Here is a 71256-nt window from a genome sequence, read left to right as displayed (position 1 = left end):
ACAAAATTTCATTGCAGTTACTTCCTGAGAGAAACCCAGACATGGCCAAGTGTCTGTTCATAAACCTCAGGTGAGCACAATGCTGGGGGGTGTTGAGAAGTGGCTGAAGCAAGGCAGAGGGGGAGGAAAAGTTCTAAGACTAATTGATAGTAGGCCTGATCTACAAAATCTTCAGGCTGTTGGTTTATTTTTGTCAGCTAATTATGGGTATGTTAATACCTTTCGTGTAAGTGTGTTATCAGTCAATTGCAGGGACTTAAGTACCCTCTTTTGAGCGTATATTTGATGAATAAGTGGAGTGTGTATTTCCTTTTTCTTCCAGTTCCCAAACTTTTTTTTTTTTAAAGGATCACCAATACCATTCTAAAGGGAATTTGCCTTTGTCTATCCTTACTATTCCCTGAACCTTTGCTGTTGGCCACAGTCAGGAGACAGAACTACAGAGTTCTGTCAGATACCTTTCATTAAGTCCAGGCAGGCAGTTCTATGTTCTTGGCACTCTCTGGTGGATTAGTCACTGCAGGATGCCCCAAATATACCATCATGGCAGACTGGTGAAAAGGCTATAAACTAATTTGTAATGTAGAGCTCTACTTTGATAAAGTACTCACTTGAGCAATATCAAAGAGCTCCCACTACCTTCAAAATTCTTTTCATCCTCACTAATATATTAGGGCATTTTTTCCTAATTTCCCTTTCCATGCTTACTGACTCCTGCGAAACTTAGAAGAGTCAATTATGGTCCATTTGTTGTCTGCATTATTTTCACTGGATCACTGATTTATATTCACTATATCAGATTTCCATTAAAGATGGTATTTCTAAATAAGAGCCATGAAGCTGCCTCCTGACACAATACCACGGAGGCCATGAAGCTCACTTCTGATTAAATTTTAGAGATTTGGGGTTTCTTCCAGAGAAGCAATTATGTATTCCAGGATTGCCAATTTAATTTGAATTTATTACAGACATTATGCAAAACAAATTGTAGAAGTAATGCAGAAGTTCCAGTGAAGGAGAAGGTGAACTTCTTGACTGCAAATTGAAAATACAGTTACAGAGAAGTTCCCCTTGAACACAGAGTCCTTTCCTTCTTCTCTCTTAGGAACTTTCCAACAGCTTAGCCAAAGGGACTGGCTTCATTGTGATTTTCCCCATGACAGTTCTTTTCAGAGATTACTCGTAGGTGCATCCCCAGTCTGCGAGTTGTTGCTTTTGTCTCCTGAGATTTCCAACACGAATTTTGGTTGTTTTAATAATTATTTTTTTCTTGTTTGTTTGTTTTGTTTTAGTCCAATTAGAACGAGATTTTAGTGACTCAGGTCTCCGCTATGTATTATTTCTGTTTCCCTGGAGATTGGTTTCATGTTCTTGACTAATGAACATGAGACTCATGGCTTAGTTTTAAAGATTATTTAATATCAGTGTAATAATCAGGAGCTGCACTTGGCAAACTTTATACAATATTTCAAAGTTATAGTACTATTTTATTACTATTTTATTATATGCATAACATAATATGCATATTACATCTTTCTGCTGCAGTCCATATAGATCAATAACATGGATGAAAAGCTTTGAATTTTGAATGCTTCATCTAAAATATTTTTCACTATTCTTTGTAAGTTTTAGGGACCCATGCCACTGCACCTGCATTTGAATTCTTCTGATTATAGGGAACCTTGCTTGCTAAAACAATGAGAAAAATGTGTTCATTTATCATTGCTTGTACTCAGAAGAACTATGATTGACATTCCTGCAGGTATCCTGGCAAGCTAAAAGGTTCTTACAGCTAATAGGAGGGACTAAGATTCATTTGAAGACAGAAGGGTTCTATTTTTCCTAAAAACAACTTATATTTTCTAAACTGGGGATTGCAGATTTCAAAATTTTCTAAGCCCTCTGCTGACCTTGAACACTTCCTGCAATAATGGAACCAAAGTCTGCAATAACAAGCCTTACATACTGCTTCAACATCACTTACATATTCTGTACTTTTGACTTCCTAACATATTCCTTTAAAACAGTGTATGCAGCTGTGGTTTAACCCCAGCCAGCAACTCATCCCCACACAGGTGCTCATTCACTCCGTCACTCACTGATGGGGGAAAAATCAGAGGGTGAAGGTGCCATAAACCCATGGGTTAAGATAAAGACAATTTAAAAGGCAAAGAAAAAGCTGCATTCTAAAGCAAAACAAAACAAGAATTAATTCCCCACTTCCCACGGACAGGTGTTCAGCCAGCCCCAGGAGAGCAGGGCTCCATCAGCTGGGACCCAGGGAGACAAATGCCATCACACCCCTGCTCCTTCTCCTCCCCCCAGTTTAATGCAATGAGCACTATGCCACATGGGCTGGGATATCCCTCCGGTCACTTGGGATCAGCTGTCACGGCTTTGTCCCGTCCCAATCTCTTGTCCCCTCCCAGCCCCCTCACTGTTGGGGTGGGGTGAGGAGAAGGAAAGACTTTGGCTCTGTGCAATCCCTGCCCAGCCAGAGCTAAAATATCCCTGTATTACCATCACTGTTCCCAGCACAAACCCCAAACACAGCCCCATACTAACTGTAAGCTTTGCTTATCAATCATCCAACTCTATGCATGCAAATAATTGTCCAGCTTCACTGCAGAGCTAAAGAGAGGATAAAATACAAGTAATCATTTTTTAATCCATAAACAGAGGATCCATAAAGAGTTACAATTAAAGAAAATAATAATAAAAGGCCATATTATCTTTATCTTCCTTCTCCATGTATATATATATATATATATATATATATATAGGTCAATAATTCAAAGCCTCCAGTTGTTTCTCATTGTTTTCCAGAGAAAGAAGAATAACTGTTGAGATGTTAACACCACTACATATCACTGTGTGTATGCACACATAATTATAGAAATCATTGTATATGAGGACCTTACATTCTAAGGGAAGATAAATATATGTAAGATTAGTAGAGCACTTGATTTATTCTGAAGGTTACCAAATCACACAAAGTTACCTCATATCTGATGGGAGGGTTAATAGAATATACTGAGTTGGGAGATAGCCAACAGAGCAATTGGTAACAGTGACTTCTTGATCTTCTTTATTATCATAAGTAATTGTATGATTGTGTCTGTAGAAGGGTGAGAAGTTTGGTCATAGCCAAATACACACTGTGAGTTGTGAAGAGGAAGTTGTAAGAAGAGAGGTTTTATGGCCTGCAGAAGGAAAGGATCTCTGGGCAAAGACAGCAGGAGTGGTAGGAAGAGGTAGAATAGATTGTGAGGACTGCAGCTTTAGCAAGACAGAGACAAGATTTAGCTGGAAGCAAGGAGGGGGAGTCAGCACCATGTGACTCTTCTGCCAGTGTTTGCTGCCACTGGTATTGCAAAAGAAATCTAGGAATAAAATTTCATTTGAGGCAGAATAATTTATCTAAGTCATGATCTTGGCATTTGGTGGAGATACTATAATTATAAAAACTTGATCAGATCTTCCAGTAAGAAATCCTGTACGATGACAAGTAATATTCAGGTCACACTTCTCCTTTGAAGTTTTAATGGCCACTACAATTTTATGTTAGTCACTCACTCATGTTTGAAGTAGGCGTGCAAAGCCTTGGCTGTCTCCATTTGTCTATAACTACTTTAGAAGCTTCTGAAGGCACTGAACTCATAAAACTGCAGGCTTCAAAGAGCTTATTCAAAGATTCCATTCTGCTGCTGCCATTTATCAAAGGGACACTTTTAAAATATATAGCTCTTTATAATAAAATATTTTTTAAAATATAAACCTGACAGTGGGGATGATTAAAACAAAATCTCCATTGGCTTCAATGTCAGCAGAACTGAGTTCCATAGCTTTAAATATAATATATAGAATTCTACAAATAACGTTATAGTCAAGTAAGTTCCTAATGAAGCACAATTCATTTTCCCCTCTTTTTATTCCCCCCCTGCCCAATAATTTTTTGGAGCTTCACTGTATGTTAAACCTTGAACTTTAAATCAAATTTTAAATTCTACCCCACAATACAGAAAAGGGTTGTCTCTCCTAAAGAAAATAGAAACTCACTGTTTCTAAGTAGAATTAATTCCATTTTCTGATGCAAATCTGAAGGGTCAGTAGAATGTTAATGTTAGATTATAATTTATTTTTAAAATAAATCCTAATATATTTTATCCTGTCATTTATCAATTCCATGATAGATCTTTCTGAGTTCTAGTACATGATTCTAGATAAATCACATGACATAACACTGAGTTATTTTTTTATCCCATTTAAACAAGAATATCAATACTTACCTACATGACATTCCTAGGACATGGTCTCCTGTCCAATCCTGTTCCCCAAAACACAGCAGGAGACTTTCCATTGACTTTATTAGATCAGCCCTTTAACTCCTCAGCTTCTGTAAAGTATTGTGGTCTGTGGGGAAAGTGGTAGTTGGTGTCTATGGAATGGGTAAGATATCAGCTAAAAATGATTTTAGAAGTGCATTTTTAGGGTTCAAAAGTGATCCTACTCCTTCCTTAATCCAGCTCAGTTGCTTGTTTTGTTTGCTCCAAGAGAGGACATCATAACATCACATCTGTTGCCATGGGAATGACTGTGATTTTGCAAATTCAGCTTTGTGTCTTCATGAAATCAGGCAGAACAAAAGAAATGGGCAATAGGGGGAAAGCCCTATTGTTTAAGAACAAGGACAATTTGATTCTAAATTCAGGCCAAAACCCTTTGTCTTTATTGGGGTAACTCCCCATCGAGCACCTTTTGAAGTTACTCCATTTCTGCTGTTACTTCCAAGGTTTTCCTGGTTGCTTTGGGAAGGGAATTCCACAGCTAGTCTGCTTGAGCACTGCCTGGCAGAGTGGCCTGATTGACTCCCTGGACTCATAGTACAAGCAAACAAAGGTAAAATAATGAGATTGTTAACACAGGTAATAGCACCTCACTTTTCCTAGTTTGGAGTAATTCCCCCATCTTTCCAATTACAAATTAATTTCTCTGGTTTGGATAACAATCATTTTTCTAAAATAAAATTATTACTATTTAAGACTAAAATTCTCTATGACAGATAATACACTGGAATACTTAAATGACAAGAATCTGGTAGATATCCTGTTTACATAAAACTTCAGAATCTGGACTTTTTAAACAAGTGTGTCAAGCTTTTTTTTCTTTTTTTTTTTTTTTTTTTTCCTTTTGCAGTAGCATTGCTGCTTTATCTAAATTAGCAGCAGAAGAAATTTGATGGTTGCACTACATCTACCAATCATTGTTCCCAAAGTGTTATTTTGAATTCCAAGCTATTCCTGGAATACATAGTCCTGCTTGGAAAACCATGACTCTGTTAATGGCCTGCTTTAGAAGTGACACAATTGCCAATCAATAAAAATTGGCATAGATAATATTTGAGAAATACAGACAATTCATGGTCTCCATAGTGCAGTTCTGAAATATGAGGGTAAATTATGGGCTTTCTGGAAGTGTTGTACAAATTTCTGTTTCATCTTTGCAGAACCATTTAGGAAGGTCAAAATAATGATATAATGCTGCACTTAATGTTTTTGACTGGACTTGTGCATCAGTGAAAGAGTTCACATCTCTTTGGAGATGGATTTGACTGCTTTTTTTTGCTGGATAGACAAAACTAAATTCCCTGAGACTTACAGTCTTGCTTTCAAAATAATTTTGACAAACTACTGGAACTCGAGGCCTTTTTCCTACATACACAGTGAGACTCTTTATAGTAAAATTGAGGTATTTATTCAAAAATCCAAAGTTTTGAATTCTGTAATAAGCCATGAAAGCCCCTCTCTGGGACACTGACAGTACTGTGAATGGTGAATGTCCACCCCTACTTCCCCCTTTCCACATGTTAAACTGAAGATGTGTGATAAACTCGGGGGTACAAGCTCTTGTCACTTTGATGAAAAATCTGAGGTGGAATTTATAATCTATTTCTTACAGAATTTGATGACAAAGGTGTTTTTTTTTTTAAAGTTTGGAGTTACCCAAATCTCCTCAGATGTCCTCAGATGCTCCATGCAGTTGTGGTGTGATGTTGGAGGTGTGGATGTGCCGTAGCTGGGCACACTTTCAAGCTCTCCAAGTTCCTGAAGTTCTGTCTGAAAATCAGCCTATGCATTGTGCTGCCTCAGGTAAGACCAGGAGAGCTCAAGGACTGATTCCTTCTCTGGAGGCTGTTGCAGTTTAGACCTTCACAGAGTCAGACAAACAATAAGATTGTGACATTTTTGTTCATTTCCTCCCATTGCAGACAACAATGTCTTTTCAACCATCAGTCATAGAATATAGTTCTGAAATAATGCCAGAGGCGGGAGGTGGGACCTTTTATGTTTTTTCTATGGTGATTTGAAAGGGAAATGTATTTCAAGGCACCTTTGATCAGCATTATTACTTGGCAAAATATTTTTTCTCTATTATAAACTGTTGAATAACAGCATTGATTTTTATGGTTTAACCTGGCTAATCAATTTGTGCAATGTGAGGTTGATCAGACCAAAATATTTATGGTAGACAGAATAAAGAGGCCAAAGCAATTATTGCAGTAAATTGACTAAATATTTTGAGGGGGTACTGAAAAATTCTTCTGTCCAAAAGATAGGGTTAGCTAACAAGTACAGACTTGTACTGCAGTCCTTAGAAATGTACACCTTGGCACAACTGCAGAAAACAAAAATGTAAAAAGAATGAAAAATAATTTTTCAAAAATATGGAGCAAGTATAAAATATTTCAAAACTGCTCCAGGAAAGGGGTGCAATAGTGTGTCTAGCTAAGCTGGCATAGTTGTATCAAAACTCAGCTTCAATTTTGCTGTTTATTTCAAGCCCAAAACCAGTGTAAATCTGCATTTTCTCATTTATAGCATTTTTTCTAATAAATTGTACCAGCTTTTTTTCACTTTATATGATTTAATTATATAATACAAATATGCACCACACAGGAAAAATTATTGAACTGTAAGAGCAAAGCCACATCTGAACAAACAGCTTGAGGACAAAGCTGTGATCACATGGGAGCAGTTCTCACTGAGGCTCTGAATATATTTTCAAAGCAGGATTTTGTACCTGATTAGTTGCCATATTTAAATTTCCAAATAAATATTGGTATTCAGTGAAAGATAATTACTGGAGACATTATGAGTCTGAACACAGTGTCAAAAGCAAAGGCTGTGCTTGTTTAACAATGTAAACAGAATGGGAACCCTTATGTCTGAAACACTTTGAATCACATCACAAGAAGATGAAAATGGCACTTGAAATGATGCAACAGGGATCCAGTGTGAATCTGGGTGGAATCTTTGATGCAGAATCAAACTATTGACTCTGTTCATTGGGTAGACTTTCTCTGCTGATCAGGATTTGAATGCTATTCTTAAATCTCATGAGCACTTTCTAAAGTTCTTTGTGTGTTTTTTAGCAAGAGATAACACATTGACATAAATGGTGCTGAACTGTTAACACCAAGAGAAAGCTAAGTTGTCAAAATCATACTCACTGAATAATTTCAGACTTCTCCTAAGCAACTCACTGTTGAAAAAACAAGGTGAAGACACAAAGATAATAGCAGATATCCTAAGTGCATTTTGAAATGCAGGAGTGTTGTTATTTAACTAATAAAAAAAGGCATTACTCTGAGTAGAACCAACTTAGTAAAGGAGATCGAGAAGGGTTACATCCATTCTTAGCAGATATTTTTTCACATTTTTCTCTTCAGCCTTAACTGAGCCAGTTAAAAGCCATCAAAATGCCCCAATCTGAATATTTAGAAGAAGTGATTATCTTTGGACTGCTTCTGTGAAGTAAAACTTATTAGTTTCATAGTCTGAGAGACAGCCTGGACTACACATCTCAGGGACCAAATATCAGAAAAGGATTAAAAAAATCTATAGAAGTTGTATTCACTGGAAAATTTATCAGAGCAGCAAAAGGAAGTTGCACATAAGGTGAGCCTTTAAAAAGAACCATTCCATGCTGAGGTACCTGGGAAGCTGCTGGTTTCACATTCCTGTCAGGCTGAAGCTCAGGGACAGTATGACTGGCATGGGAAAAAAAACTTCTGGAAGTTACAGAAACAAATGATTGATTATTCTTTAAATCTGAAAAAGAACAAAAATCTCTCAAGAAGTTTGTATAGCATGAATCCTTCTACCAGTGGCACAATCTTCTGATCAATTCTCATCTTAAATACTGAGCTAGAATGGAATATGCTGAATAACAAAGGTTCATCCCAATTTGGCCAAGATGGGATTCCATGCAGATTCATAGATAATGGATTACAAGTTGCAACTGCCTCAGTTTTGTAGTTCTCTATTAAATCAATGGCACACCCTGGCTTTTATGGTCACAAGTGCTAAGAGAAAATGAAGCATAAATTCCAGAGAAATTGGTTAAAAGAAAAAAGCATCAACAACATAAGAGCTTTTTCTTAAAGAGTGTCCCTTAGTAGAATTACCAGACCTGAGACCTGTGGATGAAGGAAAAGAAGTTGAAAATGCCTAACAAAAACAAGAGGTCCTCAGATGTCATCACCACAGACCAAAAACAGAGTGATAAAAGTGACCCATATTTCTAACTGGGAAAAAAACAAAACCCAAGATAAATTTCAGACAGTGTTTTCTAACCCAAGGCAGATAGCAGTCTGTTCTTATAAAAGTCGGGTATTGTCATTCACTCCTGGGTCAGTTTTAAGAAAATATTGAGGCTCATCAGACAAAACTCATGACAGCCTATAGGGGCACAGACAGGATGAGCAAGAGGTTATTACAGCTATTGGAAGCACTGGTCCATTTTTTTTTTAATGATTATTCAGATATAGGTAAGGTTGGAAGGTAACAACTCGTTGCTTTTGTTATATCTTTAATACCAAGGCCATTTCTAAGTTTGGGAATATTTTTCTTGCATACTCTCCCACGGCAAACACTATTCAGGGTGATGGTCACTGCAGGAGACTGCTTTTTAGTCCTTCTCTTACACTAAGCAATTTTTATATTTGCCTATCCAGTTTGCCAATTTCCTATCCACCACTTTCCCATTCTGTTAAATATTTTGGGAATGCCCCGAGGTTCCCCTTTCCTTCATTGTGTCAAACACTATGAAGGAAATCCTCCCAATGCCTGGTCATGGCCAGATTTGAGTTCTTCCTTCCAGCCCCACAGGGATCTTTCCATGCCCACACCACTCACTCTTCATACTCTATACATGTTGGACCCTTATGGCTTCTTCCCTCCACGCTCTTTTCACACCATTATTAATTCTCCCATTTCTACAATGGGAAGACAAGCAGAGATGAGATATTTTGTTGTCACACTGCATGCTGCTAATAGCTTTGATCTGTGGACAATTACAGATCCTATTGTAGCCCCTGGATCTGCTCAATATCTGAGTTTCATATATTCCCTGTTTAGCTTTTTTTCTCATTTGATTCTGCTTAAATCTGTAAATACCTATGAATTTATGCCTAGGACATTCTTTGAGAAATAGTGGAGCTGATTGGATGTATTATTCAAAAGTTTCCATGTTACAGCCTAAAAGACAAATGACACCAACCTGAGAATAAAACCCTGCTCCATTTGGCTCCCTGTTATCTGCAGTAGCTTTCCTGGGGTGAGCTATTTGGAGGATGTACAGAAGCATGTGTGACTTTCATGTTGCTATTAAGGTGAGGCCATTGTGCCAAGAGCTGTGACGAGTTTTCATAAAGATAGTTTGAAAAGACAAAACCAGGACACTGCCTTTGCTTCACAGGTGGGTGAAAGAAGGCAAGGGGCACAGCCAGAGGAACTAGGAACCAAGAACAGCCAGCCAGAGAAAGTTCTGTGATCAAAGTCCAAGAAAAGGTTTTTTTTTTTCATGAAATTTGCCATTAGAGATATTGAGGAGGCCTATGTATTAAATTCCTGAGTTTTGAGGCACCGTAATAGAGCTGTCAAACAAAGATATAGAAAGTGCCACTGTTTCCACGAGACATGACAAGCTAAGGATTCCCAACAAAGTAAGGCCACCTGAAGAGGGATAATGAAAGTGATTACATCAGCAAAGAGGAAGGAACAATCCAGGTAAAGAGTTGGTGGATGTTTGATCTTGGAGGGTTGCTGTTACCTCCAGTGCAGTCATCCAAAGCTGTCTAAAAATTAAATAGGCTAAAAGAACAAGAATGCCTAGGATTTCTTCCAGGAATTTCTGTAGTTACCTACTAGGCATCAAAGGAGACTTCTTTTGAACCTTCAAATATACAAGGAGGTCACATGCATTAGTGACTTCAGATTTGGTAACCTATTATTCATTATTTTCTTTTATTGATTGTTTTACAGTCCCCAAGGCTTGTGTGTTGCTTTCTGTGCCACAAAAAAAAAATAAAAAAATCTGTAAAATCTTGAGGTTTTTTACAGGAGTGACAGCAGCTGTCTCTCCTTGTTAATGACAATAGCAGTGTATATTTTTTCCCTGATAATTCTAATTAGGAGGTCTCACATGAATGTTAAGTCAAATTTTTATAATGAATGATGTCTTGTAACTGGAAAAAAAAATTAAAAAAAGACAGGTTGACCTAAGATAATTTCTTATTTAAAGATGACCTTTAAAAATGTAAAGTTGCAAGAAATTAATTACTTGGCTTAACCACTTTGTTAATTTTTTTAAAAAAGAAAACATGATAACATGCCATATTCGAGTTATGCTGGCATATAGGACAAAGAGACAAGCCAAAACAATGATAAAATTGTGGAAAAGTAAGGTATCACCCACAGATATAAATAACCTCTAATTAAACAGATGCAGTTAGAAAAATAATCTACTCCTTTTATAACTCTAGGTGGCAGCAGTGGAACAAAATAGAGAAAAATGTATGCTCATGATTATACTTGCTCCCTGTTAATACAGAATCCATTAATTAAATAGTGCTGATGCTGTTGCATGACATGGTGTAACTTTTACACTCTAGATGGCAGCAGCAGCACAAAATACAGAAAAATAAGATTAATTGTATTCATGCTGTGTCTGAGAATGCAGCCCCTTCAAGTTTTTGGAGGTTAAAGTTGGAGAGGTCGAAATGCAGATTTGCTGTAGGCATTTCCCACCACAAAAGAGGAAAAAAGCCCTAACAGTGACTGTTAAATATCATGTACAATTAGAGGTAAATCACTTCTGAAGCATTGCAACGTTTTGCCATTCTGGGTTTTCCTAATGGAGAACGGATGTGTAGAAAACATAAATGACAGCACCTCTGCAGGTGAGTGTAGTAGAGTGAGCCCGAACAAAATCTGTGCAGGTGCATACCTGTCATGCTTTTGTGCATTTGGAGAATTACAGCTTTTGCCAGAGAAGGCAGTAACAGCAACCATACCATCTTTTCAGCCTTTCAGGTGGAAGTTTTTGCACACATCAGTTGACAAGGACTTCATGTGCATAAGGCTGGGTCAAAAGGCTTTGAGGTCAAAAGAAGGCATTTGCTTTAGAAGATACAAAGTTTTGGTAAAACCCATTTTGAGTACTGTTTGACCAGAAAGCATCATAAGTGCCAGCTCAGCAGAAGGCTGATCTGGAGCCAGCAGCAGGAGGGGCTGCAGGTGGAACCACGTCACCTCATCTCTCCTGCTTTTTTCTCTCCTGATGGAAAGAAGGTCCCAACGGGATGAAAAGCTCCAGCAGTCCAGCAATACCTTCATATTCAAACCATTACCTGCCAGGGGAGGTTACACAGGATTCTACAGAGCATTATTTAAGTATCTGAGTCTGTTGTTCAGGTTGCTGTGGGTACTTCCCCTGAGTAATTTTGCTGAGCTATGGCCAAAAGAGCAGGTACCCAGCACAGACTGTGACTAGCAATGTAATGCACCACCGAGTCTAAACACGGGATCTTGGGGGAAATCAACTTAGGGGAAATCCATGAAGAGATTCTTTTGGGAACCTCACTTTGTCCAGCTGGCTGCTGTATTATCCTGGGACTCAGAGGCTTCTGGAGGGTGGAGAAGGTTATCTCCTGGTCCAGTTTTCTTGAGTTAGGAGCACATTTTGTCAGGAACAGATTGGTACCCAGCGCCATGGCAGGGTCACGCTAGAGGGGTGGTTCCTTTGCCATATTTGGGGAACGTGCCTTTTTCAAAGGTACAAATCTGTGCTGAAATGTCTCACTGGGGTCTGTTCATGTGATCCAAGAGTAAGACCCAAACATTAATTGGGGGCCAATTGGTTTTTCCTTTGTTCTTTGATCACTTAACATTCACTCAATAGGGAAAGGTTCATGTTCTGTGATGCCTAATTTAAGAATATATTTTTAATTAAATTATTATTTTGTTTTTAAAATTTTTACATCTGTCTAAGATAAAAAGACAAAAGTGGAAAACTAAAACTGGGCTGGTATCACTAGTATTAACCTAGAGAAAAAGTTAAGGCAGTCCACTTACTGACTGAATACAAACTGAAGAATTTTTTTATATAAATATATTTGTAAGCTATTGGTAAACCAGATCTGAATTAAACTATCAGATCATCAGTTCCAAAAATTGAATATAAGCTTTAAATAATTTATTATTAACTCTTTGATTATAAGTCCTAAAGAATTTCATCCTGTGAATCTGTAACTCAGACGTTACATTAATATTTTGATAGGGAAATGAAAAAAAATTTTAGTGCCTGAAAAAACTCTGATAAAGAGATGGACTTCTCTTTTCAGTTCCTCTGCAGTGGCAAATACCTTCCTTTTCTCAAAAGTAAGTCTATCCAATTACTGTTTCAGGCTACTTAAGACTATTGCAAAGTTTTCTGGCACTTTTCCCAACTGAACTCCAGTAGCTTTTAATAAGCAGCCCTGACTGCATTTTCAAATTCTAAAATTAAATTAAAAATATTTTTGATTTCTCTCACCAAGGAAAGCAAGGATAAAAACAAGTACAGGAAAAATTAGATACTGAAGACTGCAGAAAATTTTCAGCTCTATCTATTCTTTTAGTCTCTTGGAAGAAGAGGTGAAGCAATCACAGAGCCAAGTGGTGTTGCTGCTACTGTGCCCCTCACTCAAGGCTTTCTCCACAGCCCAGAAAGGAGCCCGTGCACTGTGGTGCTCAGGATGCTCTGGAGTTCTGCCAGTAGATGTGCTGAGGTTCTATTTTCTGGTGAATACCAGCTGCCACCTGCACTGTGAGGTGTGTGACAAGCTTCCTGTCCTCGGCAGCCCTGCATAACTTCATGGCTGCAAGCCAGTGATGTGTTTGAGATCAGAGTTTTCTGAGGATTCGGCACAGCTTAGCCCCTGTCCTGCAGGCACAAGTACCTGCTGGAAGGCTGTTCCAGGAGACAGTGATTCCATGAAAACAGTAGTTTTTTCCTGTTAGAGTTCTCTTGAACTTAACACTGTGCCATTAATTTGGCCAGATGTGTATTTGCGTATCTGCTGTAGCCAGATTCCCAGCTGTTCCACTGGTGGGATGAGAAGGCACAGTGAAAGCAAGGGTTGAATCTTTCACCTGGGCAAAAGCTCTCTGTTCCTTCTCTGCTTTCAATAGATTCCTTCAAGGTTTGGACAACTATTGATAGCAGAGATCCCATTAGATGGTGCCAGCTAATTTGTTGGTGGGATGAGGGTAAAGACAGCTGCTGCTTTCTACTTAGTATTATTAAAACATGTATTAATAGCAGTAATGTTATTTTCTGCCCACCATTAATTTGTCAGGTGAATAGCAGCTATGTTCTGCAAAAGACCAATCTGCAGGATTCATTGTTTTATTTCCTCATTATTACAATGACTTTGAATATTTCTTCAGAAGGAAGTTCCTGTGCCTGAGGACATAATGTACATAGCTGCTGTCTGACCCACTGTTCAGTTGCACAGAGAAAGAACTGAAGACATGTTCTAGAAACAATACCTTGGAGTGGAGTAATGCAGGAGGAGGAATGACACAAGAAGGCTATAGAATGTATGTTTTCTCAGGAGAGGAAAATGCATTAAGACACAAACATTTACTGCATGTGCACAAGTGCCCATCTGACTGACACAAAGCCACTTCACTGAAGTGCTCTCTCAGCCTGGGAGGTACCAGCGTCAGCCACAGACCTAAACTACTTCTTGCTTTGTGAACTCCCGCAATGATCAAGCATAGAGGTGTCTTAATTTACTGAAATGAGACAATGGCCTAAGATGCTGAAAAGCACTGGCTGAGATTGTCACAGAATCTTTGCAGCATAACCTGGTTTCTCTGAAATATTCTCCATCACTTAAGTCATTTGTTTCCAATTCTTTGTAGATCATTCCTGTGGTTTCTAGAACACAGGCCCTTCCCCAATGCATATTCTCACACTGTAGGCTACACCATAAATCCTAAAGAAAGTGATTCACCAGCTCCTTGGACTGCCTCTGGCAGACTTTTTCTAAAATTAGTGCCTTGGAAATATCAAGAGCAGGGAAATTCTCCAGCTAATATTTGAATAAAAAAAAGAGATCTTTGCTTAGCAGCATGTAAAGGTTATGTAGTGAGGAGCACTTTTCTGCAGGTAATATTAACTGATCCTTAAGTATAAATGATCATGACGAGATCTTTCATTAGAAGTCCATGAAATAAAAATAACTCTGATACAACTACATCAGGAAGATAAAGCACCATTTGGGTGAAAGCGCTGTGCTGAAATAAATAATGTTTATTGATTTATTATTGATCAGCATAATGTTTGTGACAGAACTGTTCTGCTCCTTTGAAATCATCTTCACCTGTTTTTTGCTGTTGTGGGGTAATGCAGAGCTGAGCTGTGCAGCCTCAGGAGCTGTGAGCTGGATCTGCTGTACAGAGCCCTGTATCACATCCCCCCTCCTCCTGTCCAGCTGCAGGCTGTCCCCTCTCCCAGCAAGCAGCTCCCTCCTTTTTCACACAGTGCTCAAACCTCACCTGGCACAGCTCTCCTGCCCTGTCTACCCTGCCCAAGCAACCTCCAACCTCTTCACGTTCCACCTGCAGCAGCTCCTTGCTCATCTCCTGAACAGTTTCCCATCACCTCCATGAGTGAGCAGCCAGACTCCCTGCGGCTGACCAGGCAGCTCCATTTCCCCTGAAAGGCCATGCTACAGACCTCATTTTCTGTATCCATAGGCAGATGCTGCAGAAAAGAGGCAGAAGGAGGCAGAGGGTCTGGACAGGGAAGGTGTATGGCAGGAGCTATGGTGGGAATACCTTAAGGACCAATATCGTAAGAGCTGTGTGCTAGACTGCAATGGACTGAGTGTTTTCACATATGGAGAGTGAAGATTGCCTTCTCCAGCTATAGGTCAGAGGTAACCTGGCTGAGATGATGATCTTCTTCAGCCCATGTAAACACCAAAAATTTCGTGCTTTGAACTGAAGAGCTCAAACCTAGGAAAAGAAAAAGTCTCAACATTTCATACTGAAATCAACTGTTATCTTTGAAACATGAACAAGCTGCAGCAATAACACTCTCAGCTGAACATGCAGATTCTTAGTTTGGTTTTGCTGATAACTAAAAATTAACAATTCTACATAAGTCTTAATGTAGACGTGTCTGTCTGGCATGTGCAAGACCTTCCTCCAGTACTTTCTCTCTCTTAAAGCTGCAAAAATCAGTAATACCACTGACTGATGCAGCAGCAAATACCTTGAACTTTGGAAGAGTGACTTGGCACCTGAGCCCAATGCAGCTTCAAAAGGACAGTGGTCCCTTGGAGCTTACCAAGTCCTCTCTCAAAGGTTACATGTCAAAATGTCGCCAGACTGTATTACCAGAGCCTTCAGAAAATGGAGAGAATCAAAGTAAGATTAATTTTTTGGTTTATGATATTTCTATTCTGATAAGGGGATAGGCAGCTATGATTTCTTCATTAAAAAGTTAACCCCTTATGTTCAGTCGTATCTACTGCCTTCAAATTGGATGTTACTGCAGCTACTTTCTCCAGGCTCAAAAGGTGAGAGATTATTTTTTCACTTTTTTTGTCCTGTCAACAGAACTATATACTACATTTTATGTAATTACATGTATACAAACGTATTGAATGAAGCTGGGTAGATGATACAAGCTGAAATTTGAAACAGAGAAGTCTTGAAAACTGGAAGTAAATGCATAAAATATGTATGCACATGATGGAACACTGGAAACACAAGCTCTAACTACAGTTTCATCTCCAAGGTTATGGCATCAGGTCTTGGGTTGCAGGTTTTCCAAGCCCAGTGGCACAAAAAAATATGTCCTTTTCTTTTAAACAGATTGAATTTTTGAAGAATCATTGACAGACAGTGGCAATACATCTATTCTGTACAGAAGAATATGTAGAAAATCAAGTGTGAAGTGTAATCTCATTATCAACGAGAAGACAAAGCTTTGATGTCAACAGGAGTCCTTCTGTGGACTTTGATACAGAATTAATTTCAGTAATTGTAATTATTTTGCCCCATCTTAATATCTTTATTGCACCATGAAACGATGTCTTCCTAAGAGAGAGCAAACAGTTTGGGGATTTTCTTTTCTTTCTTACTCAATTTTGTTTTGGTTTCAGTGGGAGTATTTGTTGTTGGTTGAGTTGCTGACAAAGAAGTCCTGAGGGACAGGAGAGGATGTGTGGGTCTTGGAATGTAGATGTAGGTGGCATATTGGCCTTATGATGGATGCACAGTAATAATTCACCCAAAATCCACGCTTGTAATATTTTGATGTATTATAACAATAAAATCTTGTGTATTAATAACATATTATAATGCATATATTTATGGGGTAGTATTTAGCCAGATGAGATTTGCTTGTGTAAGTTCTATTACCTGTGTTTGAAACTGATAGTGTTTGTTACTTAATGGTACTCCAAAAAGCACTTTATAACTTCAGACTTAGGTGAGCTTGCGGGTTTGAAGAATTCTCTCAATGTTTATTTGTTTCCTTCCTATTCTCTCTTCAGAAATTGTAGAAGAATATATTTAATCCAAGAACTCCAGTCTTCTAATTAGGTGATATTAATTTCATTTAGTTATGTGCCCCTTTATGCAGTCTTAATTTAATATGTGATTTTCTTCTGCCTCACAGAACAGGGAAGAGTGAGCAAGAACCAAAACTTTTCTGAAAACGGGAAAGAAGGCTTTATTATATAAAGCTTAAACAGAAAAGCAAGAGTGACAGGATTTCCATACAACTGAAAGATTATCTTCTTTAAATGTGTAACTCGTGTTTGCTCTTTATGGGCAGATTGTTAGACTATATGTTCAGCTCTCTCAAGAGGCATTTAGGTCTTCAAATGCAATAATAAATTAATTTGCACAATAGAGACAATAATGAGAGATTTGATTCCAAACCAGAGATGTGAAACTTTTGTGGAATTCTCAAACATTAAAAAGCATAAATGACAGCATTATTTACTTCTGTAAATGAATCCACCAAGGAGGTAAAACACAAGATCGACAGCATTAGGAAGAGCAGCCCCTTTTTTATCTCCAAAGAGATGTGACTTACATCAGTGTTATTGCCAGCTTTCCTCCACGTCACTTGGCTACCCCAGTCCCCTGAGAGGCCAAGGACAACAAAGCGAGGGCAGATGAGAGCCCTGGTGTGTGCAGGCCTCGCTCCTCCTGAGATAACTGAGGTTACTCCTGGCAACGAGGAGGTGACAGTTGACAGCCATCGTCTCAGAAAGGAAACCATTCGTTTACTCAGAGGCCAACACAAAGCTTCCAGATGGGAACAGTTTTCTGTCACTGTCTATCAAGGCTGGAGCACAGCTCTCCAGCCTTCTGTGACATCAATTTTATGCTGAGAGCACAGCAGTCTCAAAAAACACTGAAGAGCCATTTACTTGTGAAGTATAAGAAACATCTGTCAGGGGCTAAAAGTATTAAAGAAATGCTTAACCGTACATTGAGTTGGCAGAATCTTAGGCTCAGACTACGGGAAAAAACATTAGCAGTGAAAGTCCACAAGATTTATCCTAATTTATCAGATTACTTCCTCAGAAAGTCTCCTTTTGAACTGCTCTTCAACAGAAGAACAAATGTGTAGACTTCAATGCTTAATAAAGCTAAAAAGCTTCTCCCTGGGGTAATTGAAATTTTTCCATCAAAGGGTAGATAGACCTGGTTGCAGCTGCAACAAAGAAGAAACATATAAAGCCAAGTGGAAAGCAGTTAGACAGCATTGGTGGTGTAGGACCATTGAACATGGTCTTGCTAATTGGAATCTATAGCACAGGACATTCAACTACATGCTGGGCAAATGACCCTGAAAGTTTCAAGTCTATCTAGTATAAAAAAAAAAAAAAGTTCAGATGTAAAAATAATCATAGGAATGATGGATTCTGTATCCTTGAATGGGCATAGCCAACCAGAGATCTGGGTAACTGGCAAATTTCTTTTTTAAATAAGGCCCTTTGAGTCCCATATATGCATCTACTTTCACAAGCATTTCAAAACCCGTCTTCTAATAATTTCACACAGAGCTTTCAGAGCAGCAATGTTCAAAAGAATGAAAGTAATGAAACACAGCAAAGTTTTACATTTTTATTTCTGTACTTTGGGAAAATTCCTATTGAAGACAGAAGGCAGTTCAAATTGGAATTGCTTTACTGCCAACAAAAATGTGTGACTCTTGATCTAATGAAAAATTAGAGAGATTGAAAAGCAGAAGTAGACTTAGGAAAGATTTCAGTTACAGCAGGATGCAGCCCTTATTGCATTTGTAGTTCAAACTGTGATCTCTAAGGAGATCTAAATTGCTCCGAAGTGTGGAATTTAGGGTATTTGAGACTTTATTTTCTCAGGGGAACAAGTATGGGTAGCTAAGACATCAGGTTTTATTGTCACACGTTTGGAAAACATATGTTATTTTAACTTAAAATAAAATGTCATTTAATTATGAAAATGTTAAATTCTTAAAACCCTTGTCATGTGAGGTAAAAGTTGCTCAAAATGGTTCCAAAAAGTGGAAATTGTTGATTTTTCTGAAGTTTACGTTCTGATAAACTGATTTGGATAAGCATACTTTTATTTTACACTGGAAAAGCTGTTGTACTTGTCATTGTTATTGGTATGTAATAACTTCTAAATAGTTGTCACATGCTCTGTACCTTTGTGAGCACTAAAGTATTTCTGGGAAGTGAAACAGCTTCATCAGCAGAAGCTGGAATTACACTTCACACTAACACACAAGGATGTCAGAAGAAGCTACCCACAAACACTGTGTCTGTGCATCGGTGCTCCTCAGAGGTGAAAGAGCCAGCTGAGGGGTGGAGAATCTTCCCTTGGGTGTAACACCACGTTCCGGGTCTGTGCTTCTTCCCACATAAATATGATTTCATTCCAGCTTATTCCAGTGTCCTCATGGGATGTGGAATTGGCTGGGTGCTACAGATGTGGGCACACAATTCAGAGAGTAAAAGAACTCCAAGCGAATTCCTGCCTCAGGACAGCAAAGAAGTAGATTTTAACTTGGATGTTCAAAATACCAGTTACCATTATGTTGGATATGAATTAATCTTATGGGTCTCTACTGTTGATGTTTGCCACAATCTCTTCTACCATTCTGTTTTAGTAAGAAAAAACATGTGAATATCACAAGTGACCATCGTGTATTTTCATGTATTCCCCAGAACTGTTCTTTCTCTCTCAGTTTCCCTCATCTATCACTCATTTTATCTAGCCTCCTCTCTTACCTCATATTTTTCATTCATCAAATTATTTTTCATGAAAACCTGAATTTTGAACTTTTCTTCCACTGTCATTTGAACTTTTGTTGTTCTTTTCCCTCTATTCGTGACTTTTTTATCATTTTTCTCCTTCTTGTTTCTTTTCACGTATACTTCATCCATTTGCCTCCTCAGGCCCTCCATTTTACAGATCTAATGTAGTTACAATGTAGTTGCAAAACCACTTCTTTTCCTCTGTCTAAAGCAGCATTTTAAATGTTGAACAGAGGAACTCCCTTCCAAAATCCACCAGGAAAAGTCCAGGGCTGGACATATCACTCCAGTGAGACAGAGCAAAACAAGCAGGCACATACAGCTGTGGTAAGAGCAGGTCAAAGCAACCTCAGCCCTTCAGGCTCAGCTGATGAGCCTTAGGGCAAAAAATCACTGGTGAAATCACGTGCTATGGTGTCTAATATGCCAGACAGCCAAGAGCATTTGGCATCAGGGGATCAAACAACTGAAAAAAGGGACATGGAAGCATGCCAAAGGCATGATGTCCTGAGCACTTATGCAATAATTTTACTGATTAGATCAAAAGAATGGTCAGTTTTGTTGTATTTATCAGAACTGTCTATTTTATCACCAAAGTAGCTTAATGAGTTCCCTTTTTCATCTCACCAGATAGGCAGTCTGGGAAAACACTATGCTATTAATAGAATGGTATTTTTAGAAAGATGGAAAAAAGAAAAAGGCAATAGTCCAGATTTTATCCCACCCTCTTCAATGGCATCTGTGATACAACTGGAACACACGTACCAGAGGAAGGTCACCTCAGTTGAAAGAGCATTTACAGAAGCCACAGGAAACATTTGAACTTCTTGATAACTCCCTTCACTGAGATACTCTCTGTTCCATACCGCCTCACCCTATCTATCTACCAGCACAGATGGGTTTGAGGAAATGTAGATTTGTATTATGTGAGTTACCAGTTACTTCTTGCAATCATCAAAATGTGCATCTTGAATCCCTTACTCTGAGTATCATTATTTAAGTTCTTAAAAATCAGTGTCTATGACTAAAGTAATAGAAAAGGGTCCCCTGATTTTTTTGAGGGAGATGAATGCAACCCATATTGGGAGAACAACTGATGTTGAAATCCTGACACTGACTTATCAACATTCTAGCACTTTGTAAAATGCTTATATTTGCTCCTGGGGGACTTGAGCTCTGTATTTATCAAGTTTCTTTACATATGCACATGATGACAAACATACAAAAATACATACATATGTAATTTATATGTATATGTATAATAAATATCTGTTGCTCTACAGGTGGGACTTTTCAGGGAAACCAGAAAATACATGTACACAGAATGCCTTACATTATTGTTCCAACAAATTTGAAGAAAACTTTCTTCTCAGCTCTTTCCCTTCCAGATGAACACAGATTAAGCCAACTATTAAGTAATTCTTATGTCCTTTCCATTCAGATGCTAAATAAAACACCTAAGTACTTTGCTGTATCAGAGCCTTCAAAAAGTAGTGTGTCGAGACAGAAACCTTCTTTCAGAACTGTCAACAGCAGAGTGCCTTGAGCTAACAATTTATCTCCTTTTGAAATGAATTATTTTGTGCTTTAAGTTATATCAGGTAATCCTCTAGGAAAATATATAAGCTTTTCAGTTTGTTTGCTGAGTTTCACACAGATGCATTGCTAACTTCTTCCTACCTCTAACTTCCTTCCTCTCTCTTTCCAAACTGCATTTCTTCATTGGGATTGATGTGCATCCCTTTTCTACTTCAGGTACACCTTTGTTTAAGTGCTAATGTTTCATGTTTTCATGTCCTGTGGAACTAAATTTCTATAACTCAGATCATGTATTATTGGTAGCAATATGCCCACTGTCCACCCTCTCTCACAAATTTTGCTCAGGGCTTCATTGCCTCCTTTTTAGAGCAGGCCCTGACTTTAAGAAATTAAATACAAATACTCAGAACCAGGGATTAAACATGCACATTTTGGTGATTGCAGGATTTATCAAGTAACTCATATCACATAAACCTACTTTATCTACAAACCCTGCTCTTGGTCCAGTCCCACACTAGAAATGCTGATTTATCTTTACATGACACTGACACTGAAAGTTGGCCCAGGTCTCAAGTCAAAACAAAGGTAGTCTGGACTTGCCTGAGAACCAAACAAGGACCAAAAGTGGAACAGTTATAAGAACATTACTTTCCTCCCCTGGTTTCCATTGAAAGTATTCAGAAGACAGAAAGAATTTGGGTTTATGTGGGTAGCAAGAGTGATAGGAAGGATATAACTCCTAACACTTGTAGATAAGAACTTCTGAACTTGGACACCTGAAGTTAATTCTATGGCAGGTTTTCCCACACCATTACATCACCACAACTGCAGAGGAGTACCAAGGTCCCTCTGGAGCTCACTGCATTTACTTCCTGACTTGGAACAAAGGCACAAGTTTGGACCAGCTGCATCCACACCAGCATTCAAAAGAGGCAGATGCAATGTGGTAATGAAAATTAGCAAACCAAGCCAACCCCATGAAAACTTGGATTGTGAGTGGATGAGCTTCCACCCATTGCACAAAGTCCATTAAACAGCAGTGTTCTCATTGGAGTTCATTAAAATTTCAGTGAAATGATTCTGCAGTTTCTTTGCATGGTGCCAGGATGAATTTTGAGTTTACAGCAGGCATTGTCTAGTGCTTCTCACTGCTTTTAGAATGACATCAAACTTTTCATTTTATTTTCCTGATATTCCTGTGCTGCTACTGACAAAAATGGGAAGACCAGCCAAGCAGTGGTAAGGCAGAAGTTCACCAGTGGAAAAAACAAGGTTCATATGTTGTCATTCAGTGTGAAATTACTTTCACATAGTAGTCTGTTGCCTGGATGTATATGTTTTCCTTTTTCTGAATATGCACATTAGCTTGTGGACTTTGAACAAATGAAACCAGAAGGATATTGCTCATCATTACCTCAGCATAAAAACAGACTATAAGGAAAACCATTTTTAATATTGGTTCTTGATGCCTTCCTTGCATAATTTAATTCGCTCAGTGACTTTTTCTTTTATAGACTGCAGTAACAAGAAATAGAATACAATAGCAAATACCTACTGCATTCTGTGGATTCTTAACACTTTTTTATCCTTCTAAACATAGATTTTTAACCCTATACCTGCAAATCATTTTATGTTCATTTTGTCTAGGCAGATAAATATGAGTGCTATCAGCTATAATACATAAAAAATTAATTTGCTCCAGATGTTTTTCCCTTTGAAGGTAGGTGTAAATGACTGAAAAAGTTCATTTCCAATAATAGGAACACTTATGATTTATTCTTTCTCTGATTTCCATGCCAGACAGAGGGCTTAAAACTGAACTGCACAAGAATGTTTTTACATACACTCACTTAGCAACACCTTTTGTGGGTCCTATTTTCAGAAGTGGTGTCTGCTTACAGTACTTGCAGATGTGGCTGGACATGGATGTGGGGTTCAGCAAACCTCCAGACAAAAATTCATTCATTGGAAAAGGTCAGGAATGCAGTTGTGAAAGGCTGATGAAAACTGCCAGAGATTCTTCTTCAGCCCAGTATTAAAATAGGGCAAAAATCACAGTGAAGTATAAAACAAAACAAATCAAATCAACACACAAGCTTTTCTAAAGGAGTTTTCTACACCTGCAAGCCCAACAGGATGATCTGTATTGAGGTCATATGTCTTTCTGTCAGTGTTCTGCCACAAGATATCAGATCCTCTGTTCTACTTGCACAGGTTAATTGGAAGTAATTTTACAAGTTTCACAGACTTCTTTCTGCCACCCAGGTACAATTCATAGAACAAAGAAAAGATACAAGTAAATGAGCAAACTTGGAAGCAGGTAATTTTTCAAAAGAACTTCTCTAGGACTTTTGCTGAATTGAAATGTGGTTTTGTCATTTGGTAAGTTATGAGACCAATATGATCTTGTATCTTTCAAATATCCACCTGTGTTGTCTCCACTAAGAATTCATGATGCATAGTAATTTACAGAGCATCTCAGTGCTCCCTGTTTCCTAAGTTTCTGTGAAGGTTGGAAGTCTGTGCATGGATGTTTCTCATAGTCATCAGCCTTCTGCCAAAATTTCAGAATGAGCAATGGAACCAAAAAGGTTTTTACCCACTTAAAGGCGAAGCTAGATTAATTTTTTATCATTATTTTGATTTTCATGGCATGAGTTGCTAAATGTCAGCACTTCCCTTCACTGAATGGAATGTAAGGCCCAGATTGTTACATTGTAAGTCAGAGCGTAAGTCTGCATTCAGTTGACCTTGGGTTTTGCTATATTTTTAAGAAAATATGCTAAGAAAGGATGCTTCTGGGTTTTTATTTTACTGAAAGGTAGGAAATGTGCTCAGAAAAACAGAAAAATTACCCTTGTTCTGTATCACAAAAGGCACTTAAGTTATTTGGCAGCAAAATAACTGATAGTTTAAAACTACAACATATTTTTCAAACAAGTTTTCAGCTTACTAGTAGTGTAAGAGGAATAGCAATGTGTGCATCTTTTCACAACTAATCTTACTTTAAGAGATCACTATTCTAAACAGTTACATTGTTGACTTCACTTGTCTCACTCTTGTCCAAATCGTTGGAAATAGCTAAATTTTTTCTGCTTTTAGCTGAGGTAAACATTAACAGTCTGATGTCAGAAGGTCCCTGAGTGACAATTTCCTTGTGACATTACACACATGATTCCATTAATTCATGTATGAACTAGTGCATACTCAGTATTGATTTAAAAAGTGACAGTGATAGGAATTTTAGAAGGCCTGTATGTTTTTCCTACCTAGATACTTGCAGATTTTGGACAAAAAAATCACTTTTTCAAAACATGAAAACTCTGCTATGATACTGTTTCACTATGAGTTACATTTCCAGTGGTTTTATGGCTTTTTCTTGGACCCTCTCTAGTATGTCCACATACTTCCTGAATTTTAGAAAATGGCATTTGGAAGGGTAGGAGTGTGAGTTGGTTGTTTATTTGCTGACATCAATGCTTGCAAAGTTTTCTCTCTTGAAAATGTGGTTTATATTGCTCATGCTGTATCGCCATCATAAATGCTTTTCCCATCCTAAATAAAGTAAGCAAGCGTTATTAACTTGCATTAATTAATTTTGAAAGGCTGTTCCAGAAAATTCTTCAACCTCCCATTGTAAACTTCTTTCCAGACTAAGTCAATTCATAGTCAGTCTATACCTTTCGGGGAGTCTTTCTGCTAGTCATGTTTTCTGTCTTTTACAGGCTCTCTCCCATGGATCATTATTCCCTCTGTGTGCCTTGATGTATTTGAAGACAACATCCTAATCCTTCAGTGTTTAATGCTTCACCCTTTGTTTTGCTCACTCAAATAAGGGAACTATTTTTCTGTTCTTTCCAACCCAAGGTCCTAAGGATACAGAATCCTGCGGCTTCTGACTTAGTGTCCTTCTGGCATGATGCAGCTTGCCCTCCCTCCTGAGCTGTAGAGTTTTCAGAGAGGACAGAGAATGGTTCAACCAGATTTACCCAAAGTATCTTCTGGACCACAGCAGCTCTAGGAAATGAAAGTGGCAGTTTCACTGCGGGTGTTGCAAAATGAAACAAACAAAAAAAAATGAAATGAAAACGAAACCTTACAAAGTCTGATGAAAAAAAAAATTAAGTAGCTACTATTAGAGGAATTCTTGAGTTCTTGAATCTGGATCCTCCATTTTCTTATTTCAGTAAATGTTTAAAGCAATTTAATTTAGTAGTTACTCATAATTTACATTCAATGAAAACTAAACTTAAACCAGGCTGATTTGCTGAAAATTATTATGGCCCACAACCTGCTAAAGTCCTTTTCTACCCTCATTTAACCCAGGCACAGCAGTCAAATTAACATGTAAACAACCCTGTCCCTTTAACCACTATCATCCTCACTTCCAGAAAAACAAACTTTATCAGGCAAATTCAGATGCAGATTGCATTTGCTCAAGCCAGTCCTCGTTATCACTAAAGCCCAGAACTGTCCCCCAGTTCTGCAAATGTGGACACCCTCACACATTTTGGTATAATTTTTTTTTTCTTATCCACATCCTCTTTTTATTCCTAAGGACGGACAGCAGCTCATGCATAGTTTATTTCTGGTTTGTTTTTAACCTGAGACACCATTTTTTAGCAGTTGACAATGAGACTCTGTGTCTTGGTAGCTGAATAAACGAACTTCAGTCTATTCAATCTTGGGACGATGAAAACTTTCGGCACAGAATTTTTGTAGCAGAACTGTTTGCTTCATATTATCTGGTTCCTTTATCCTGGAAAATCCTGAGTGGCCTCTGCCAACAGGAAATGAGGCACCTTTATTCAAGAGGGGCTCTCTTGCCCATATGTGGTCTTAGCACCATGGACAGAATAAATTGCGGTAATTGGTAAAGATTAAAACAAAATTTAGAATAAAAGGTACCCTCCAAAATTTATGTGGAATAAATATCATGCAAGACTAGGAATATTCATGCACACAGCATGGGAAAAACATTCATTCTGTTGAACCCATCTGTCCTTCAGTTATGGGACATCAGAACCATAGAGAAACTCTGAGGCTGAAAAAGACCTTCATGATCATCAGGTCCAGCCATCAACCCAGCACCGCCTTGTTCACCACTAAGCCATGTCCCCAAGTGCCACTGCCACGCTTTCTTTGACCATTTTGACCATTTGCACCTCCTTACCCAGCAGGCAGATTTCTCAACACTTCTTGGCCTGTATTGTCCAAAATCCTCACCTGTCTGACAGACATGGTTACAACCAGCACATTACTAACATGAAGAAACTAAAAATGAAAACATCTGATGGGTAAAATATCATCATGGACTCCTGGTCATTTGGGTCTGACACCCAGTGAGAAAGATCAGCAGCAAGAGCATTTGAAAGCATTGCTATTGAAATGGCCTTAGGCTGAAATTGGAGATTCAGATTAGATATCAGAAAATAAAATGTCATGGTTAGGAGAGTCAGGCATTGGAACAGTGGTCCAAGGAGGTGGTTGTCACTATCCCTGGAGATGTTCAAGAGGCATTTGGATCTGGGGCTCGGTGATGTAGTTTAGGGGTCACAGTGGTACTGTTGGGTTGACAGCTGAATTTTATTACCCTTAAGGTCCCTTCCAACCTGGATGATTTTATGGTTCTATATTTAAAACTATTGCAAAAACACATGGATTTGGCACAGGTACAGGCCGTTCATCAGGCTCTGCATGACTAAGCTTATGTGAGCATCCAGCTCATAGCACAATTCGCGTCCCAGCGCGTTGTGAGGGCCAGCACACCAGGCATTTTTTATTTTTTATTGTTTCTGTCGGCAGCAGCACACGGAGCAGGCAGGGCAGCCCCGGCGGGGCGTGAGCAGGGCGGGGCAGGGCGACCGCCCCGGGGCCGGCGCTCCTTGAGGGACAAAGCCGAGGCGGGGGCTGATGCCGACTGCTATCTTAACCACCCCGGGCGGCGGCTCAGGAGCCGAAGGTGCCCCCTCGGGCGCGGCCTTTTGAGCGGCGTTCATTGCAGAGCGCGGCCCGCCCCGCACCGCATTGTCTCCGCACGCAGCGCCCGCCGCCCCCCTCACGCGGCCGCACCCGCGCTCCCCCCTCAGCCCCGCGCCGGCGGGCGGGGAGATAACGGCGGGGAGCCCTTCCCGGGAGCCCCTCCCGCAGAGACCGCCCCGCTCCGCCGGCGGCGGAGAGCCCTCCCCGCAGGGCCCGCCGCGCTCCGCTCCGCTCCGCTCCGGCCCGCCGGGAGCAGCAGGAGGGGCCGGAGGCGCGGCCCGGCGGGCGGGGGGCGGAGGGGGCGGGCGCCGCGCTCCCCCCGCGGTGACAGTTTCTAGAAGCTCGTCCCGGCGTCCTTTGCGGCCCCAACATGGAGGAGCTGACGGTGGAAGTGCGCGGCTCCAACGGGGCCTTCTACAAGGTACCGGCGGCGGGGGCGGCGCGGGCGGCTCTGCGCCCCGCGGGGCCGGGGCCGAAGGGCCGCGGGGGAGGGGACGGTGAGCGGGGAAGGTGCGGGGGGTGCGGGGCTGGGGGCGGCGGGGATGGAGCTGAGCGGGGAAGGAGCGGCGGGGGGGCGGCGGTGACGAGGCTGCTGAGGGCTGCGCGCAGGGGAGGTTCGCGTGTGGGGAAGGCAGAGCGCTGGCGGGGCCGGGGGGAGCAGATGCGCGGCGCGGGGATTCCCTGAGCCTTCATTTTGGGAAGGGTGGGTGGGTGGGTGTGTGGGGGGATTCGGTGTTGGAAGATGCAGGGGCTTTTGGATGGGATGGGGTGAACCGGGGCGATAATAATGATTTTAAAATGTTTTAAATAATTTAATTTTTTTAAAGATTTGGAGTTTATTTATGCCTTCAGAAATCTTCCTTCACCATCACCCTCCCTGGAATGTCAGGATGGTACAGGATCAATGCAGAATACGCTCAGCTGTTGCCTGTCAGTCATTTTCCCTTAAGCCTGGCTTCAGATGTTTAAGAATCCCAGCTCTTTTTATGGCAGTAGGCTCCTGTCTTCCTCTCCAGAAGGGCTGATTCCAGCCAGTATTGTGAGCACGCAGTGTGGCTGTGTTCTGGGAGGATTTAATCTCGGGACTCTCTTCAGCTATTGTGCCTAGCCACATGCACAGTGTGGCATTGCACAGGCAATACTGCACTTGGTGTGGGGCTGTCCCGTTTGATTCCCCCTCCCCCCTTCAGAATTTCCTGTGTGCAGCTGTGGATTTGGCTTGGGAATCATGTGGTGACTGTACAGTATGTAGAGGCAGTTGGGTGTAAGGGATTGTAACCAGCTGACTTCAGGAGTTGGTTCTTTCAATTGGCCAAGACAAATGGGAGATGCCCATATGAGGAAAGAATGTAGTGGGATAAACTGCATCCCTAGTAGGGGACCCTCTGAAATTTTTACCAAAATGAGTAGGTAATAAATTTTATACATTGGATAATTTTTTTTGTTGAACCGGAAATATCACACTGAAACCCACATCAGAATCATTGGCGTCTAGAACAGGATGATCCTAAATAGAATTCTTCTTTTTTGCCCCCCTGAGCATTAAGAAGCCCAGAATTCGGGAACATTTTTCTTAGCTTTTCGTTTTATACCTTGTGATCTTGGACAGCTTTCCAAATTATGGATCAGTTGCTGTTCTGCTTAAGAGGAGTGTCAGACACATGGGAGTATGAGGTGTGCTGAATTTTTGGACTGAAGGGATTTGTGTGCATGGAATTTGCTACAATAAGCCTGATCTAAAATCTGTGAGGATGACATCTCCTCCTAAATCAGCGAGAATTATCAGCCTTGGATTAGCACCATCATGTGTTTTAGCCCTGTGAACAGTGATTTAAAAGCAGAAGTTTTAATTAAAAATGGCATAATGGCTTTGAGATCAATGAAGTGGGGATTAAGTCCAGCGATGGCATCTTCATGGTGGTTGAAGGAAGGTTAGAATGATTGGATGCACAACGATCAAAGCCCCAACTCAGAGTAATCCACTGTTAATGGAGAGGGGGAAAAACAACCCCCATAAAAAAAGACCCAAACCCAATCATTCAAACAAGCAGAATTTTAAAAGGTTATTATTGTGAGCTAAATGCAGTGAAGTGTGTGTGTCAAGGACTCCATTTTGTGAGTCTTACTCTTGAGGAAGGCAGAGGTTCTGCATTTATTTTGGAACTAGGTAACACTCCTAGGTCACTTGCTGTTTAAAGTGACCTAAAGCAAAGAGGTGTGTCAGTCTCTTTTAGGAAGTGTCCTATTTTGGGCACCAGTAGCATTGATCATTGCAAGATAATGAAAAGAGGCTCATCTTTTCTAAGCTGTGTGATATTCTATGGAAAGTATCAACAGTTTTCTGAAGAAAAAAAGCAGAATTTGTAAGATGGGGTGAGATTTGAATTTTACCTTTAGAACAGTCTGAATTTTGGATTAATTAGCACAGTGTAACCCCAGGTAAATGAGATAAGAAAGATCCAACAGAGATAAAAATTAAAATAATTATGTTAACAATAACATGAGAGATTTTATTTTAATGAGTTATTACTATGATGTGCAACTTAGGTGCGATAGAACAAATGCAGTGGTTAAATCTGTTGGAGCATTATATTGGGTTTTCAGTACTTAGTAGAGGTATGACCATAGTAAATGGTACTCTTTATTATAAAGTTTCTTTAGTTCCTCTAAGAATTGCTCTTCAGTTTTAACAGAGAATTCTTCCTAAGTGCAGGAAGAACACATGTGATATGTATACACTATGGCTGTAATAAATTGGTATGAAAAATTAATATTCTTCATTAAAGTTCATGCATCATGAAAAGCATTTTGAGTTTTCATGCATCAGTGGGCAGTTATGGTAAATCCAAGGTAATTTAAAAAAAAAAATTGTAAGGGGAAGCATATTATGATCTAATTTTAAACTTGTATGTCTAAATCACCAAACTAATTTGTGGTTTCTTTTTTTTTTTTTTTTCTGTTTGCTTTAAAGAAGTAATATAATCTGGAGAACAGCACATCAGTTATATTTTATGCCAGGTTCTCAACCATTACACAGCAGAGCCAGTGTTTAGCCACTTCCTGCAGCTTGGAAGACTTTACATATATCATAATTTTGAGCACCCATTGTCTTTGGAGAACAGATGGCACTGATGGGGCTTGAAATGGTTATGGGCCTCTGAAAAATGGGATTTGTGCTGTGGAACAGGGGCAAACAGACAAGGTTGCTGAAGAAGGTTATGGGCTTGCGTAAATTAAAGGTGCTGTGAGGGCTTCCTTTGAGTAGCGATGCTTTCTAGTTGAGGATTAGCTGGCAGGAAAGTTTTTGTCTTTGGGACATTAGAATGGACTTTGTTTTATGAGTGGTCAAAAATACTTGGATTTCTTTGGTTTCTGAATGTGTCGAAGAGGGTGAAAGCTGAATACTCCCAGCCTTGTCTTGGCCTGCCTGCAGTGTTTTCAGGGTGATGGTTCACTGTGTCATTAAGATGAAATAATTCACAGAATCACAGATGTCTGAGTGTGGCAGAGACTATGGGAGTTCACCTGCTGGGGTAAGGGCACCTAGAGCCAGTTGTCCATATCCAGATGGCTTTTGAGTATCTGTGAGGATGGAAACTCTACAACTTCCCAAACAACCTGTGCTTCTCCTCAGTCACTCAGTAAAAAAAAAAAAAAGTTTCCTGACATTCATTCAGAAATTCCCATATTCCCATTTGTGCCATTATTTCTGGACCTGCCAGTTGTAGAGGGTCTTGGAAGAACCAGACAAAAACTTCAGCTTTACTCAGTATCTCCATCAGTCTTTATGTGCTCATTTATGCAGATTAAGAACCCTGGTGATGCACATTATTCATGATTTCCCACCTCAGCTTCCCTGAAATAGGTTGGGCCTTACAGTAAGACCAAGGTACATGAATTGGACATCAGATCAGTTCCTCTGAGTCAGTGGCATTTGAACAGCTCTGGAAGATCCATTGTGTACTTCCTGCTAGAGACTTCGCTGTGCTGGAAAATGGGCTCTGGTGTGCTGCAGGCCCTTCTGTTTCTTTAAGTTCTACAGTTGTAGCTGTTTAGATTATGCAAGGGGAAAAAAAAAAAGAATTAAAATGGAACTCAACCCTTAATTTACAGGTTCTGAAGTGCTTCCTTGTTGGCCTGTTCCTCTTTGAAGAGGTGCAGTTGTTCTGGTAACAGGCCTAAGCAAAATGCTGGTAGCAGGAGTTGGCATTGGCCTCAAGGCAGACACAAGCCAAAATATTACTAAGGGGAAAAAATGATGAATGACAAGTACACACCATTTCTCCACATGTAGAGCCAAAGCTTGATGAGCAGCTCTGTGGGAGTGAAGGTTTATGCATCAATAAAAGTACAATTATTTTTTAAATTTTTCTTAAAATTTTTAATTAGTGGCTTTGCAAATAACTTCAGTTGCTCTGAGTGGTTTTTAGCTTGATGGTTATTAAAGTAGGAAATTGTCATTAGGAATGTAGCTTACACATTGTTTGTTACACCAGCAAACTGTAACTGGAATGACCTTTGTTTTTGTCTTTAAAGATCTTAACTGTGTTATAATTGTCAGCATTTTTTTATTACATATAGCCCTACATCTGTATGGGTGGGAAATTTTAAACATTTTAAAGTTGTTCCCCATCAGTTGAAAGTTGTGTAGAGTCTTGCAGGAAGTAGCTGTAGTTATTGTTGCTGAGCTGTTTGGTTGAGCCTTTTATGCTGATAGAAGGGGGATGCCAGAGGGAGTGGTTATTGACTGCTGAGGTACATGATCAGTGGAGGATGTCTTCCAGAAGTTTTGCCCTTTTGGAGGATGCAGATGAAGAAACCAGTGTAAGAAATGAGTCATTGAGACTTCCATGAGTAAGCCCAAAGCAGTAAGTAAGCCCAAATTCAGTGCTGAGGCAACTGTCAGAACAACACTTGAATTTGCATGTAATTGTGGATGGAAATCAGCAGTAATGTCATAAATTAAACTATGCTTGTTAAAACTGATATGATAGTTCAGGATATTTTTCTTTTCTGATACCTGCTTGTGGTGGTTGTGTTTTGCAGTAAGCCACAGCTGCTTGCTTTTATCAGTTCCTTGTATCAACAGGTGCAGCTGATAACTTAAAATGAAAATAATACTAAGTACAGACCTTCTTGTCAAGAAGTATTTACAAGTTTCTTTTGTTTGCTTTATTTTCTTTTTGTTTCCTTTGGGGGCTCAGCATGAGATACATCCTTTAGCAATAATTATTTCATGTGTTTGTTACATGAAACAGTTGTGTTTCAGTGTTAATTAGAAATACCAAGGGTTCTTGTATCTGAAAAGGAGTGAAAGGCTTGGTAATTGGATATATTGGTATAGGCTGCTTGACCTTTATGGCACTGGTTCAGCAACAGTCTGTGGTACCAGATGCCACAGTGTTTGCTGTTTGAAATTGGCTCAGCAGTGGGTACGGTGATATTAATACAGTTTCAGTGTGCAGGTATGTGTGACTCAAAGGCCAGCACATTGGCTGTCCCTGGAAAGAAAGTTTGCAGCTAAACTAACAGCACCTCATTTTTAGATTGGATCACCCTACGTGGGGATTAGATAAACTTAGAGAATGTAGGATATAGAGGGAACTTGGATTGCATCTACTTGCTTTACAGATTTTGTGACTTGCCTAGAATTGGACTTCTAAAAAAAATAGTTGTGTGTGTGCATGTACACAGACATACAGTTCACTGTAAGGGCACTTCAGTAAGTCTTGATCCGTTTATGTTATCAGCAGATCCTAATCCTAAATCCATGAGCAAAACCCAGGTAAAAGGGAAAGAGTGTGTGTGGGTGTCTGTTATGAAATGAGGAAGTCTCAGCTGCAGTGATTTTGGTGCAAAAGATTGGCTGAGAGTTTCCTGCCCCGTGGTTCACCCTGCACACCCTGTCCAGCCCCAGGTGAGATTCCCTGGGTGTCCCATCCTGTCCCTCTGCAGGTGCTGGTGTTGGGAGCCCAGCTCCTGCCAAGTGAGTGGCAGAGACAGGTCTGAGCCCAGGATCCTGATCCAGCAGGACATTAATAGCTCATAGTACAGTACAGTCTCCTGCTCCTCCTGAGCGGGGCTGCTCCAGCCAGGGCATACATGGACTGCCAGAGATGCAGCTCACAGCACAAACGGAGTGACTGACACCAGTATCTGCAGAGGCCGAATCAGAGGTCTGGCAAGATGAAGTCATGTCAATTTTTCTTCCCCTTTTGCCCTCTGCAGATCTGTGTGTGTTACAAAACACAAAGGTTATGTGTAAGCTCACTTGCTGGTACTGCAATTCCTTGCTCTTTTTGATGCCACTGTATTTATTGATGATGTGTTTGGTGGTCTCCTGGTAGCTCTGCCTCGTCTCCCGCGGTACATGGAATAATATGTTAGAGCTCTTCAGATGTAGAAACTGGCATTATCTATCTTAGGCAATACTGCTAAATTAAATTTCAGTGAAAGAGTACATTGTTCATTAGAGCAAAAGTTGAGGCGAGGGATCATTACTTAATTTAGTAGAGAATGTTTTTGATACAGTATCAGGCGTGACAAGTGCTAATCTATTTATATAGGTTACCTCACAAATAAAGAACTCCTTCAAAACTCCCTAATTGAAAACCAGGTTATTTCGTTTTCTGTTTTATGTTCATCACACCTCTTCCATAGAAATCCTTGTGAATTTATAGGATTTACTACAATGTCTGTTTTGTATTGTGAAATACCATAATGTCACAGGTTTTTTGGTAAAACCTTTTTTTTTTAAATTTAATTATCATAGGCTCTACAAAGACCTCTTTAAAGACTACACTAAGTCTCATCCTGACATGCATGAAATCTTTCTGTTTTTTTCTGGAAGTTGTAAGTGACAGCTGATAAAGTGTATAGGTGGGGTTGAAGGTGGGAAAGTCATATGCAGGAAGTTTTGCTTTCAGGAAATATTCTAATGATACTTCTGATGTCCTTCATGATAGTAATTAAATATTTTCCAAGAAAACTATTTAAAAGCCATATTGAATTTTCCTTATTTCTAGTTTTATTAAAAATAGACCATACGGTCCATAATACTTCATAGACTTCTGTATTTCAGTTGCTGTAAATGTGATCTCATCCCCACAGCTGTAGAGACATTGATAATAATCAGAAGTAATTGTATACAGTTGCATTCTAATCAGACTTTTTTCATGCCTCACAACAATAAAATTGTTTAATAGTCGTGTAATTTTATTTGATACTTTACATATGTGCAAATGTGACCTGAAGTGAACACTTGATAGATGTTATGTTGGATTATACTAGGGAGTGAAAGAGTTTGGGAATACCAAGTGAAAAAGCTGCGCAGGTAATTCCAAGGCAGTTGCTGCCTACGTGTCTGCCAGCAGTGAGTCTGCATTACACTCTCCTGTGGGAGGGAAGAGCAGTGTGCACACTTTGAACTGAAAGACTTCCTTCCGTGAAGGAGTTCCTGAAACCCGCATGGTGTTGTAAAATGTACAGACTCTTTGTTGGAATTTGTACTTCGGGTTTTATTAAAAATTGTCCAGTGTTTCTGTTTATGCAGCTGACGTTTGTGCAGTGTCAGCTGTTGGTCTGTTGAGAGCCGTATCTCTGCATTCCTGTTCCACTTCAGCTTTGGCATTCTTCAGTGGGACCTTAGCTTGAAAATTGGTTGTGACTATTAAACCTGTCTATACCTTACACAGAAACCCACACTTCACCTGGTAATGGGCTAATTGTCTTAAATCTTCAAAAGTCATTGCAGTTGGATTTCTTTTTTGCACTTCTTTTGTCATCTTAATGAAATCTGTCCTCAGTGGATTCATGACTCTCTTAACTCTAAAGAGCATTAAGTTCTGAATGTTAATCAGATGTTTTATGGTACCTGAGTTGGAATCTCTCTTGATACTGAAGTTGTGCTTTTCAGCAAAGGAAAGAACTGAATTCAGTTCTGCAGAATAAATTTTTAGCTACTATAGGCTGACCTTAGAAATACATTGAGTACTGTGAGGACACAACAGGAACAGAAGACCAGGTTCAGCTATGAAATAAAGTAGCATAATGAGGCAGGGACTAGTATTGAATCACAGACTCTTGGATTGCAGATAAATGGCTGTCTCTAGTAGGGAGTTAATCTCTCCCTGTAAATACTACTGTCTGTTGATAAGTTGTCATGAAGCAGAATGCTGGACTGCATGAGGTTGGTTCTCAGTGCTGTGACTTCAGTGTTTTGTCCCTGTATAGAGTTTGGATGAATTGTAGTAGAAAAACTCCTATTTCCTGCACTGTATGCCGTGTTAATTTGTCCCCTTGCTGGGATACATTTGAAGGGAACTGTTGGTAGCATAAATTTGGTAGAAGTTCTGCTTTATATCTGTTGCTGGCTTACCCATGCTTTAGGCAGTAAAATTTTATATGCTCTTTGCATCTTTAAACAGACATAACTTTATACTGAGTGTAGTTTCCTTGAAACTGAAAGTCCCTGGTTCTGGGTGTGGTTTACTCTCAACTGTTTCACTTTCTTACCTTTCAAAGAAGGAGATTTGCATGCTTTCCCCTTGCAGTGGCAGGATGGCCTTTAAGAGGGTTTATTTTATTAGGAGCACACGAGGTGGTTCAACAAGATGACTTTTGGTGACCTGCTTTGTTGAGGGTTACCGGTGTGCTTTCTGCTAGAACCAGTCTTTTGTGTTGCTGACAGATGGGTTTGAGGGAAGCTCAGGGAGCAGAAAAGCAGGTTTTGAGCAAATGCTTTCAGAGCATTGGCCGAGTATGAGCTCAGGTAAAAGGAGATTTGTTTTTATAGGCCTTTTGCAGCCAGCTGTCAGTGTGGGCTCCTTTACTGTCTGTCATTATATGGAGGGATCTACTGTGTCAAAATTTATCTTTGCCTGAGCTGACACATAATACCTCTGTGGGCTGGTTGCTCCTTGCACAGCTGATATGTTCTTCGTCTTCCTCAGCTGGCAGTTTCTTAAATGGATATAATCCATTCAGTAGATTTCCTGGAACTTCTTTCTCTTAACATAGCTATGCTTTCTTACTCCCTTAAAACTGCAGGGTCCTCCTTGACCACCTCTGCTTGGGCTGGAGCAAAGGCAGGAGTAGTGTTCTTATTTATTTATTTTTTTATTTTATTTTATTTTTTTCCAGCATGGCTACGCTCCTTAATCGAGAAGTGTAGCAGCTTAATTTCTGCATGGATACTTGGGTATAACCTTGTGAGGTTGATCTTTGTTTCTAGGTTTTTGGTATAATGAATGCCCCCTATATGTAAGCACAAAAATACCATGAAATCCAGTATTCTCTTCGTTTTCCTGGGAGGTCCTACAGGCATTTGGCCTCATCCAGTCCCCAATTTAGTACCTGAAAGATGATACCATAACTGGTTGTGTGGCAGCCTCTACTGCCAAATGTGATACAAACTGGCTGCTGGACTGTTCAGGGGGACAGTTGTTTAGGATTCAGTTTGTGCTGGGAGGAACACCGGTGAAGCAAATAGGGCTGTGCACAGCTATTGGAATAACTGTCCTTGCCTGGATCTCTCTCATTTTGTTCCTGTAAAACACCTGTGCACACCTGTGAATAGAGTAAGAAACTCTTGGTAGTGAGTTCAGTTGTACATCAGCTGGTCAGATTTGAGCAGTCCCTGCTCCTCATGTCTTGGAATAGCCAGCTAAGAATATCAGCAACCTCGTGCAAAGAGTGGGAGTGTGTCTTGGAGCTCTCTGAGATTGGAACCTTGGTGTTAGTGGTGGTCTTGGCTCAGGTTCAGGCTGTACTGAAATTGCTGCTTTTTTGATTTCACATGCATTTTTGTAACAAAAATGTTTTTGTTTTAGGGATTTATCAAAGATGTTCATGAGGACTCCCTCACAGTTGTATTTGAAAACAAGTAAGTATTTTATTTTTAAAATGATTATTTCAATAGTAGGTTATTTCAGATTTTACTTTCGCTATTTTTTTGTTTAATTGTTTTGCCTTTAAGAGGAAGCAGATTTCATTAGATATTGTTCTAGAAGTACAGGCTTACTATTCTGTTCAGCTTCCCTGAGCTGCCTTCTTGAATCTGTATCAGAATCCAGTTCATCAGTTACACAGTCCTGTACATTCTTTGGTATCTTTAGTGATGCCCATAGATGTGACAGTCAAATTTAATTAACATAGGAATCAGTGGCACAGGTTTGATACTCTTACATGAAAGCAGAAAAAGATGGAAAATAACAAAGTACTCAAATGAGCAATTCTGTGTCTACTCTTTGGAATGCTGATCAGTATTCTCAACCAGAGAGAAGTAAAAATATCCCGATGGTGATTTTTTTCTTTTAACTATTAGGAGGATAAATATACATATATATCCAGTAAAAAGACCTATTGTTTTTGAGTGGAAAAAGAGTGCAAATCTGTTAGCAAATCTTGAAAAAGAATTATCCATGAGGGCCATTTCATTTAATATATAAACACAGCAGTGCTGCTTGGGAGCTTGTAGTGGCAAGCCAAGGCTAATCCATGGGTTGGTAAAGTACAAATGAGTACCTGTTCAGCATTCTGACTGATAACACTGTGGATTATGGGAGATTCCAGTGCTAATTCCAAATACTCTGTGAGCTACATCCTCTTTCCTGTTTCCCTTCCAGTTACTAGGTGGAGATCCTATAAAATATGTCACCTTTTGATGTGAAAATGGTTATAACCTTTGCCAGCTCTAACCTGTAGATTAGTCTTTGAGCCTTTCTTGAAGGAAGATTGCTGGGTAATGAAGGTAGTGCTAGGGAGTGTGCAAGTGTGTCTTTCTAAACAGTATTTATAATCCTGCTGATGTAATTCCAGGTGTGTATGTGTGTGTACATTTACACATGTGTTAAAAGAAATCCTTGGGGCGGACACATAAATAATCCTGGGGCTTACCCTGCAAAACACAGTGTTTTTTTCTTTCTAACCTATGCTTTCTAGTCCTTCTTTTATGAAGAAAGTTAGAAAGATGAGGTGGCAACTGTAATTTGTACTAACACTGAGGTTGTTATGGAATCTGTTACTGTTTCCTAGGTTTTCATACCCTCACCCCAAAACCCAGCAAACAAAAAAAAAGTTAAACGCTCCATTCTATCCATGGTCTAAGAAGTTGTGACAAATCATGAGTTTAATCTTCAACATCCATATATTTCTAAAGAAAAGTAATTACTTCTCTTTGCATTTAAAATATATACTTTGATGTCAGAAACCAAGTAAGCTAATGGAACTGCCAGGGGTTCACAGGAGGAGTTGAATTGTTGGCAAATCCATTTCTAGTGTTTAGTATCCGTATTATCTGTGTTCTGCAGAAAGTCTGGTAGCAGCCATAGTTCAAAAAGGATGGGCTGCGGCATATGTAGGGTGTTCTGTTGACTAAAAATAGATCTGATCAGGAAGTGTGTACACAGTCAAATTATTCTATGACGTAAATCTGATCAATTTGTATGCTTTTTATGGAGTTAAATTCATAAGGGCTTTAGTGGAACCAAAATCGGCTAGTGTCCTGTTGAGAGCATCAAGTGTTGTGGTAGTGATTATAACTAACAAATACACACATCTACCCCACAATAGGCAGTCAAAACTGTCACTTTGCATTTTCTGCTATTGTTAGCCAATCTTTATCTACAGCTATTGGTAGGTTCCCAAAGTTAAGTGTACCAGCACTAATGATGATTTTGTGACCATAGCAGCGCTCAGTCTCTGGGCAGGTAGCCTTAGTTCTTTTAAGAGACATTTTCTGAGGGTAAGGAGGCAAGGAACAAATGCAGAAGCTTCGGGAACTGGATACTTTTATTACTGTTGGATGGAAAATTGGATCTTGAGGTACAGTTTCATAGAGGCTCGTTGGAGTTTGAAGCAGCTGAATTGAAGGAGAGGCTTCTGTGTTGTAAGAAGCAGGAACCTCCCTTTTTTGTGATGTTTGCTCTGTAGCTTAGGCATCAGTTCTGTCAGATTGTCTTGGTAGGTAGTTTGTATCCCATCACAAGTAATTTTTTAAAACATCTTGGTTTGCATTTCACCAGTGAGATACTTCAATTCTGGACTTAAAATGTTTTGCCACCAAAATTTGGACTCGTATTCTGAGAGCTGAGCCTTCTGTGCACTTTTCCACTGTGCACTTCCTCCACTGGCAGGGAGGTGAAAATCCCAAACCGTGAAATTAGTAACTATTACGTTTGCAGAAAGGACATTTTAACTGCAGCTGAATGTTTTTGTCAGCCCTCTTCGCCATTTCTCAGAAATAGAATGTGATTTAATTAACATGATGTGGCTGAAACACCTTCCAACCTAAACAAAAGCTATCCATGTCATAGAATCCTCAAGGCTGGGGAAGGCTGACACTTGATCCTCTGAGGTCAAGTCCACCTGTGAGGCCTGCACCATGGTGTTCACCACTCTGGAAGTGCCACATCCATGTGCCCTTGGACTACCTCTGGGAATGGAGATTGCACCACCTCCCTGGACAGCCCATTCCAATGTCTGACCACCCTTTTAGTGAAGAAATTTTCCCTACTATCAGTCTAAAACTCCCTGGCACAGCTTGACACTCTTCCTTCTCTGGTCCCTCTGAGCCTCCTTCTCTCCAGGCTGAGCCTGCCCCCAGCTGCCTCAGCTGCTGCTCATCAGATCTATGTCCCAGACACTTCACCAGCTTCTTTGTCTTTCTCTGAATGTATTCCAGCACCTCAGTAATAATCTTCATGCATTTTTGTTGCTTATCAAGCTATAATTAAAAGAAAAATTTTATTATAATGTCTAGATCAAAACTATATGATATGAAACATCTTTATTCAGTGAGGTACGTGAGTGTAAGCTGTTGTTTCAGAGCAAACGTAAATGTATCCATTATCTCATCTAGGAAGTTGCAGAAGTGCCCTTTGCTCCTTATGCTCAGACTTGTTCTACTACCGCAGGCTGCTCTGTCTGCAGGTTATTAAAAGTCAGCAAAGCAAATGACTTGCAGGAATCCTTACTGTTACAAGTTGGTTGGTTCTGTTGGTTCTAAAGTGAATCAGATGGGCAGAAAGAATGGATGTTGCAATGCTTTGACAGATACCATTAGAAGTCCCTCAGATATTCCAAATTAATAAGTTTTTTTTTGAAGGGTCTTTTTCTTGTTTTTTTATTTGAACCTTTGTAGAGCCTTTAGTCAGATTTCTGACTAAGAGTGAGGAACAGCTGATGGCATTCTATGACATTCACAGAGTAGAAGGAGAACAAATTTCGGGGGAACACAGTGAATTTAATTGCTCCAGTTGTCTTCATAAAATGCACTGGAAACATACACTTCTACAAATACAATAATTTTGTAGAACCAGCCATAGTAAAACAAATAGCTTTGCTATACAAGAAAGTAAACCTTTATTTTGTATGCCTAGAAATAATTGGTCTTGATAAGCAGGTGTAAAGATATGTTTTGATCTGAATCTGTTACTGGGGAACATCAGCAAGTTTGCAGGTGGAAAGTTTTGTTAAAGATTGGGTTCAGATTTTCCTGAAATACATAAAACTTCAGTGGTAAGCAGTTGAAATGTTAAATATGAGGTGGAGAAGTGGATGAACCCCATAGTGGACTGCAAAGCTGAGCTTAAATATGTATAAGGGCTCTATGACTTGAGCAGTAGGAGTGTTAACTACATCATATAATATCTTTTACTGAGGTTTTATGAAAGGCCTTAGTTAAATTATTCAGTTAATTTAAAAATTTTGTTGTTAAATATCTCCTCAGATACTGCTTTTGTCTTGTCATGATTATGTTGTTCCTCTGCTTATATGCAAGGAAACAGAACTCATGAAAGCATGAATTGTAATGAAACTCAGAATTCCAAAATTAAAATGAAGAAAACAATGGAGAAAATTGAGAATTAATGTGTAATGCTTCTTCAACTTCCAGTTGGCAACCAGAGCGCCAGGTGCCCTTCAATGAAGTCAGATTACCACCACCCCCTGATATCAAGAAAGAAATCGGGGAAGGAGATGAGGTGGAGGTGAGTAAATGCTCATGAGCTGTCCTGGTCTGGAACTGATTGTTCGTTCCAGGCAGTGGTGAGGGTTGTAAGGGCATTACCAAGATGAAGGTTTAAAATGGAGCATGTCTCTACACATGAGTTTATTAGAATTTCAGTGAAGCTGTGACATTTCAGTTTTCCCACAAAACTGCCAGTGGAAATTTTTTCAAAATCTAAAACTTAAAATAGCTGAGAAGGTTTTAATTTTGACACAAAATGTAGGCAGTTTTCTTTTTTTGACCTGGAATGTTAAGTCTTGCAAATCTTTGATATGAAGATGTAATAAAGCTCCTCTGATAACAAGAGTTTTAACTCAGATGAAATGTCTGGTACAGTCTGGTATGAAATTGTGTAAATTATGGTGTTCTATAGAGAGAAAGTGTTAATAGGAGTGATGTATTAAATCTAGAAATCAAAATACGCATGTTCTGTTCCCTCCTCATTGTAATATCATGAGTGATTCAGTTTAATTTCTGGGGGTTTTTCTGTACTTGTCCTTAAAATCAAAGTAATGAATTTCCTTTCCTGAGGATACTGTCATACTTTTCAGCAACTAATCTAAGAAAAAATGTAGCTTAGGTGCTGGGTTTTTCTCTTCCTTTATTTAAAATACATTGCCTTTATTAGAGGTTATATGTAGAAGGTTATTTTCTGCTTCCTTGCTATTGTAAAACTCATTCAGGTTGTGTGCAAATGACTTTGGCCTATCAGAAGTGTATGAGGAGCAAGTGGAATTTAAGGATGAGAAAACTGGGTTTCGGAAGTCCTCTGTTCTGTATCTGATCAAGCATTAACTTGGTAGTGTTTTTCAATATGGAATATGTAGTCATGTGATGACTTGGTTCATTTCAGTAGTCCTTGGTTTATCAAGTAAGCCAAGGACAAAACAAAAATCTTAATTGTGGAGTTAGTTCTATGAGTGGACTTCCAATGAAGACAGTGTTTGAATTTACTGAGGAATTGCCCCCAAAGAACTGTTTAGCCAAAGTTTTATCTTCCTTTAAAAATTTCCATTGAATTGTCAGTAATTTATGCAAAGAAATTTTATTCACAATCCTTGCAGTGCAAGAAGGATGGGGGTAGAATACTGTTCCGTTTTAATGAAAATTAGAAAAGTTTCGTGGTTCTTCCTTCATTATATATGCAGATAAATGAATTAGGTTTGTATGTACTTTCAGTGGTTCTTACTGCTTTCATTTCTAGGTCTATTCGCGGGCAAATGAACAAGAACCTTGTGGCTGGTGGCTGGCAAAAGTTCGAATGATGAAAGGAGAGGTAAATTATTTTAAAAGCTACCAATTTCATGCTGTCATGTTAAATACAGTTAATAGAAGTTCTTTGTCAGGAATAAACTCTGAATAAAGTACTACCAATACAAAAACATGAAGAAAGAGAATTTTAAGTTGTGACCACTTTGGAATGACCTTTGCTGCATTGCACAGTGTTAGAGCTGAGCAAGTGACTTCCATTATCTGAAGTTTAATTGCTTGAAGGTCTGAAGGCATGCACAGAGGCAGGATTTCTGACAAACCTGTCTTGTGGATTGAACTTGATGCTGAAAATGAAGTAAAGCACCTGTGGTTAAAACCTGTTTATAGTTGGTAAATTAAACCTGCTGTAGCTATTGCTGTGGGTGGCTGTGGGTTGGTTTTTGTGTATGTGTTTTCCCTGAGTGTAGGGGAAGGACACTGCTTGTTTTGCTTTTAGATATGTTTTTATTTTACCATAAATAAATGGTTGTTTGCAGCTGCCAAGTAACTTGCAGATTCAGACACTTGAATGTATAGAGCTGTGACAGTGTTTGACCCAGTCTTATTAAAGCTGTATTTTGGGAAATGACAGCAAAGAAAATTGAACTTCATAGTGGAAGAATCTTGTATTCTGATGCTTCTGCTGTATCAGAATCCTGAAACCAAAGGAAACAGTACAGAGAAAAAATAATTCTCCACTTTCTAAGATTGTTTAAAAACTGTCAGCAATTACTTTTTCTGACTATTTAAGTAAATTGTGTTGAGACAAACAGATGCCAGTTTTGAGGAAGAGGTGAATGTACTATTGCACCCAGGTGGAAGAGAGGGGAAGAGAAGGCTGCATCCCTAACACAGAGCCAGGCTGCAGGGATACTGTGCACACAAGCTTCTTTAAACTTACATATGTTGGGTGGAAGCATAGGAGTAGATGATTGGTTACTTAAATCTTTTTAGTTCTCTTGCCTTGCTAAATTTGGTAGTATGTGTTGAAAAGATTGAGTTTTTGTATTGATTTTGATTGTGCATGATTCCCAGGTAGTTTACCTATTGAATCAGTGGATTTGCCTGGTTTGTTTTAGTGTTGCAGAGTAGATATTTCTGTGAAGAATTATTCTCTGATATTTTTTAGAATTTGAGCTCCAGTAAACATTTTGGGTTTTGAACTTGAACTGAAGTAATGAAACTATTTGAAGGAGAGACGGGCATGAGAAAAATCGATCCAAGATGCTGTTGTGGTAGACTGAGATTATGCTGATAATGATGCCCTGACTTCAGTGAGGGGGCAGAGGGGTGCTGTAATATGTCCAGGCTCATTTGTGTAGAAATGTGTCATTGTCTCAACTTAGTTTTAGGTGTTTGTTTATATATTCATATGTGAATTCCTTTCTGATGCTGGTAATGTTACTGTGTTTTTGTTATTACTTACTGAAGTTATTATTTTTGTAAAAAAACTCCCAGTTTTACGTCATTGAATATGCTGCTTGTGATGCCACTTACAATGAAATTGTCACTTATGAACGACTCCGACCTGTGAATCAGAACAAAACTGTCAAAAAGAACACCTTCTTCAAGTGCACAGTGGATGTTCCTGAAGACCTGAGAGATGCGTGAGTAGCTCTGCACACTTCTTTTTACTTTATGGCTTTTACTTTATGGAAGGGGGAGAAAAACCCACTTGGCTTCTGTTTTAGAGGCTGATTTACAGGTCTGTGAAGAATCTTAAGAGTGGTTATGGCTGCAGTAGCTCATTTAGAAACTGCTTATTGGGACCCTTGCTGAGCTTTTGGGGTGGGGGACACAAGCCAAGTTCTCAGGTAGGAACTTCTTGCCTCTATAGGTGATTCATTTCACAGTAGGCCTGTTACTGAATCTTTCCAGATAATCATGGTGCCATAGAATGCACAGGGAAACTGGAATCATATTGAGGAGAGTGGGAACTTTCCTGTTTCTAAACAGTCCTTGTCATAAACTACTAAATGTTCTTGGGTCTGATCATGTTATTACATTTTCAGTTTTGATGCAACTTGTTGAAAAAACAGTAATTTTGTCTCCTTAGGTGTGCTAATGAAAATGCACATAAAGATTTCAAGAAAGCTGTGGGAGCATGTCGAATTTTTTATCATGCTGAAACTGCTCAACTAATAATACTGGTATGTAATTGATTCTATGTAAATGTTATATGAAGTCCCAGTATATTATTTATAGGAAATACATAGCCAGCTGTGTGTGTGTATGGAGAATGGCTTAACTTGTCAAGCTATGTAAATTGTGAGAGATTTAATTTAAGTAGATGCATTTAATCTTTGAGGGTAAGGCCTCCAATGCAGACAACTTAATTTTAGGAGCTGCTTTGAGTGTCATTGTTTGTATGACTTTTTGTCATTCTCAGCTGAGTTCTGTTTCACTGATTTGAGCAGGTGGCTCAGAGGTAAATCATCTCACTCCACTCTGGAGCAACAACTTTCCCCTCATGCTGTATTACACTGTGCAGTTTGACCCACAGCTGGGTTTCCACATGGAGAACTGCACCAGCTCAGTGTAGCCATTAAGGAATTGTTCACTGAGATGCTTCTGCCATGGTTTTCTTAATACGTAGGGTTGTACCAGCTTTAGTTTTTCTTCATTTACTCAATATTATCCACTTGAACCTCACTCTACATGATTGTGCTGTCCTTGATTATTTCCTTAGCTCTCTTACCCACACAATGACAAGTATGTATATTGTAGAAAGATTTGTTTCGGCAACATCAAGGGGAAAGGGTTGCTGTGTAATTCAGCAGCAAAGTCTTTAATGTAAAATATGCTGAGAGTGAGAACAAATAGTTGTTGGTGGTGCTGAATTTTTCATGCTTTATTTTGAGGAAGAAAAGTTTTCATGTGACTTCTGGAAATGGAGATCATGTTTATGACTTAGTTTCAATAGGTTTCTGATTTAGCATTTAAATGTGTATTTGCTTACAAAGTCAAAGCTTAGGTTCCTTCTCTCCTGTAGTCTGCCAGTGAAGCAACAGTAAAGAGAGTGAACATCCTCAGTGACATGCACCTGCGCAGCATTCGCACCAAACTCATGCTGATGTCGAGAAACGAGGAAGCTACAAAACACTTGGAGGTAAAGCCACAGCTTGTGGCTCTCATTGCTTAAAACTGAGCTCAGAGCAGTGCATTACAGTGAGTGCACATGGATGAATCTGCCTTTGTTTTCCCTTCAGTGCACAAAGCAGCTTGCTGCAGCATTTCATGAGGAGTTTGTAGTCAGAGAAGATTTAATGGGACTTGCTATAGGAACACATGGCAGTAACATACAACAAGCCAGAAAGGTTCCAGGAGTTACAACCATTGAACTTGAGGAGGATACCGGTACTTTCAGAATCTATGGAGAGGTAAGGGGGAACTTCATATGAATCCTTGGAGTATTTCACTCTGTATCTGCTTTTAGAGTGGTGAGAGCTGTACCCAGACTTAAGAACAGAAAACAGCTCCTGAGATTTTGTGTGTCTTTGTGCACATTGACACTGTGGCAGCTTATACTGCATATATTTGAAATACAAGCCTTTGTTGCAGTAGTAACTTCCATAAGGTGTGTTCTGTCCTAATCACTCCATTTTGCTGTATATCCTGGTTAACCTGAGAGAGGTATCATTTCCTGCTGTTTTACTTGATCATGGGTTTGTTTGTATTTCTTTTCTCCCTCAGAACCTTACTGGTTCTGCTCCTCCCCACTGCCTCTTTTGTGTGTGTTTTGCTGTGTGCTGTCTGTTCCTCTGACCTAGCCAGGTGTGTTAAAGCCTGTATCTACTGCTTCTAACTCTTATGTTTTGGCAATTTAATGCTGGCTTTAGCAAAATAATGATTTGCTCCAAGTTGATTCGATCTGTGTGACTCTTCTGAATCTCACAACTGCCTTGGAATGTAGCTGGTCCTTGTGCCAAAACAAGGATCCATTCAGGAAGCAGAAGGCTAGTGACAATAATGCCACTGTCACCAAGGCCCTGTCAGAAAATATTTTGAGAGCTTTTATTCCCTGTCCCTAACTTTACAGGTGCCACTGAGTCTCTGATGTTAACAGTTCAGGAATCTGAGGTCTTGAATTCTGCTCCGTCTATGTCAGGAGTAGAACCTGGTTGTGATCTGAGGTTCAGGTGAAGTTGATCCTGTGGAGAGGAGGTCAAACTTCTGTGGTTTCTTGTATCTCTGAAATTGTGTCCTTGTTTTGGAAACCTTAAATGCTTCCAGGATATTAGGGTGGCAACAGATCCTTCTTTGATCTCCTACTGCCAGTAAATTGCTTCTCAGTTCCTGAGAAAGAATTGGACAAGTTTAAATGCACTGGAATGTCCAGTGTATTCCAGTTTTGATCTCCTTCATCTGAATGCTGGAACTTGTGCAAAGGTTATGACTGTCACCAGCCTCTTAGAGAGGTGCACAGCAATGAATATAAATACCAGATGCCCCCTAAATAAAAATGCCTTTAGGCACATCCAGCCTTGTCCTTCGTAGAAGTGATAAGTGCTTCTAAAATTGCCAGTCAGCTTAACTATTCCACATGATAAGAGTTTCAGCATCTGGCTACACTTGCCTATTCTTTTTGCCTGTCTTCAGCTGCAGTGGGCAGCCAGCCAGCTCCTAATGGCTCAGTGCACAGGCAGACAATTTCAGGCTGAGATGTGTGGGAGTAGTGAACCAGTGTTGTTGACATAGCAGTCACTATGGTCCGAAGCTTTCCCATAACTGATGTTTAGCATACAAATAAAAGTTGACTGCTCAGGGCCAGACTCTTTGAGGGAAGAAACATGAGTAAAAGTTTTAAAGAATGTTGGAAAGCTCTGTGGATCAAAGGAATCTAAACTGTATGGCATGCTCTTTATGCACTTATCCCTGCCTGGTCAAGGCCGTTTTGGTTTCAAGACCCTTTCCTGGTTGCCTGAACTTCTGATTGTGATGCCTGTTCAGGTCACAGGCCTGTGAACTTCAGAGCTTGGGACAGTGTAGCTTGGACTACTTATGGCAGCTTGTGCTTCCTGGAGAGGGGGAGCTGTGTCAGAAATAGAAAAGTTCCTCTTAGACCTTCATTACTGTCAAAATGGAATTGCAGTCAATTCTTGTGCAATTCTTAACACTGGTAGGTATAATGCTGAGCTGAGAAAAATATCCTGCATTTAATTTTTTTATTATACTCTTTGGCACTATGGATGTGTCTTGGTTGTTCAGGCTACTGTGTGAAGTAATGAGAGCATCAGTGGACATGTAGGTTGTAATTCAGAGTTAACAAAGGTAGTTGCTAGTGACTGGAATCCTTTGAGGTCTTTAATTCATGTTCTACTACAAGGAACTAAGAATACCTTGTCTGAGTCAGTTTTATGTGCTCATTTATATTGGGGTGTGTGAGAGTTACACAGGTTGTGCTCAGGTAAAAATCCTGAGTGCTTGTGAGAGGTGTAGAAAGGCTTATGGGTGCACTGGAGAGCTACAGCTCTGGTGATTGTGTATTTTCTTGTCCTGACTCTGCTTCTGTAAATGCATTTTCACTGTTCCTTCATCTTTATTTGGGAAAAAATTGATAAACATACCCGAGGCAGGAACTCTTCGCTTAATTGTGACTCTTTGTAGAATTCATTGAAGGTGAAGAATTGCTAGTATGTGTTAAGTTTGTATTATTTGAGCAGTTGCCCTGTGAATGCAGCATAACCTCTGCTCCTCACAGTGGCTTCCTGCTCATCTGTTCCTTGTGCTTGATCACTGCTTTCATTATACTGAAATCAAATTTGTCCATGTTTCTTTTTTGCCATCCTTCTGACCTCTGCCAGAAGTAGAGATTCATACATTTTCTTCTTCTAGGATTTGCCTGATTTGATTAAAAGGTGCAGGAGCTGGTGGTACTCTTATTTCATGTGTTACCTAAAAGTGACAGATGAAAGGGCTGGGGTGTTAGTGTAAAATGGAAATTGTGCTCTTAAGCTGTTGTTTCTAACTAGATGCTGATATTCTTTCCTTAATTCTACACTTCTACTATTGCTAATTTGAAGCCTTGTTTCTTGTTTCAGCATCCCAGTTAACTCAGTTGGTTTCTGTCATTTAATAATAAAGCTGCAAGAGAGCATTTACAGGAGTTCTCCCCAGTAACCAGAGCCACTGTCCTATCTTGGAAAGCATTGTAGATGAACTGTGGCCAGAAACCAGCATTCTGGAAAGAGAGTGCCCTGGTTGTAAAATCACTTGCAGTGTTTGCTCAAAGCCCCATCCAACCTGGTCTTTGAACACTTCCAGGGATGGGGTATCCATTTTGATACCTCAAAACATCTGGAAATAACATGAAAAAAAAATGTTTTATTTGTTACTGATGGTTTGCTTCTCTACTGAATTCTGTCTCTGGGCATTTCACTCAATTATTCCTTTATGATTTAGTTCAAAACTAGATTAATCTTGTCTTTATTCTTCTCTTTTTGAAAATAAGTTTATTTGGAAGACTGGCAGCTGTTGCTACAAGGTTTTGTTCTTAATATGCTGTATTCACAAATAAATTCAATTTTTTTAAATTTATTTCCAGACTGCTGATGCAGTAAAAAAGGCCAGAAGTTACTTGGAATTTGTGGAGGATTTTATTCAAGTTCCCAGAAATCTTGTTGGTATGTAATACTGCTAAAACTTGACAAGTTGGGAAAAGGGAGCCTAATCATAACTTTGCAAAGAGGATTTAGGTGCCAGTACAATATTTGATTTCTCCATTTAAGTAGAAAGTGATTAATCTTTTAAAACTACATGTATCAGAATTATTATAAAATTGGATATATTGTTGCTGCATAATACTTTGTCAGGATTTTAGCACTTAAACTGACTTGATTACAGACTTGTACCACCTAATTTAATGGTAATATTTGAAGTTCAGATTCTAGTGAAAAAATATGCTTTACTAAATTGACTTTTTAAAAGTGCTGAAATTAAGTTCCAAAGTTGAATCTGGCAATACTCCAGCTGACACAGTTCTCCTGTACTGCTCCCTCCTGGGTTGAGGTTTGTCACCGATGGTGGTTGGATGCTGGTGAGCTCCTGTATAAATCAGCAGTGCTCATAGGTCTCAGCCTGAGTCTTGAAATAGACATTTTACCATGTTGCAGCTTTATGAAGGGGTAGCATAATCTGGTAGGTTCTGTTTTGAAAACCACCTAGAGGTGTGAGGTTAATTGCATTCCACTTGAAGACACAAATGTCTTCCCCTAGTCCGGTCTCCACAGGGAACGTTTTTCCTTTTCTCTCATTCTCCTTCCTTTATCCTGGATTTTACTCAAGTCTGGCAGCTCCCTGCTCCCCATGCCCAGCTTGTGGGCAGTGTGGGCATGGAGGCAGTGTTAAAGTTGGAGGTGTTGTACCTGATTGAACAGCTTGGATTATCCAGAGAAGTTAAAAGTCGGCCTTTAACCTGCTGTGGTTTGGGGCTTGGAGCCTGCGTATTAGAAATAACATAATTTAAATAATTAATGTGCAAACTCCTATAACTTAGATTTTCAAGGTTTTAGAACTCAACCAGATTAAGGTGTAATGAGGTTTCATTTGTTCATTTGGGTGGTTTTTTAAATATGACTTCTGCAAATCATGTATCTGATGCAACTTGATGGTTTTCTCATCTACCTAATGTTAAAGCTCATTTTAACATTCAACAAATTAATCACTAGTTTGTATATGAACAAATTTTTTTCTGCAGTCTTGTTCAGTAAATCTGATTAATCCAGGGAATTCTGCTAAACCTGATGTTCTACAAGTTGAGTTTTGGGGAGCATTTGGAGAGCATTCATTAATATGAATATATCACAAGAATCAGGGCAGAAGTCACAGCAGTTTGTTTAACTGAAAATGCTGCTGTTAAACAATTACAATGCCAATTTCTGATGAAGGCAAATGTCCTGCCCATATCACCTGTGGGCACACAGGTAAGCAGACAGATATTTAGCTACACTTCATGAAAACACACAGCTCAGTGTAGTCTCATCAGTGACTCCAATACAGAAAGACAGAACCCCAGACCTGCTGAGCTGTTGAGGAAAGGAAACAAATTTTTAATATTTTTTGCACATTACTTCGTATCATGTTGCTATTTGCTGTAAAGAACATTACTTCTGGAGTCCTCTGTCACACAATTCTGGCTTTTGCCCTTCTTTTAAGTTGTTCTGCCTCCTTTGCTCCTAATTTAAACATAAATGTTCTTAAGTGTCACATCTAGCTGTGATGAAGACATGTTCCCACGTAGCTTTAGTCGAAGAGCTAAAGTATTCTAGCCAACAGAGTCAAGAAGTCACTTTTTTATTTTTTTGAGATTTAAACATACAGGTTCTGAAGAACCTTTTGGTTTGGATCCCATGCATGATCTCGAAATAGGTATTTTAAAGGTAATATGGAAAGCACTGGTCGTACGCAAGTCTATGGTAAAGGCAGAATTTTGTAAGAGGCTTCAACGAACGTATAAGCATGCTAAAATGTCAGGAAAGATTCATTGAGGGCACATGTAGAGTTGGAGGTCCAAATAATTTTGATACATAAATTTAAAATAAGAATTTCCAAAACTCTTGTGCCATTTTACTCTTGGTTTGATTCTATTAGAAGCCTGTGTGCAGTGGTGATCTTCATCACTGCTTTTCATTTTGCATATAGAGAGAGTTTAATTTTAAAAGTTTTTACGCATTTTCTCTGATATAGTGTGGGGTATTCTTTGGGGGTTCTATTTATAAAATATCAATAAACATGTTAAAATACTTGGCACATTATTATAATGGTGCAAAATTAACCATTCTTGCCCTCTGAAGGAAAAGTTATTGGAAAAAATGGAAAAGTGATTCAAGAGATTGTAGACAAGTCTGGAGTCGTCAGGGTGAGAATTGAAGGAGACAATGAAAATAAGCTGCCCCGTGAAGACGTAAGTACTTTATTCTTTCCTGCTGTGACTAGGTTTTTATTTTCAAACCCAGTTTTATTTCAGACCTGTGGGTATAGAGAGCATTAGTTCTAAGCTGGCATCTTGCAGTGGATTTTATACCAAATAATTCAAGGAATGTTTTTGCTGCTGAAGTAAGAGGTTTTTTTTACTCTTTCTCCTATATGTACTTGGGCTATGTAACTAATTTGGGATTAGTAGTGTTAGAAGTGTCCATATATTTTAAATAGATGAGAACAAAAGGTAAAAGCTTGTAAAGGTGCTTGGTCTTGTAAAGTTGGTTTACTGAACCACCTTCTTGGTAAACTCTGTATGCTTTTATGCACCCATTGTGCTAAACACACATAGAGCGTGTGTTGCATGGGGGAATGTGAACGTGGGATGTCAGGTTACCTTGGCTCCAGAACAGGTTGTTGGGAAAGCTTGCACAGTCTGAAGCTGCTGCTGTCACCTCAGCCTGAGCTATTTCTAGATGTCTTTGCAGCTGAAGGCTCAGCTGCTGCCTCTGTTTAGCTCACTTTAGTCATTTAAAACAGATCTCTTTATATAATTTAAACAGAAAGCATTCTTTCAATGATAACATTGTCCCTGATAAAAAGCTTTGATGCTTTGTTCCTGTAGGGAATGGTACCGTTTGTATTTGTTGGTACTAAAGAAAGCATTGGCAATGTCCAAGTTCTGTTGGAGTATCACATCGCATATCTAAAGGTGAGTGTGTTTTGGGAGGGAGGATCTGTAGAGGAAACTTGGGTTGAAGTAACAGAATTTTTGAGCAACAGCTTTGGTGGGATTTGCAGTCATTAAACTGTTCCTCTATATATCAGGGTTGAAAGTGTGGTAACTTGAGCCCACCCCTTGCCCATGGGTATCATATACCTTGTCATGACTACTTAGTGCTGTTGGGGTAGAAAGGATCAGACTGTAAAGAACAGGGCTTTAAGAGACATTTGGGAACTAACACAAAGCTTTTCGTCTGTGTTCGAGTTCTGCAGTTCTCAGGTTAATGCTCTGTTGGGATAGGATGGAATTTCTAATAGAAGACAGTAATATAGTGTGGTATTAGAACAATTATCTGTTTAGATTGGATTGCTTTGTGATGATATACTCAGAGATGATGAGTTTGAACTGTGTTCCCTTGTCAGTTTGTTGGGGTTTTTTTTCCTAAATTTTGCTGGAAAAATTTGCTGAACTGTAATTAAGAAAGGTAGTAGTGGTCTTAAAGCCAAGTTTTCTGCATAGTGGTGAAAGTCTTTGGATCTCTTCTGAAACTCAGAGGTAGCTCATCTTGAATTCCATTATTCATAGTCACCTTCCAGGTGGTGTTAATTCTCCTGTAGGAATGAGTATTTTACTGGGTGGGGGATGGTGTTTTGTGAAGGACATTTGTCAGCAATCTTTTCCATGGTTTTTGTTTCATTGCATGTAGGAGGTAGAACAACTAAGACTGGAAAGGCTCCAAATCGATGAACAGCTGCGCCAGATTGGGATGGGCTTCAGGCCTTCCTCGACTCGAGTTCCTGAGAAGGAGAAGGGTTACACCACCGACGAGAGCACCCTCTCCTCAGTGCAGGGCTCCAGGTCCTACAGCGGGCGGGGCAGAGGCCGCAGGGGCCCCAATTACACGTCTGGTTATGGTGAGTGCCCTTCAGCGAGGCCTGGGGTACCTGGGAGCCCAAAGCTGTCTCTGGATTTCTCTGTGTTCAGCATAATTGAGTGAAGATAGGGTTGGAAATTCAGAATTGCCGTTTTATTTTGTTCATAGCTCAAAACACCTCATTAGATTTGTAGTCTTGAAGTTTGTTTAAAATGGAAAAAATTAACAAACTGAGCTCTGGAAACATCTTGTCCTTCCATGTTAGTTACTTAGTAAGTGACATCACAAAAGCTGGGAAGACAGATAGAGATGCTTTTCAGGAGAGAAATCTAAAAAAAAAAAAATACGAAATGAGCATTATCTGTCTTGGTTGAGAAGGAGAAAAATTGCTTGTCTGTGATCATGACTGTCTTAGCAGCGTATTTCTGAAAAGTGAACCAAAATGATTTAAAATGGAGACAGCACAAAATCCTGTAGGTTTTTTAATTCAGTCAGGATCTAACGGGATTTATTTTAAGGTGTAGTGAGGTACTCTGATGCGTTTCTCAATTAAAAAGCACAGTTCAGGTCCTGACAGGTGTGCACATCCCCAGCTTGTCCAAATGGAGTCACTGCATTTCTATATAGACATGTTTCACAAATAAGGACAATGCCAAGTGCTAGTTGTGTTGATTCTGATGATGATATTTGTAACTTCATCTTTTATTTCCCAGTGAACTGACTGAACTGTAAGGAAACTTGTTCACTTTGCTTGTATAGGCACACTGTGATTTGGAAAATTTAGAGTGTTATTTTTCCTCCCAAAATGGCAAGAATCACATGTAAGCCACATGGGCCTAAAACTTTATATTCCAGACTGGGTAGTAGGGGGAGTTCCTGGATACCTAAAATGAGTACTAGGTGTTGGTTTTTCAGGTAGTAAAAAGCTGTGTGGGTTTGGGTATTCGGAGATGGCCGGGTGTTAGAGATGCTGTTTAATATAAACAGTGAAATTGTTCAAGCAGCAGTACAGCATCCAGAAGGGGTTGCTTAGCAACAACCATTGGCTATAAGGTGGCAAAGTTGTCCTTGGGAATTTCAGAGAAGTTGCCTAGAAACTGAACCAAATGCCTGCAGTGTATAGACAAAGGGAGGAAACACTGCTAAATCCTTGGTTTATCTGTGTACAGAAATTACAGATTAGGTGGTCTTTCAGCCCTTATTGTACGTTAGTACAAACAAACTTAATTTGAGAATCTTACTTAAGTAAATTCTGATCTATATTTTGTGTGCATATATTTTTATATATGAGTATGTATAAATATTAAAATATATCTGATTGTATACTTGAATGTTAGTATTTATATATATATATTTATGCATTATATTGTTTTTTAAAATAACATACATATATAACCAGCTGTGCTGGCTGGAATACTTCTGTGAGGATATGAAACCAGAATACAATCCTCAAATTCATATCCATTTCCAATTCTCTTTTCCTTCTCATACAAGGTACAAACTCTGAGCTCTCTAATCCCTCTGAAACAGAATCTGAGAGGAAAGATGAACTTAGTGACTGGTCCTTGGCAGGAGAAGACGACAGGGAGAGCAGGCACCAACGTGACAACAGACGACGTCCTGGGGGACGAGGGCGTAGCATGTCTGGAGGTCGTGGACGCGGGGGACCTCGTGGTGGAAAGTCATCCATTAGCTCTGGTACTGTGTTCCAAATGGGTTTTGAATTGAGATGTTCTTCCTGGCAATTTTCTGTATAACCTCTTACTCTTTTAAAATACTCCATTCTTACACGATGAGCTTAATACCCTGGGATTTCAGTGCAGTTGTGTAGTAGCTGTGTCATGCAGCATGTTTTAGATTTTTGTTTATTTTGTATTCACAGTGATCTTAATTTCCTTCCTCTGCTGCTCACACATAATAATGTTACTAGCAAAGTTGGTAAATCTTTGGCATGTTGCCTATGGCTGCCTTCTGAGGTAAGCTTATGTTCAGTACACAATGAAAGGAAAAGTGATTGATTGGAAGCTAGGTTTAATCAGAATCTGTGCTAATATAACACTGTAAGTGTCAGAACTACCACACAAGCACAAAGTGTAAGGTGTGTTTTATATACTTAGAAGTTTGGAGTAAAAGGTCTCAAAATGTCACCTGGGAGATTTTAGTGGTGAAATAGTGCAAGTGCACATTGGGCTGTTGTGGTGACCCAGATTTGTTCCTGTTGGGTTAAAGTCAGAGGATCCAGTTTGAGATCAAATACTGCAGTGCTGTGTGTTACACCTTAGCTTAAGGTTGCTGTATAGTTTGAAACTTTCAGACACAGCTGTAAGTCAGCCTGGGAATGGTTACATATCTCTACAGTATCTTAGATGGACACTTTCTGTTTGTCTAGTGCTTAAAGACCCGGACAGCAACCCTTACAGCTTGCTGGATAACACGGAGTCAGACCAGACCGTGGACACGGACGCCAGCGAGTCCCACCACAGCAGCAACCGCCGCCGGAGGTCACGCCGGCGAAGGACTGATGAAGATGCTGTTCTTATGGATGGAATGACAGAGTCTGATACAGCTTCTGTTAATGAGAATGGTTTAGGTATGTAAATGGTTGGATGGTAGTCCCAGAGCAAGCTAAGAAAAAAATGTGTTGTCCCTCTAAGTGTAGTGAAGCCCTTGTTTGTTTTTGTAAGTGACAAATCATTGTTCTGTTTAAGGTTGCTGTTTGATTAAAGAAAGACTCCCTCCGTGGCAGTGCCATGGAATCTTCTGTTTACTGAGCTCCACTAGCCTTTTCATGTGCCTTTTTTGTAAAAACTGTCTGATGGAGACACCAAAGACTTGTTGTTTCCCATTGGTACTGCTTGATAGAAACAGTACTGTCAGATCAACGTTCTGTTTTGTCCTTGGTAACCTCAGTCATGGTGTGGGAAAGCTCCTTAAGTAGCTGTTAATTTGTCTTTATGCAACTTCTACTTAAGAACTTTCCTTCAGTAAATTCTCTTGATATTTCCTGGGATGAGAATACAATCTGTTGCTTAATGTAGAAAAAAAAAAATCTGGGTTATGTTGCTAAAATTTGACGTATGGTTACTTAATAAATGAAATCTGAGGTCATTAAGCACGTGCCTAAATGTTTTAATGAACCAAGAGCAAAAAGTAAAATCTAGCTTTTGTGTTACTGTGTATGCCTTCAGTATAAAATTTTCTTTTAGCTTTTCTGTCTTACTTAGTCTCTGTCTTTAACAGAAGCCATTTTAAATGCCCCATGCTGAAACTGCTGAAGAATTTATTTATTTTATGATCAGAAATAGTTCATTATAAACTTTGCAATTGCAGATGATAGTGACAAAAAACCCCAGCGACGCAATCGTAGCCGCAGGCGTCGCTTCAGGGGTCAGGCAGAAGATAGACAGCCAGGTAATTCGAGTGGAGCTGTGGGTAATCTCAGGTCAAAAGCATGAGAGAATGTTGTGTCTGCTGTTTTACATAGAGCTGCATAATATCAAAAGGTTACTCAATAACTAATAAGACTACTAGATAAAGATGAAAGACATTTCTTCTACTAGGAAAACTTCTAAAATCTGTCTAATGAAACTAATTGATGTCTAACTTTTTGCTTGGACATACGAGTTACGCTTCTGATCCAGTTCTCACTGAAGTCAATGGCCAAAGTGCTGTTGAGTTCCGTGGTCCAGGATCACGACAAACATGAAGGTTCATGGTCTGCACTCACTGCATCTGTGCGCTTGCACTGACTGGGACACAACCTTTTCAGCACTGGCTGAGCAGCAGCGTTGAAGGGGCAGGATGTGGGTCCTGGCAGAGCTCAGTGAGGGAACTCACGTGGGGTTTGCCAGCCCCACACCTGCATCACACTGCTGCTCTCAGTCCTTGGCTGTTGGGAATAGTTTAAGTCATCTGCAAATTGAGGGTGGGAAGGAGGAGGAATTTAAGTGAAATTGCATGTTTCCAATTTTTTGTTGTTGTGGCTTGTTGCATTTCTTTTGTGTGTACTAACACTTGAAATGTTAAAAATGAACTGGCTAATTATCAATACAATGCCCTGTTTAGAAAATGCTTGTACGTACATGGCACAGGGTAGTAACAGAAGGTCTTCTGGATTGACAGGTTCAAAATTTCACCCATATTTGTCTTCCTTGTATCTGTGGTGCTCATACATTTGATTAAGAAGAAAAAAGTTGTTCTATTGCACTAAAACTTCGGGGAAGGGAAAAATCAAACTCCCCACCCTTCTAAAAAACCTCAAACCCACACATTTCTTCTCAACATTCCAGTTTTGTTGCAGTGCATACGATTTTGTAAAGGGACAAAACCAGTGTATTTCAGCCTTTATTTCTAAGAAACTAATCTCAGCCAGCAGTGTAAAGGAATGTTAGTAACTTCTAGAAAACCATGGGAATTCTTTTAAATCTTAAGTATTCTAAGACCATAACAAAATTTCCCAAACAAGATTTCTCTGACGTCTTTGTTAAAATGCTGTAATAATTTAGTCTTCATAAATACCTAGTAAGTGTGAGTGAAGTTAAGACAGAAGGAACTCTTCATTTCTTCCACCCCACAATGCCAACCGCTGTATTTCAGTCATTTAGCTGCATCATTTGATTTACATTGCTGTATGTTATGGTGCCTTATTCATAGAGGAATATTAAGAATGCACTGTGTGCATGAAACATGCTTCCTATTTACTAGTATTAGAGGAGTTGGGTATAAAACCTCATTTTAAAGAAAAAGTACTTGTGCAGAAACTCCTTTGCCTTTCAGTTCTGGAAGGACCCAGCTGTAAGAAGTCCAGTTACTGTAACAGAAAAGTCATCTCTTGTAGCTCCCAGTCTGATTTGGATTTCATGCACAGTCATTCCTAAATCCAGAAAAATAGCTCGCCTAAATACCTGATACACTAAATATAAATGACTGTACAGTACAGTAGGTAATACTTGCCAACCCAAGTGTATATTTAAAGTTGCAGTAGTCCATATTCTAATACTAGAACTGAGTTTTGGTGTGGTTACAAGAGGGCAGGATCAGACAAAACCAGGCTACAGAACATGTGCTGAGGTGGTAGGGAGAGGTCAGAGAAGCCCTGGCTGGCCCCAGTGAGTGCAGCTGTACCAGCACAGACACAGCTGCGCTGCCCCTGGGCTGGGCTGGCTCCAGCAGCACCGCCTGTGTCCTCACAGCTCGCAGCAGCCACACCCGAGCCAGGGGACAGTGCTGGTGGCACAGTGCTGGTGGCACTTTCAGTACCCCGAGGAGGACAAGTTCCCTCCTCAGTCTCTTCGTGACATACGAAAGATTTGATGCCATATCATCATCCCAAGTGAGTCCAGTCTCTGACCTGCCCCAGTGCTGGACACTGTTTAACTGTCTTCATTTGATTTCATTAGTGTGAAATTCTTCATATACTCAGCTAATAAAACCCCAGTGACACACACAGTCTGTAGTTCAAACAGCCTGCAGCCAAATCTCTTCAAACTTAGTGCTTAGAAAGCCCTTCTCCAATAAATCTTGCAATTGGACAAAATTGGTTTTCTTAAGAGTCCACCTTCAGATCATTGTTACCACTGATTTTAGTGAAAATTGTTTTTAACAACAGAAACAAATTGATCATTGCTGTGTGGTTGATACCTGTAAGTGTGAAGGCCTTTTGTGAGATGTCTCCCAGTTAGAGCATAACTTGTGCAGAAAAGACATGAAGGTTCATGCTGAATTGACTGCTGATGTGAGCATCACTGTGATTTTTTTCCTTGAACAGTAACAGTAGCTGATTATATATCACGAGCTGAATCTCAAAGTAGACAGAGAAACCCTCCAAAGGAGACAGTAGCCAAAACCAAGAAAGAAACGGTAAGATTTTTTTAATATTCATTTTCTTTTTTCTCTTCGCTTGCAGTAGAACAGTAAAGGAATGAAGGCTTCAGTTAGCTTGCCTTCATTTGACTGCAAGCGCATTTGAGTTCAAGAGCAAATCATTAAAAGCAAAAAGGGCCCAGAGTAAACAGAACTGACAATGGTTTGTAGACTGTTGTTGCAGACTTTAGGGGCCAGATTAAGTCTGTATAGACATATTAAAATATTACAGTAAGTAATGTTGTATTATGTAATAAAATGTGAAAATTGCCCATGGTAAGTCCTGAGAACTAATCCTTAGAACACTTTAGGGATAGAGGATAATATGTAGCATTTTTAGTGACTTGTATAAACTATTTTAGAAGGAATTAATTTTACCAAGATTGTAAGGTTTTGATCCTTTCTCCTGAAAGGATCAGCGTGGTATTACATTATCCTGAAAAATGATTAGAACTGAATAAAGAAGAATTTCTTTACCTCTAAAGTGCCAATGTATTGCCAGAAGTTAAGTGAGAAAGATGCATTAACGAAATGTCTTCTTGCTATAGACTTCAAAAGGCTTGTAAAGCTCAGTTTTTTCAGTAAACTCCTTCATGGGCTTAGACAAATAGAAATAAATACGCATTTTAGGTGTGCTTGGGGTGTGCAGTCCTGGGGTTACGTTGGCATGATTTCCTCAAAGTGGCTGAAACAGAATATCCTATAAAGGACAAATGATCAGATGCTCTAAGTGACAGGATACAGGCAGAGACAAACAAGAGCTGTTCCCTCTTGCAAAGCTGCTGTGTGAATCAGAGGGAAACTGAGATTACACTCTGTGATGTTATGGAATTTTTAATACTCCCATTTTTGTTTTTGCAAGGCAAAAGATGCGATTGATGAAAACAGCCCATCTGAAAAGGCAGTGAATGGTCCTGCCACCACCTCTGGGGATGAACCTTCTAAACTACAGCACAGCCCTGATGAAAAGAAAGTCACTGTTCAGGAGGATGGAAATAATCAGGAAGAAGCAGTGCTGAATGGTGTTTCATAAACTGAAGTTCCTAGTTTACAGTTCTTTTACATTACATTTAAAATAGTGCTTGTATAAGCTTGCCAAAGATAGAATATGGATCGCCAGTCTTGACACCGCACTTTCAGTTCCTCCATTTTGGAATACAGAAAGGGGAGGGATCCTGGAGAAATCATATGTTAAACATACTTTGACACCTACTGTGTTATAAATATATCATCAGATGTGCCTTGAGATAGTATATGTAACATTTAAATAAACAAAATTGCTGGCTATAGGAAATGTTATTTTGTTTTCAAAATACGGCAAAGATGTGAGGGGGATCCCTAACATAATACTCTTTATGAAAGCATTAGCTGCTTTTGTTACATTTTTAATAATATGCAACCACTTCTTCACCTGAGGAATACTAGAAAGAAATGCAGTCTAAAATATTTTGCACTGAAATGTAATTTCTCCATTAGTTTAGTCTGGAAACTGGTCTGTTTTAATACATGTTTTTTAAATGCTGTATGTAGAGGAAAAAATCTGCAGACCACTGGAATGCATTTGTTAAATTCTCATAATCTGCAGGGATACTGGGTGACATTGGCAGTGACTGTTCTACATTGAGGCTTTGTTTGGTTTATTTATTAAACTGTACAGTATTTAAAAATCAAACATAGCTTTAGTTAACACTAAGCTGAGTTAGTCATGTCCATTAAGACATAACCTGAACTACTGAAAAGATCAATTTCCAGAAAGTTTATTCTGTATAAACTACATATGTTAGTCCTTAGTAGAGTATTTTTATTTTTGTTTTGGTTGTTTGATGTGCAATATGTTTTTTTTGTATGCTGGTAGTAAAAGAAAATAAACTTTGATCTTCCATCTGTTGACTGTTTCTATCAGAAATTTAAATTACTATTGACTTTAAGGTTTTCAAGCTGTTAACTAACAATGGAAACCTACTTGTGAGGCAGCTTGAACCTCAAACTCTTTTTTGTAAGAGTTTTTAACAGGCTGATCTTCCTTTCATTAAGGTGATGATGTCAAACACCAGTTAATGAGTCTAAAAACCAGACTCCTTATCTTGGAGAATTGCATAACCTGACTAACATATATAGGAATTAATGCAGATGTAGTTTTTGGTAACTTAAAGCATGGCACCCTCCCCCCTTTCCAGATATGTGAGCCAGAGCAAGGAAGCACAAAACAGGTGTGGAAAAACATCTGGGTAGCAAGAAGGTGTAAGAAGTCAGAGCAAAGGGCAGCGTTGAAGTTGTACTGACTTGAATGAAAAAAGTTGTCTTGCCTGATTTTGTCAGGACAAAATCAAGAGTTCTAAAGCAGCTGCTCTACCTGACAGAACTACAGCCAAGCTGTCCCAAGCAGGGACCTGTGTGTGCACTACAGGATATCAGTGTTGGACACGCAGAAACATTGTTCCCTCTGGGAGAACACACCCAGGTAAAGGTTGTAACTGAAGCGTGCAGGAGTACCTCAGCTGATGGGGCAAGCACAGCAGCACAGAAAATGTTAAAAAACAGACCTATGTTTAGTAAGTCAGTAGTGTTTGGCTGGGAAATACTTAAGTACAGAAACATTCTGCAGACAGCTTGGCATGTGCTGAGTCCAGAACTCTGCATGGTGGTGTTCCAGCTGTCCTTCACCCTGCTTTAAATGCTGTAGCAGAGCAAAATTACTGCCTTTCTGGGGAGGTTATAATGTTACTTATTTGATCCTTTCTCCTAAAGGCACCTTACTCAACCCTACTGTTGTAATCCTTCCTAAACAGCCCAGAGCTCTTCCACAGCAATGCTGTGGCACAGCAGGCAGCACTCACAGGGATGAGATGTTTCCCAAGTCCAGGTCCTGGGTGAGGAAGCTTTCAATCCCACTGTTTATGACTGGGTGGGCATTAACTGCCACAGGTGCTGTGCAGTGTTTTGCTGTAGTGGTAGAAAACAATGGGAAGATTGCTGGAGTATGACAGAGCTCCCTGTCCCCAGCTGAGATCCTCACAAGCTGCTGGGTGTGAGAGGCTCCCCAGAGCACAAATCCAGCTCAGGTATCAGTGACTGATGTAAAGAGTTCCTGTTTCCTAATCACCATAAATGCAAAGCTCACTGTGTCACCTCTGGGTTTGTAGTGTGCAATAATATATAAAACTACAGGGCTTCTATTGCAAATATGGAATTTATTAAATGCTATTAAAACCTGTTAAAAGCTACTAAAAAATCTGGGATGGTCCAGATCCATCAGTAACACTTAACCAACCTTGTTTTTCACAAGGACAGGACAAGGGAGTACATTGTTTCCTATACTTTATTTCTCCAGGCAGAGACAACCACACACGTCTGCCAGTTCTTCCTGTCAATAAATCCTCTTGGTTTTTCCAGCCCCTCCCAAACAGGTTCAGTGTGCTAATTCTTGCAGATGGAAGAGCAGCAGTGTGAACTTTAAACAGGGCCAGTTCAACAGAAATTAGGTAACAGCACTTGTGTCTACCTGTGCTTGGTAACAGACACTGGCCACACCAAGCTACTCCTGTCAAGCACTGAAAATATTTCTGAGTGCCAGATGTTGCTGTTTAATAAAGAACAGCTAAGAAAAAAATCTTTTAAGCTTCACTCCCTCACATATTTCCAAAAAAAAAAAAAGTGACCAAGTGGGGAGGGAACTACCTCCCTGGATTTGTATTTCCAGCTTCATTTATATTAAGTCAAATACTGACATTAGAACTTTGCTTAAGCCATTTATCAAAAATAGTCATTTGCAGGAACAAACCCTCTGAATGAGTGATTTTCTTTCTCATTCATTTTTTAGCTTGATCTTCTAGTAGATCCTTAGCTTCATTGATTTTGGCTGCTACATATGGAGATCCACCTAGAAGAAAGAGAACCTCAAATCAGATGAAAAAAACCCAACATTTGTCTTCTGTGTTAATGCCACAGGACACAGAAAAAAAGAGTGTGGTCTGAGGTTCTGCCAGTTGAAGAACAAACTGGATATGACTGTAGGCACCTGAGTTCACTCACAGTCACAGCAGGAGCTTGGTGTCAGACCACTCACTCCTGTTAGGCTGCTTTTGTTTCACTGGAGTGTTTTTTTCTCCAGTTTTATCAGTAATAAATGAATCAGTCACCAGTGGCTTAGCACAGTCTGTGGTGAATACAGAAGTACTGAACTAAAAGGTCTGCAGATAACCCTGCCCAGCATAAAGTGCTGCTGTACCAAGGGACCAGCTCAGTTTTTACACATGGCAAAAAATTACTTAGGGAGACTGAGACAGACCCCACAGTGAAATGCACCAACACTGCATGGAGGCACCATGAGGTGCAATGACTGTGTTGGTAGCATATATACCATTAATTGCATTATGTTTTACTTGCAGATTAATTTTACGTATTTAGGTCATGTACAACACAAAATGCTATTTTTAGCTCCTGCATCTATTCAGTAAGGTTAGTTCTGAAGGAAATTTTCACTCAATATTATCTACGAAAGGCATATTCCCATGGATTATTTTACATTTTGGTGCATAGAAGCAAGGAAGTCAACAGTCACTTTAAAGGAAGCCATTTTACCTTTTAAGCAATGATTAAGAAGTTAAATGTCAAACACCAACACATGCTTCTGACTCACTGAACAGAATTTAGAATAGGTTTAGATGCCCTAAGTTACTAACTTTACCCCTAACTAGAGTCTGAGCCTTCAGAGTACCACTAACAGGAACATTTCATAATTTAATGTCTCCAGCGGCTGTCAAAGGCTCTTTTTGCCATTTATGGTGAACTCCTGAGGCATTCAGAGGAACTCAAACGTACAAGTGGAATATGAAACACACAAGGGTTCTTCATGTTTTCATCTAAAAATTTTAAGTCTCATTTTAACAAATTATATTCTAACCTGGTATTCACAGAAGATAGAGCAGCTAACAAACTGACCTGCTGAATCTGTCTGCTTGCTTTTAAAACATTCACACACAAAAATATGCTCTAGACTCACATGGATTACGGCACCCTAAGATTTGTTTTCACTCAGTTTCCTGTGGGTTTTTAGTAGAGGTGGTTATGTATAACTCCCTCCCTACACAGTTCCATTCATCTGTGTTAAAAACATGTATTAACTAGTCAACATGACTTAATTTCCTTACCTTTATCTGGATGATTCAGAAGCATGATCCGTCTATGAGCTTCTCTAATTTTATTTCTGTTGGCTGTAGGGCTTTGAAAGAGAGAGAAAAACTGACTGAAGGGATCCTCATGAAATTCCCCAGATCATCAAAAGGTCTCTGAGAACAAGTGAGCAACTCTTGTCTTACCCATCAATTCTCTAGCTAACATCTATGTTTCTCTTCACCACTGATATGTAGTGTCTAAATCCTGGAGAGGCTTTCAAGGGCTTTTCCAAAACCCTAGAAAATGTATGCTGAAGACATAGGAATCTAAAGGGGTGGGGCTCAGCCACACAGGTAAGAAAAAAGAGAACTACGTCGTAACATTTTTATTGGGAAAACTTCCTAAAGGCTTTAAGACAAAAAAATTTGCTTGATTTATTAAGGTAAAAAGGAAAACAGAGAACCTCAAAAAAATTCACAGTTGAAAGTTCTTTTGTGATAGATTTGTGTATCTGGCCTGAAGTACTTTGGCAGGGATTGCCACCATAGTCAGATCTATAGTGTTCCAGAAGTGATGAACTTATTCCAGGCACAAGAAGTGGGTTTGCAGCACCTTCCCACTGCATCCAAACTCCTCAGCGCTGACAGTAACCACAAGATAACAGCAGAATCATGTTCCCCACACCAAGTGAATCCCAAGGCTTCCTGAAATGGCTTATTTGGACCATGTTGGAATGTGTGATGGAATTGCAGCTGTCTGGAAATCCACACAGAATTAGCTTCAACCATGCTAAAGTGCAGCAAAGAACCCCCAAAAAGCACAGAAAGTCCTGAACAGCCACTTCCTATTCCCTGACTTGGCAGTGACACTCCCAGGGGATGCTGGGCATTGGATGACAACCTTTCCAAACAAAGCCAGCTGTGAGGAAACACCACCTTTCAGTTCTGATAAATTTCCTTTACCTCACTCCTAGTATTAAAGCTGCTTCTCGTTTAGTCATTTTGGGTTCAAATCCACCTCTGTAATAACCACTGAAGGCCTGAAAGAGAAAACCTATTAGTTTAAAACACACTAATTTCTAAGTATCAGTAAAAGCAATTCATTTTTGCTTTAGTAGCTGCTGAGCTTTTAGAATGTAAAAATGGCAAAAGTTCTCACTTGTAATAGGAAATTCAGTTGAAGTAGAGCATTGTTAAACAATTACTTAAATTTACTCAGACAAGTTCTCTATTAGCCAATCACCACCAGAATTGCTGCAATTGTTGTTACTGACAAAATACAGCAATGTTATACAGAGACAATAGTCTGTAGTTACTTTTCCAATTAAAGTTTTAAATAAAAAGATGCTACTGATAAATAAAAACTTACAGGCTTTGGTAGGTTTTGAAGAGCTTGTTTTACCTGTGGCTCCATTTGCTTCAAAGCTTTTACTGCATAGCGACCTTAAAGAGACCAGCGTTGACTGAGGTTAAATATAATTCCATAAATATTTAGCAATTCAGTGCAACTGGTAACTTGTGCATCAGACTGTGGAATAAATTTTTTTTGGGACGTAAAACAGTAAGAACTTGGACCGTTTATTTAATTACAGCCATTAATACAGGCTCTCCCAAAAGGGCGCCCTGTGTCAGCTATTAAGCTACCTTGAGACCAGCCCTGGAGCACGGCTAAGCACAACGGGGTGTGCAGGTAGAGCTGGGTGTTCAGCGTCCGCCCGTCCCCCACACACCTGCGAATCCTGCTGCCGCTATGGCCAGGCCGACCGCCACCATCGTGCTGGCCTGCATGGGAACGAACACAGTCAGGGTTTGTTTACCGCAGGAGAAGGGCAGAAGCCCCGCCGGCAGCGCGCACAGCGGCTCGGACGCGCCGCCACCAGCCGGACACGGCACAGCGGCCGTGACACGCTCGGACGGGGCCACGGCGCTCTCGGGGCCCGCGGGGACACGGCGAGGGCAGCGGGGCGGGGACCCCCGCGCTCTGGGGGACGAGGGGAACACGGCCCGGCGGCACCGCGTTCACCGCGGGGCCGAGAGCGGAGCCAGCGGCCTCGGCGGGGCCCTCGCTCCGCGGCCAAGGCAGAACCGAGCCCGCGGGCCCTCAGGAGGAGCCGCCGGACAGGACACGAGCAGCACCCCTCACTCACCATGTCCGGCCCGACCCGCCGCAAACCGCGGCCGCTGCCGTAAAGCGCGGGGCGGGGACGGCACCGGGAACAGCCCCGGGAACGGGCGGGGCCTGGGGGGCGGGGCCATGGCCCGGGGGCGGGCGCGGAGGGCGGGGCCAGGGCCTGAGGGGCGGGGCCAGGCCCTGGGGGCGGGGCCAGGACCTGAGGGGCGGGGGCAGGGCCTGAGGGGCGGGGCCAGGGCCTGAGGGGCGGGGCCAGGGCCTGAGGCGGGCGGGGACAGGGGCTGCAAGAAATCAGAGTTCCGGCGTCGTAAAAGTGATTGTAGAGACCTTACTACTATATATATATACTTATTTACTGTTAATGTAATCAAGTGATTTCGACCCTGATCCAGAGGCTTCTCACACGCCAGATTCGCTTTTTCGCTTTTTTAAAAATAAAAGTGGTTCTTCAGTCCGTCCTGAGGAGAATGTGTCCATTTCTGAGCTCCTCGTTCAAGACAAGGAGCTGTGGATAATGTCCAGCGAAGGCACAAACATGGTTTAGGGTCTGGAGCATGTCTTGTGAGGAGAGATTGGAGGAGCTGGGCCTGTTCTGGGAGCAGACTGACAGGGGATCTCATTAATTCGTATAAATATCTCTAACGTGGCGGCCAAGAGGATGGTGCCAGACTCTTTTCGGTGTTTCCCAGCAACAGGACGAGGGGCAATGGCCATAAACTAAAACAAGGAGTTTCGCCTCAACACGAGGAAAAGCTTATAGACACTGAGGGTGGCTGGGCACTGGAACAGCCTGCCCTGGGTGCTCACGGGTCTCCTCACCTGGATGCGTTCCTGTATCGCCTGCTCCAGGCGACCCAGCCTTGTCAGGGGGGTTGGACCGGATCATCTCCTGAGGTCCCTTCCAACCTTGACAGTTCTGTGATTCTCTCATTTTCCCCGTCGTTTTTCCTGGTGATGTGCTCCCGTGTCTGACCGCCCCCTTTCCCGTGCTCTGGGCGCTGTCCGCCCCTCCCGTGCTAATGGAGCCTCCCCGCGGCGCTGACCAGCGCGGCCGGCACCGCCACGGGCCCGCTCCGGGCCCTGATTGCTGGAGATTGCTCTGCAAAGAGGGACAATTACAGGCACGGCACTCCTGTTTGAATATTATTAATAACATAGTGTCATCTGCTAATAGCACGGTGCTGCACGCAGCGCGGCAGTGTCCGTCTGTCTGTCCGTGGCTCCGGTTTGAAGGTGCAGTTTTGGAAACTGAATAACTCAGCACGGAGACCTCGCCAGCCTTTAGCCCTGAGGTCCTGCTGCAAATGTCGGAGCCCAAGGCTCAGAGTCCCGCTGACTGACACTCAGTGAAAGCTTTTCTGCCGTCCCCTGTGCCTGTAGAAGTTGTCACTGACCTCGGGGGCTCCCGGAGGACCCAGCGGCCAAAGCCAGCTGCTTTTGGCTGCTTAAGGTCTAGGATTCACAAGCCTCACACAAGCAGTTTAGTGTTAGATCTGACCATTGGCTAAGAAATTTGTAATTTTCCTGGCTCTTGCACTGGAAGACAGAATTTTCCTTCCTTGGTGTATATTTTTCTTTGAGTAATGAGTTCACTTTGAATGTGTCCTAATTTCACTTTGTGCTTGAATTGTTTTTCTCACTAAAACTTCAAGTGCCTGATTTTTTATCTCCTAAGGAAATATTCGCAGGTGCCTCTTTCCTTCCCTATTATTCTAGTAACACTACAAGGAAGTAACCTGCTTTAAAATGGATGGAAGAAAGGGTTTGGTTAAGGCACTTGTATTGTTGTACAAGTGTTTCCTGAGGTGGAAGTAAAAGGAAACTTTTATATTTGATAAATGAATTGGATCCATTCACGGCAGAGCACAAGACCCCTGACAGTCTGTAAGACATGTTCAAATATGGAAAGGGGAGACAGCAAGTAGAAAACAGCTAAATGATTTACTGGGGGGGAAAAAAGTCCCTTCAGTAAAAGTAAAGGTATAAAGGTCTAGTATATAGAAGAGCATTTGGTTTTAAGACTGTTTCTTCTTAGTTCCTTTTCTATCAAAAAAGACTGTTCAAAAAACCCAAAACCACCAGAACGAAAAAAAGAAGGTAATGACTTTACTAATAAAGTTAAGTAAAGTTAATAAAGGTTCTGACTAGGATTTAAGTTTTCATATCATATGAAAAAATAAGTTTTCTGCATTAAGTTTAATTCTTCCATCTTGAAAGAACCTTTTGCTAGATCCAGATCTGGGTGACCTTCAGGAGAAAACTCTGTGAAAGGGAATTTTATTCTATTTCCTTCCTTTCTCTCCCCAGACCCTGTTTAGAGGAACTGGTAGCTCTACTGGCAAAGGGGGTTTTCCAAATTTATACTTACATCTTCTTTCTGTAGTGAAATTTCTCATTTTTAGAGGGGAATGACAAACATTATGAAATGTGCAAACTGGGCTGGGGATGGGTTGATAATGTGCCTAATTCTTCTCCTGTGAGTGCCCTTTAAAGGAAACCCAGAAAGGAAAATCTTGGGATCTTAAGCAAGCCTATGCTTGCTTAAGAGATTTCATCTTTATTAAAGAGAAAGGAAAATTAGTGGGAAGGGCTGGCAAGAGTGGAGGTGGGATGGAGAAATTTGCATTATTGGTACATGTAATATCGCAGCAACTGGACAAGACTGAGCCTAGGGGTGGAATAATTGGATTTTTATTATTAGGTGGAACAATACAGCATATCAAGATGAAGTGTCATAATTCCCTTAAAGCATGCTGTATATATTTTTACACTTAGACAACTCAGACTTTGTTTCTTCCCACAGTTGTGCCTCCCTCTCAGAGCTAAAGGAGAACTAGATGTGTCTCAGCTTGGACATCATGGAGAGTGAAATCAAAGTTCTGTTTGATTTGCCTGATGAGTTCATTTTACAGCACCTTATTCCTCTGCATCTTCTATTGCTCAGCCTTGTGGTGGGGTATGGAAGGTCATTCCCAGTGGAAAATTAATAGTTCTAATGGGCTTAAGTGAAGCAGGTGCACTACAGTTGTTATCCCTTCTGCAGAATGTCTGTATTTGAAATCAGGAGGGAGGCAGAATTATTCAGTGTTTGAGAAATACACTCTCAGTTGGAGTATACAGCCTTTTATTGCCTGTGTTCTTAAACTGTTCCCTTTCTATAAGCCAGAGAAACCCTGAAGCTTTTGTAGTTTCTTCTGTCAAATGTTTTACCATACTGCTTTCTTCAGGTTTCCACTCTGGGGTTGAATTGCCTCATGATAGAAGATTGTATTGGAAGCTTTATCGTATAGGATGATCCAAAGCAGCTGGTACATGGTGCACAAAGAGACTTTGCTGTTTAACAGACTTTCTCTGCAGAAATCTGGCTGTACTTTTTCTTAACTGTGTCTTTCACAAACTGAACAGAAGGTGAAATAGCTCTCAGAAGGTTTGTGCTGTAGCTGTCAAACGCCTTTAAGGCTGTTGAACATTTGTTTAAGTCAAAATCCCGGTTCTGTTTTGTCACATGCACAGCTGGCCAAAGCTTACACTGCTTGTTCCTGTATGTGCAGTGACTGGACTACCAAGATGTTAAAGGCTTGCAGAACTTCTGCTTGGGGCACCTAGACACAGAATTTCTAAGGCATTTTTAACACATTGTTTTTTAATATTTTAAAATACATATAATAAAAATTAAATTTAGATAGACTAGATTGGAGATTTTTTTCCCTGTGAACTTTATTCCTGTTTTTTTGCCCTACTCCACCTTTTTTGGCTGTGCCAGTCTGCCATTTATAATTTTCATATCTCTTTTCTTTTTCTTTTCATTTGTCCCTTTTCAAATTCTACTCTCTTTTTCTGTGCCCGACATCTGTACCAGAGTACAATGCCACACTCTCTTACCTGTGGCTAAATGACCTTGGCATATATAGCATCACTTTGTCATTAAACTGGTAATCATAATTATTAGAACATAGAGTAGATGACACTAATTATAAAGTGAATTTCTCTCACTTGGTAAGAATGGTTGTGGATTTTCTAATCAAACAAAGCAAGCTTTCAGTGTTCTTTGACAGCAGGTATGAAGTGTGTGTGTGACTGGCAGGTAGCATATCCATGTTCGTGGTGCTCACAAGAGAACTGACTGGCACAAGAGAATCTGACTTACAGGGGACATTATTTGACTCCCTGGCTGAGTTATAAAACAGATAGGATTGCTGGAAAGTGATGGAGGGGCAAGGTTTGTCATTGTGAGTAAATGAGTCACAAAACTCCCTGAAGCTGGGCTAAGGAATCTAGATGTAAATATGTTGTCTTGAAAGAACTTTTAAGGTCAAGTTTGATACTTGCCATTTTTTACCTGTATTGTTCTTATACTTCTGTGAGTTATGCTTCTTATTGAGGGCCCAGTGAGGAGCATGAGAGAGCCTGAGATTAACAGGGAGCCTTTCTAATGACTATGACACTGAAATTGTGCATAACAAGTAGTCTAGAAAATTGCAGTTCCTGCTGGATTGATACTGAGCTGGCACAGGCCACTGACATGCAGCCCCTCTAGTTTAAATGTCTTTTACCAGGGACCTATTTGTGAAACAAAAACACCACAAAAGTTTTGGGATTTACCTAGACTTGGCTTCTAATGCACCCTGAAGTATTCCTTCAGGTCGTGACTGTGACATGCCTTCTGGGAGTCCCCCAGTTTCCATCTGAGGCAGGTACATGCATTTTAAACATTTGCAGCTACAGCAGGGCACAGAGAACCTTTGTTCTCCCTTTTGCACCTCTAATCAGTGTTTGCTTCCCTCACACTGTGAAAGGCAAGGACACCAAAAGGCCTAGGTGTAGTATTGGCATGAATTATAGGAATATTATAGACATTGCAAGTTCTGGTTTTCTTTCTCTTTAGGAAAATGGGATAGAGGAGGGAGGTACAGGTGTCACTGATGTTAATGCATTTCCTACATTTAGGGTCCTCCAGCTTTCCAAATCTGTCCACTCTGCACACACCTTTTAATTTGTACACAACTAGTTTGCTGTTAATGTATCTCTCTTTGATACTAAATACAATCTGTGAAATGTACAGAATGTGCACTATTGTTGCCTCCACAGAAAAAATAAACCTCAAAAAACTTCCATGACTTGCTCATTTGAATTCATAAAGCAATTTGATGGATTTTCCTGCTAATTATGTAATTAATCTGATAGGAGATGTG

The 71256-nt window shown here is 40.0% G+C and overlaps 2 protein-coding genes across 6 annotated transcripts; one reads left to right on the top strand and one right to left on the bottom strand.

The window, feature by feature from the left end:
- Window positions 1-27449: 27449 nt before the first annotated feature.
- Window positions 27450-60701, top strand: FXR1 (FMR1 autosomal homolog 1). Of its 3 annotated transcripts, none has more exons than XM_058844533.1 (17): window positions 27450-27605; window positions 37015-37067; window positions 41079-41172; window positions 42397-42468; window positions 43902-44050; window positions 44500-44593; window positions 45436-45552; window positions 45653-45823; window positions 48988-49066; window positions 51236-51345; window positions 51985-52071; window positions 52790-52997; window positions 54488-54655; window positions 55347-55547; window positions 56288-56368; window positions 58725-58816; window positions 59682-60701. In XM_058844533.1, exons 1-17 carry the CDS (start codon window positions 27555-27557, stop codon window positions 59850-59852), a joined length of 1998 nt encoding a protein of 665 aa, XP_058700516.1. In that variant the 5' UTR covers window positions 27450-27554; the 3' UTR covers window positions 59853-60701. The 3 variants fall into 3 exon arrangements, with proteins under 3 accessions (XP_058700516.1, XP_058700515.1, XP_058700517.1); XM_058844532.1 differs by having other exon boundaries at window positions 54452-54655; XM_058844534.1 differs by lacking the exon at window positions 56288-56368 and having other exon boundaries at window positions 54452-54655.
- Window positions 60702-61990: 1289 nt separating this feature from the next.
- On the bottom strand, window positions 61991-66173 carry DNAJC19 (DnaJ heat shock protein family (Hsp40) member C19). Of its 3 annotated transcripts, none has more exons than XM_058844535.1 (6): window positions 66081-66173; window positions 65664-65715; window positions 65303-65376; window positions 64897-64973; window positions 63970-64040; window positions 61991-62699 (listed from the first exon to the last, which is right to left on the bottom strand). In XM_058844535.1, the coding sequence occupies exons 1-6, from the start codon at window positions 66081-66083 to the stop codon at window positions 62629-62631; spliced, it is 348 nt and encodes a 115-aa protein (XP_058700518.1). In that variant the 5' UTR covers window positions 66084-66173; the 3' UTR covers window positions 61991-62628. The 3 variants fall into 3 exon arrangements, with proteins under 3 accessions (XP_058700518.1, XP_058700520.1, XP_058700519.1); XM_058844537.1 differs by lacking the exon at window positions 66081-66173 and adding an exon at window positions 65957-66063 and having other exon boundaries at window positions 65336-65376; XM_058844536.1 differs by lacking the exon at window positions 66081-66173 and adding an exon at window positions 65957-66044.
- Between the last annotated feature and the right edge of the window lie 5083 nt (window positions 66174-71256).

This window comes from Poecile atricapillus, chromosome 8, assembly GCF_030490865.1.
Source record: "Poecile atricapillus isolate bPoeAtr1 chromosome 8, bPoeAtr1.hap1, whole genome shotgun sequence".
Lineage (NCBI taxonomy): Eukaryota > Metazoa > Chordata > Aves > Passeriformes > Paridae > Poecile > Poecile atricapillus.
The sequence above is the reverse complement of the archived record's forward strand: the minus strand, read 5'-3'. Positions and strand labels throughout refer to the sequence as shown.

What these genes read in the sequence shown, in the direction of transcription:
- FXR1 (XM_058844532.1), top strand. Translation starts at nt 27,555, where the DNA reads ATGGAGGAGCTGACGGTGGAAGTGCGCGGCTCCAACGGGGCCTTCTAC. An exon ending in ATAAGCTGCCCCGTGAAGAC is followed by an intron (nt 51,346 to 51,984) that starts GTAAGTACTTTA and finishes TTGTTCCTGTAG; the next exon opens with GGAATGGTACCGTTTGTATT. An exon ending in AAAGTCATCCATTAGCTCTG is followed by an intron (nt 54,656 to 55,346) that starts GTACTGTGTTCC and finishes CTGTTTGTCTAG; the next exon opens with TGCTTAAAGACCCGGACAGC.
- DNAJC19 (XM_058844535.1), bottom strand. An exon ending in TTCAAAACCTACCAAAGCCT is followed by an intron (nt 64,974 to 65,302) that starts GTAAGTTTTTAT and finishes TTTCTCTTTCAG; the next exon opens with GCCTTCAGTGGTTATTACAG. An exon ending in GCTTTAATACTAGGAGTGAG is followed by an intron (nt 64,041 to 64,896) that starts GTAAAGGAAATT and finishes TCTCTTTCAAAG; the next exon opens with CCCTACAGCCAACAGAAATA.